General features: G+C 41.0%; 2 long non-coding RNA genes across 2 annotated transcripts; one reads left to right on the top strand and one right to left on the bottom strand.

The window, feature by feature from the left end:
* Positions 1-43,966: 43,966 nt before the first annotated feature.
* On the top strand, positions 43,967-61,807 carry LOC134293915 (uncharacterized). The gene is made up of 3 exons (XR_010000880.1): positions 43,967-44,095; positions 48,854-49,273; positions 56,880-61,807. It is a non-coding gene; the product is annotated as an uncharacterized LOC134293915 (long non-coding RNA).
* On the bottom strand, positions 44,112-62,336 carry LOC134293916 (uncharacterized). Its single transcript, XR_010000881.1, has 2 exons — positions 62,053-62,336; positions 44,112-46,079 (listed from the first exon to the last, which is right to left on the bottom strand). It is a non-coding gene; the product is annotated as an uncharacterized LOC134293916 (long non-coding RNA).
* Positions 62,337-72,089: the final 9,753 nt, after the last annotated feature.

Raw genomic sequence — 72,089 nt, 5'->3', positions numbered from 1 at the left:
ATTGGAGGAGGGCGAATGTGGTCCCTATCTTCAAGAAGGGAAAAAAGAACGACCCAAACAATTACCGTCCGGTCAGCCTCACATCAATACCAGGCAAGATTCTGGAAAAGATCATTAAGGAAGTGGTCTGCAAACACTTAGAAACAAATGCGGTCATTGCTAATAGTCAACACGGATTTACCAAAAACAAGTCATGCCAGACTAATCTGATCTCTTTTTTCGATAGAGTTACGAGTTGGGTCGATACAGGGAATGCCGTGGATGTAGCATATCTAGATTTCAGTAAGGCCTTCGACAAAGTCCCCCACGACCTTCTGGCAAACAAACTAGTAAAATGTGGGCTAGACAAAACTACGGTTAGGTGGATCTGTAATTGGCTAAGCGAACGAACCCAAAGGGTGCTCACCAATGCGTCGTCTTCATCATGGAAAGAAGTGACAAGTGGAGTGCCGCAGGGCTCCGTCCTGGGCCCGGTTCTGTTCAACATCTTTATTAACGACTTAGACGAAGGGTTAGAAGGCACGATCATCAAGTTTGCAGATGACACCAAACTCGGAGGGATAGCTAACACTCCAGAAGACAGGAGCAGAATTCAAAACGATCTTGACAGACTAGAGAGATGGGCCGAAACTAACAAAATGAAGTTCAACAGGGACAAATGCAAGATACTTCACTTCGGCAGAAAAAATGGAAATCAAAGATACAGAATGGGGGACGCCTGGCTTGACAGCAGTGTGTGCGAAAAAGATCTTGGAGTCCTCGTGGACAACAAGTTAAACATGAGCCTACAATGTGATGCGGCAGCTAAAAAAGCCAATGGGATTTTGGCCTGCATCAATAGGGGAATAACGTCTAGATCCAGGGAAGTCATGCTCCCCTCTATTCTGCCTTGGTCAGACCACACCTGGAATACTGTGTCCAGTTTTGGGCACCGCAGTTGAAGGGAGATGCTGACAAGCTGGAAAGCGTCCAGAGGAGGGCAACTAAAATGATTAAGGGTCTGGAGAACAAGCCCTATGAGGAGAGGCTTAAAGAGCTGGGCATGTTTAGCCTGCAGAAGAGAAGGCTGAGAGGAGACATGATAGCCATGTACAAATATGTGAGGGGAAGTCATAGGGAGGAGGGAGCAAGCTTATTTTCTGCTGCCCTGCAGACTAGGACACGGAACAATGGCTTCAAACTACAGGAAAGGAGATTCCACCTGAACATCAGGAAGAACTTCCTCACTGTGAGAAGGACTGTTCAGCAGTGGAACTCTCTGCCCCGGGCCGTGGTGGAGGCTCCTTCTTTGGAGGCTTTTAAGCAGAGGCTGGATGGCCATCTGTCGGGGGTGCTTTGAATGCGATTTCCTGCTTCTTAGCGGGGGGTTGGACTAGATGGCCCTTGAGGTCTCTTCCAACTCTACTATTCTATGATTCTATGATTCTATGATTCAAGAAGGGAAAAAAGAACGACCCAAACAATTACCGTCCGGTCGATACCAGGCAAGATTCTGGAAAAGATCATTAAGGAAGTGGTCTGCGAACACTTAGAAACAAATGCGGTCATTGCTAATAGTCAACACGGATTTACCAAAAACAAGTCATGCCAGACTAGTCTGATCTCTTTTTTCGATAGAGTTACGAGTTGGGTCGATACAGGGAATGCTGTGGATGTAGCCTACCTGGATTTCAGTAAGGCCTTCGACAAAGTCCCCCACGACCTTCTGGCAAACAAACTAGTAAAATGTGGGCTAGACAAAACTATGGTTAGGTGGATCTGTAAATGGCTAAGCGAACGAACCCAAAGGGTGCTCACCAATGCGTCGTCTTCATCTTGGAAAGAAGTCACGAGTGGAGTGCCACAAGCAAGGCTCCGTCCTGGACCCGGTTCTGTTCAACATCTTTATGAAAGACTTAGACGAAGGGTTAGAAGGCACGATCATCAAGTTTGCAGATGACACCAAACTGGGAGGGAGAGCCAACACTCCAGAAGACAGGAGCAGAATTCAAAACGATCTTGACAGACTAGAGAGATGGGCCGAAACTAACAAAATGAAGTTCAACAGGGACAAATGCAAGGTACTTCACTTCGGCAGAAAAAATGGAAATCAAAGATACAGAATGGGGGACGATGCCTGGCTTGACAGCAGTGTGTGCGAAAAAGACCTTGGAGTCCTCGTGGACAACAAGTTAAACATGAGCCAACAATGTGATGCGGCAGCTAAAAAAGCCAATGGGATTCTGGCCTGCATCAATAGGGGAATAGCGTCTAGATCCAGGGAAGTCCTGCTCCCCTCTATTCTGCCTTGGTCAGACTACACCTGGAATCACACTGGGTCCAATTCTGGGCACCACAGTTGAAGGGAGATGTTGACAAGCTGGAAAGCGTCCAGAGGAGGGCAACTAAAATGATCAAGGGTCTGGAGAACAAGCCCTATGAGGAGCGGCTTAAAGAGCTGGGCATGTTTAGCCTGCAGAAGAGAAGGCTGAGAGGAGACATGATAGCCATGTACAAATATGTGAGAGGAAGTCATAGGGAGGAGGGAGCAAGCTTGTTTTCTGCTGCCCTGCAGACTAGGACACGGAACAATGGCTTCAAACTACAGGAAAGGAGATTCCACCTGAACATCAGGAAGAACTTCCTCACTGTGAGAAGGACTGTTCAGCAGTGGAACTCTCTCCCTGGGGCCTGCTTGCCCCAGCAGTGGTGGAGGCTCCTTCTTTGGGGGCTTTTAAGCAGAGGCTGGATGGCCATCTGTCAGGGGTGCTTTGAATGCGATTTCCTGCTTCTTGGCAGGGGGTTGGACTGGATGGCCCATGAGGTCTCTTCCAACTCTACTATTCTATGATTCTATGATTCTATGGTTGGGAAGCACTAGTGTAGAGTCTACATGCCATACTGTCACGTTTCCCCTTCACCCCAAGAACACCTGCGAGGGTGAGGAAAGATACATTACGATCTGCTTTCATTGTGCTTCAGCGTTCAAAGCGGTGACATTTGATATTAACTTACCTCTTTGATTTACTCAAATATTTGTAACTCACCTTTCCGCATATTCATAAAGGGAGCTAACAAGTGAACAAGCACATATATTAAAGCAGAGGAAAAGCTAATAAGAAAAACAAGGTTAGACAAAATTAAAAAGAGCAGAAATTAAAGTAGAACCATGGCAACAATTTGGTCTACCAAAGGGATAAGAAAACCGAGTTCAGTTCATGTAAAATCTAGTATTTTGCAAGAATCTTGACAAGACATCCAAAATGGCATCCTAAGAGGCAAAACACCAGCGCTTGTTGGTTCTCACTGTTTCTGGGAAAATGGGAATGGCAATTTGTATTACAATATCATGATCATATATACATACAATATATTATATTATTAGCATAGCACAAATTTAACATTGTATATTACTACAGTAGAGTCTCACTTATCCAAGCTAAACGGGCCGGCAGAAGCTTGGATAAGCGAATATCTTGGATAATAAGGAGGGATTAAGGAAAAGCCTATTAAACATCAAATTAGGTTATGATTTTACAAATTAAGCACCAAAACATCATGTCATACAACAAATTTGACAGAAAAAGTAGTTCAATATGCAGTAATGCTATGTAGTAATTACTGTATTTACGAATTTAGTACCAAATTATCACGATGTATTGAAAACATTGACTACAAAAATGCATTGGATAATCCAGAATGTTGGAAAAGCGAGTGTTGGATAAGTGAGACTCTACTGTATGTGTATTATAATAATTGTATTATTATCATTATTATTATTATTATTATTATTATTATTATTATTATTATTATTATTATTATTACTATCATTGCTATTTTATTATGACACAGCAAACAAGATAGATATGCTGGATTTCGTTTCACAAAACCACAAGTCGAATACTTCCCAAGTGTCTAGGACTGTGTGATGTATTTTCGGATGATGCTGCAGATCCCAGTCGGGTGGCCTTTTGCAGTTGGCAGATAATGATTTTGTCAATGTCTATTGTTTCCAAATGCCAGCTGAGATCTTTTGGCATGGCACCCAGTGTGCCGATCACCACCGGGACCACCTGCACTGGTTTCTGCCAGAGTCTTTGAAGTTGTTATTATTATTATTATTATTATTATTATTATTATTATTATTATTATTATTTTGTATTACAATATCATGATCAATAGCATATATACATACAATATATTATATTATTAGCATAGCACAAATTTAACATTGTATATTACTATATTGTACTGGACCACTATACTGCAACGTTATTAGTAATATTACATGTAATATATAAAATATAAATATTAATTTTTCCAATAGGGCTACAGACCATATTTTTATTAACCAATTTTTTATTGATAGATTCTCTAGTCGTCGTCTCCTCCCCACATGAGTGATATAATGCTTTGATGTACCAAATCCTTATTCTTTCTTTAGTGGAGCTACCTTTATTTCCAAGTCACATATAGCGATGCCAGGTTAGTTAGTAGCATTTTCTGATCTTTTTTATTCAGAAAGAACGGCTAATATATCTCAGGGATGTTCTGGAGACAATTGAGGGGACTGTCCCCATACAAGTGATTTCCATTTTAAACAGAGGAGATGCCAACTATGTCAAGCAAATGCATATGTGGGTCTGTTTGTGTCTATATACACAGTCACACACATATGGCCGGAAGTAATGCACCAGCTGTTGCCAGCAAGAAATGTGCTGTCGCTAAAAATGCCTGGTGACTATGACTGCAAAGCCTTGGGGTTGAAATATTCATTCATCTCTCAGCTAGGCCTATCTCGCAGGCTTGTTGTAAGGGTAAAATACAGGGTGGCTAGATATCTATCTATATATATAAAAGAGTAATGGAATCCTGGCACCGAGCAAAACAACAAAACTAAAAAAAACCCAACCTCGAAATTTCACAACACAATCCATCATCCATGCCTCGAGGTTGAAACCACAAAATATCACGTCACGAACCTCTACAGGGCCTAAAAACCCCCAAAAACCGGAGCTATTCAGTGCAATTCCAATGGGCCACAGCAACGCGTGGCAGGGCACAGCTAGTGTAATAATAATTAATATAGTAAAATAATAAATGTAACAATACCATAATAACAGAGAAAAGTAATAAATATACCATATATACTTGAGTATAAGCTGACCTGAATATAAGTCCACCAGGGCCCTCACCCAAGTATAAGCCGAGGAGGGTTTTTTTTCAGTCCTAAAAAAGGCTGAAAAACTAGGCTTATACTCGAGTATATACAGTATATCTATCTATATATCAAAGGGTAATGAAATTTCGGCCTAGGACAAGACAACAAAACTACACATCCCAGAAACACTAAACTTGGCAGCACAACCCCTCATCCATGCCTCTACGTTCATACAACAAAAAGCTCCAGCTACTCCAGAAAATGGCCAGGCTTTGAGACTGCAAGGCTATTCACTGCTATTCCACCTGGCCAACAAAAGATTCCCATAAGCCACAGCAACACGTGGCCGGGCAAAGCTAGTGTGTTTATATAGGTTGTTGAAAGCTTTCATGGACAGAATCACAGCATTGTTGTGTGTTTTCCGGGCTGCATGGCCATGTTTCCAGAAGCATTCTCTCCTGACGTTTTGCCCACATCTATGGCAGATATACCTCACAACCTCTGTGGATGCCTGCCATAGATGTGGGCAAAATGTCAGGAGAGAATGCTTCTGGAGCATGGCCATACAGCCCGGAAAACACACAACAACCCTGTCTATATAGGCATTCGGGAAGTAAATATGTTCCTGGATATTTCTTCTTCAACAGAAAATTTGGGACCAGAGGCAGAAAGAGCATGTACAAAAAAGAGAAAGAGAGAAAATTAACAATATGAAACAAGCAGGTCAGGAAAGCCTTGCATTAGAACATTTTGGATCTTCCGTTCAAAGGCAGAGGCCTTTTCTGCACTGCCATATCATCCAGATTATCAAAGCAGAGAATCCACATTATTCGCTTTGAACTGGATTATATGAGTCTCCACAGCCATATAATCAAGTTCAAAGCAGATCATATGGATTTTATATGGCAGTGTCAAAGGGACTATAGACCTTGTTAGTCTGAGATATCAATATGCAAAGGTTTCTTAGAGCACCTTAGAGAGTAACAGAGGCTGGATCTGCACTGCCATTTAATGCAGTTTGGAACTGCATTATTTATTTATTTATTTATTACAATATTTATATCCCGCCCTTCTCACCCAACAGGGGACTCAGGGCGGCTTACAATAAAACACATATATAAAAATTATACAGTGCAATATAAATCAGTTAAAAAATTATTATTAACTTACATCAGTATTCATAAAACACATTATAAAATACAGGTAGGCGTGTACAGTTCAAAAAACTGGGTCTGTCGATTGAGTTCAGCATACATGATAATAATTAACGCTGCCAATTATTATTCAAAAGCCTGGCCCCATAACCAGTCAGTGAAGACCCATATAATGCAGTGAAACTGAACTGCATTGTATGGCAGCATAGATCAATTCTGAGAGATAGAAGCTGGTAGTATAAGCCATGGCCATTAAAGAGGGATCAAACTGCATTACTTTCACAGTGTGGATACACTCGGAGTCAGTACCGCACCTAATGTATTCCTCCTTTGTACCGTTATAAGAGCATGGCATTAACAAACACCCTTTTCCTGAGTTTGTGATATCAAGGGGAAAGGGTGAGTTTATGCTTTGCCCCCCACTGCCTTGCTTTGCAGGCAAAGCCAAGCCTCATTGCCCCAAGTTACTTTAAAAGGGAAGCTTTTAATGCAGGGGTCCCCAAACTAAGGCCCGGGGGCCGGATGCAGCCCTCCAAGGCCATTGACCTGGCCCCCGCTCCCAGTTTTAGACTTAGGCTCGCCCAAAGTCTGAAATGACTTGAAGGCACACAACAACAACAACAATCCGAATTAACTTGACTATCTCATTGGCCAGTAGCAGGCCCACACTTCCCACTGAAATCTTGATAAGTTTACAGTATATTGGTTAAAATTATTTTTATTTTCAAATATTGTATTGTTCTTTCATTTACCAATATTGTAAATGAAATATTGTAAATGAATGATATGGTAATATAATATATTATATTATATAATACGATCCCTGGGGAAGGCAATGGCAAACCACCCCAGTATTCTTGCCATGAAAACTACATGGATCAGTACAATATATTGTGTATACATATAATATTAATAATACTATATATATATAGCAGTATTTCTACCCCGTCCTTCTCACCCAATAGGAGACTCAGGGCGGCTAATAATAATAATACAATATAGTAATATTGTATAATATAATAATACTAGCTGTGCCTGGCCATGCGTTGCTGTGGCGAAGTATGGTGATATGGGAAATAAGAGTATGGGGAATTGGTGGTAGTTAAGGTAAAGGGTAAAGGTTTTACCTTACATTAAGTCCATTATAAATGGGTAACATAGCTGTGTGGAAGGGCCTTGAGTCTACACTGCCATATAATCCAGTTAAAATCTGATAATCTGTATTTTATAGGCAGTGTGGAAGAGGCCTAAGTGAGGCCTAACTCTGCCTGTCCCCTGGGCTGAGTGGGTTGCTAGGAGACCAAGTGGGTGGAGCTTAGCCTTCTAACTGGCAGCAATTGGATAAAAACAATTCTTCCTCTCCCTCTAATTAGGACTTTATTTTTGTTTTCTTTTTGTTGTATGAACGTAGAGGCATGGATGAGGGGTTGTGCTGCCAAGTTTACTGTTTCTGGGATGTGTAGTTTTGTTGTTTTGTCCTAGGCCGAAATTTCATTACCCTTTTATATATATATAGATTAATTATATATTATATATTAAATGTAATATTACTAATAATATTACGGTATAATGGTATAGTCCAATATAGTAAGATATAATGCTAATATTGTGCTATGCTAATAATATAATATATTGTATGTACATACAACTTGTAAGCACTTTGTGTCCCCTTCGGGGCGAGAGAGGGTGGGGTATAAATGTAGTAAATAAATACCGGTAAATAAGTAATTGTTGCTGGGTTGTTGTTGTTTTTTTGCACTACAAATAAGACGTGTGCAGTGAGCATAGGAATTTGTTCATTTTTTTTTTCAAATGATAATTTGGCCCCTCAACAATCTGAGGGACCATGAATCGGCCCTCCACTTAAAAAGTTTGAGGACCCCTGTTTTAATGCAATGCATTCCTCCCCTCCCCTCTATGACATTCCTTTTGGTTTCTCTCTTTCCTTCCTTTCTGAGCTATCCTTCAGCAGCACTCAATGTAGCAGATCAGTCCTGGCCCAGTTTCATTTCCCAGAAGGACCCTGGTTTATTTATTTTTCCTCATCAAAGCCGGGAAGCAGCTGCCCGGCTATCTGTCTGCATCCAAAACTTGGACTTCAATTCGGCAAAAGGTGGTCACACTCACAATATCAGGCTTGATCCTGCAGCTCAGTTCATATCAGGACTTCCATTTAAACTCCTGTTTCTCCAAAGACTTGACTGGTTGAGAGTGAGAGTCAAAGAATCATCATCATCATCATCATCATCATCATCATTATTATTATTATTATTATTATTATTATTATTATTATTATTTTTCGTGTCAGGAGCAACCAGAGTTGTTTCTGGAGTGAGAGAATTGGCCGTCTGCAAGGACGTTGCCCAGGGGACACCCAGATGTTTTTGATGTTTTTAACATCCTTGTGGGAGGCTTCTCTCATGTCCCCGCATGGAGCTGGAGCTGATAGAGGGAGCTCATCCGCACTCTCCCTGGCTGGGATTCGAACCTGGCAGCCTTCAGGTCAACAACCCAACCTTCAAGTCACGAGGCTTTTATCCCCTAGGCCATCGGAGGCTCCATATTATTATTATTATTATTATTATTATTATTATTATTATTATTATTATTGTAGATGTAATATGTTTATGTTCATCCAACATGTTAGGAGCCCCGGTGGCGAAGTGTGTTAAAGCACCGAGCTGCTGAACTTGCAGACCGAAAGGTCCCAGGTTCAAATCCCGGGAGTGGAGTGAGCGCCCGCTGTTAGCTCCAGCTTCTGTCAACCTAGCAGTTTGAAAACATGCCAATGTGAGTAGATCAATAGGTACCGCTCTGGCAGGAAGGTAACGGCGCTCCATGCAGTCATGCCAGTAGACACATGACCTTGGAGGTGTCTATGGACAACGCCGGCTCTTCGGCTTAGAAATGGAGATGAGAACCAACCTCCAGAGTCAGACATGACTGGACTTAACTTCAGGGGAAACCTTTACCTTTTACCCTTATCCAACATAAACGGGCCAGCAGAACGTTAGTAAAGGTAAAAATTTCCCCCGATGTTAAGCCCAGTCTTATTTGACTCTGGGGGTTGGTGCTCATCTCCATTTCTTTGAATGAGATTTTCTGCTCCTTAGCGGGGGGTTGGACTAGATGGCTCATGAGGTCTCTTCCAACTCTACTATTCTATGATTCTACGATTCTATGTTTTAGCCGTTTTGTAACCCGCCTCGAGCTGTGAGGTGGGCAGGTAAGAAATGGGGCTGGGCTGTGGCGCTGGGGCCGGGCTGTGGCGCAGGCTGGTGAGCAGCCAGCTGCAATAAATCACTCTGACCAAGAGGTCATGAGTTTGAGGCCAACTCGTGGCGGGATGAGCACCCAACAATTAAAAATAAAAAAATAGCCCCTGCTCGTTGCTGACCTAGCAACCCGAAAGATAGTTGCATCTATCAAGTAGGAAATTAAGGTACCACTTATAAAGTGGAGAGGGTAATTTAACTAATTTACAACTCCATAAAAAAGTAATCCAGCGACTGTTGGAATGAGGAAGTGCCGTCGCAGTGGATGATGAAGCAGCTGCTCCCCCTGTGGCCGGAATCGAACATCCCCTCAGGAGAAGGTTAAATTGCTTCTGCGTCTGTCTATGTCTCGGTTCTATGTGTATATGGGCATTGAATGTTTGCCTTATATGTATACAATGTGATCCGCTCTCCGGGGTGAGAAGGGCGGAATATAAATACTGTAAATGAATATATAAAATTCTTCTTCCTCCTCCTCCTCCTCCTCCTCCTCCTCCTCCTCCTCCATGCTATATACAACCGCCAACTGGGTTTGAGACTCATTTGCAACACAGAAGAAGAGGCGGCTGTCAGACCAAAGATGGTCTGCTGACTTAGGGAACGAACGCTGGACTATTATTTGTCATGGAGCCAGATCCCAGGGCTGAATTTCCAAGCCCTGAATCTGACTTCATAACATAAACAATTCTGCAAGCACCTGGCGGAAGAAGATAAAATGAGCCTGGGAACTCAGGGTTGAAAGTATAAACAATTATAATTGATGTAGTGTGTGGGAATGGTAGTAATGTGATCCAGGGGGTGGGATTTGATGATGATATTTGCGTGTGGTATTACGTTGCATCAGAAGTGATAAAATTAGATGTATGTAAACATTAGGTCATTCTCGACTTTTCCAAAGTCATGTATTCTTCAATAAAGATTGGATTTGAGAGCAGCTATCTTTGATCTGCGTTCAGACTGGTCCTTTGAAGTGAGCCTGACAATTATTTATTTATTTATTTACAGCATTTATATTCCGCCCTTCTTTCTCACCCCGAAAGGGACTCAGAGTGGATCACATTACACATATAGGCAAACATTCAATGCCTTTTAACATAGAATAAAGACAAGACAAACATAGGCTCCAAGCGGGCCTCGAACTCATGATCTCCTGGTCAGAGTGATTCATTGCAGCTGGTTGCAGCTGGCTTGCTCTCCAGCCTGCGCCACAGCCCGGACTATGTATGTATGTAGCATGGACTCTATGCTGGCTCCCTCTCTCTCCTTGCACTTTTTCCAAGACAGACACAAGTTGCCATAGCCACTATAAGCCACAGCCTTTATGGCTCAATTTGTCACATTTCTTCCTTTTCTTTCTTTTTTGTATCTGTTCCATTCTCCACTGGGGTTTTCCCTGATCTTCTCTTCTCGACTCTGGCAGATTTGAAATAAAGACATCTCATCATTCAGAACGAGGCAGGAGATGAATGTGGCGGAAGTCCCAGCCCCGGCCAACGTGGCACGTGGAAAGACAGAAAATGAGAACAGCTGCTCTGGCAGCCAATTAGTAGGATCATGTTTATGAATGCAGATCAGTAATTCCAGGTAAAGTCCCCAGGAGTCCTAATGTGGCATCACAATGCTGTCTCCTTGCCTGGGGAGCACTTGGCGAGCAGAGGGCTCCAGTGATGCCAGCACGTTCCTGATGTGACTCCAAAATCCTTCATTTCTCAGCCCCAGCCTGGACACATCTCATTTTGTCTCCTTGAGAAGTGATCGTGATGAAGGCAGAATGGTTAACAGAACCTGTGCATAGGAGCTCGTGAGATGCTTATCCCGCTGCCAGCTTTGGCATCTTTGTCAGTCGTAGTAGAATTTCTCCATAGCTTGATTTCAATGTGGAGAAATAGTTTGCATTCAGTTAACTCATCCGGGGTGGGTGTGGGTGGGATAGGACAGGAGGGGCGATGTTGGGACTCAGCCTTTGCCTTTGTGTGATTCTGATGAGGATTCTGGGATGCAAGTGCATAATGATGGGATTCAGATTCAGGATGAGTTTCAAGATGACTCTGATGGGAATTATGGGATTCAGGTGCAGAGTGTTCCTGCCAGGCCTGTAGCGAGGGGGTGGTTTTAGGGGTTCACCCCCCCCCCGAAATTTTTCAGGTTATAAAAAAAATCTGGTTTACTCATGAATTTTAACTGGTTAACCAAATCCCCATGCTAAGTCTATGAGATGCAAAACATTAAGAGTCCCTCCAGGCACTATCTCAAGCAGATATTGACAAGTTTGTAGCGGGGAGGGGTACGTGCTAGGGGTTCAACCCCCCCCCCCCCGAAATTTTCAAAACCCCTCCCGAAATTTTTTTCTGGCTACGGCCCTGGTTCCTGCTGTGGGAGATGAAGAGCAGGGAGTTTTTCCCATGGGAAGAAATGAGGTTGTTTCTGATGATGGTTTTCAGGTGCCAGGGGAGTGTAGCACTGATAACACTAACAAGCTCAGTGGCCTTGACGGCCTTGACAATGTTCTCCCTCTATTTGCCAGTTGTCAATTGTTCTGGTTGCCATGATCTTGGTTTTCTTGATGTTTAACTGCAGCCTGGCTTTTGCACTTTCTTCTTTCACCTTGGTGATAAGGCTCCTCAGCTCTTCCTCACTTTCAGCCATCAGAGTGGTATCATCTGTGTACCTAAGGTTGTTCATGTTTCTTCCAGAAATTTTAACTCTGGCCTTGGATTCCTCAAGCCCCGCATGTCGCATGATGTGTTCTGCATACAAGTTGAATAGGGAGGGCGATAGTATACAGCCCTGATGTCCGCACTCCTTTCCCAATCTTGAACCCGTCTGTTGTTCCGTGATCTGTTCTGACTGTGGCTACTTGGTCTTGATACAGATTTCTCAGGAGACAGACAAGGTGACTTGGTATCCCCATATCACCAAGCACATGCCATAGTTTATTATGATCCACACAGTCAAAGGCTTTAGAATAGTCAATAAAGCAGAAGCAGAAGTAGAACTCCCTGGCTTCCTCCATGATCCAGCGGATGTTGGCAATTTGGTCTCTGGTTCCTCTGCCTTTTCTGAACCCAGCTTGGACATCTGGCAGCTCTCGCTCCATGTATTGCTGGAGTCTACCTTGCAGGATCTTGAGCATTACTTTACTGACATGGGAAAGAAGGGCCACTGTACGAAAGTTTGAATATTCTTTAGCATTTCCCTTTTTTGGTATGGGGATGTAAATTGATGTTTTCCAATCTGATGGCCATTCTTGTGTTTTCCATATTTGCTGGTGTATGGCATGCATCACCTTGACAGCATCATCTTTCAAGATTTTAAGCAGTTCAGGTGGGATCCCATCATCTCCTGCTGCCTTGTTGTTAGCAGTGCTTCTTAAGGCCCATTCAATCTATATAGATAAATCTCATCAACCCAAAAATATGTACGCAATCCCTCAGTATTCTCAGAATCACTCATTCACCCCCTATTAACCCTCCCCGACTAACCTAAACCCTTCCCTCCCCCATACCTTCCCTTAGCAAATCTAGAAGATGTCAATCTTTTTTTAAAATATTCTTTAATAAAAATGATTTATATATTAAAAAAAAAAGGCCCATTCAACCTCACTCCTCAGGATGTCTGGTTCTAATTCACTCACCACACCGTCAAAGCTATGTTCTATATTTTTATCCCTCCTATACAGATCTTCTGTATATTCCCACCACCTTTTCTTGATTTCTTCAGCTTCTGTTAGGTCCTTGCCATCTTTGTTTTTGATCATGCCCATTTTTTGCCTGAAATTTGCCTCCGATGTTTCTGATTTTCTGGAAGAGGTCTCTTGTCCTTCCTATTCTATTGTCTTCTTCCACTTCCATGCATTGCTTGCTTAAAAATAGTTCCTTGTCTCTCCTGGCTAACATCTGGAATTGTGCATTTAGTTGGCCCGGGCTGTGGCGCAGGCAGGAGAGCAAGCCAACTGCAATTAACTGCAATGAATCACTCTGACCAGGAGGTCATGAGTTCGAGGTCCCTGGGAGCCTATGTTTGTTTGTCTTTGTTCTATGTTAAAAGGCATTGAATGTTTGCCTATATGTGTAATGTGATCTGCCCTGAGTCCCCTTCGGGGTGAGAAGGGCGGAATATAAATGCTGTAAATAAATAAATAAATAAATAAATAAATAAATAAATAAATAAATATCTCCCCCTCTCGCTGTTTCCTTTCACCTTCCTTCTTTCTTGGGCTACTTCCAGTGTCTCAACAGACAACCATCTTGCCTTCTTGGTTTTCTTTTTCTTTGGGACGTACTTTGTTGCTGCCTCCTGAACAATGTTGTGAACTTCTGTCCATAGTTCTTCTGGGACTCTATTTATCAAGTCTAGTCCCTGAAATCTATTCTTCACTTCCACTGCATATTCATTAGGAATATTGGTGAGATCAGATCTAATTGGTCTGTGTATTTTCCCCATTCTCTTTAGTCTGATCCATTGCACCCTGCTTGCCCTAGAAAACGGATCCCAGACACCCAGACCTCCGCTGTCTTTAAGCCATCATCCCGCCTTGGAGACGGGAAGGTCCGTGTGCGTCAAACAACCTCTTGAGAGTCTGCTTTTTGCAGGACTCTCCTCTCCTCACACCTTCAACTGGCATAACCTTGGAAGAATAAATTGCAATTACAGGCCTTTCAGGAGCTTCATTATCGCTCTGGCTTGGCCTCGTTTGACAAGACCCTTTTATTGCCAAAGTTATTATAAGGGAAACGTACAGTAATTTCCTGTCGGCAGTGATAAGCCAGGGTGCACCCGCTGTTCAATAAATAGTTATTTTTTAATGTATGTCTCTGCCTACAATGTGAAGAGGAAGAGAAGAAGGCCAACCTCCTGTTAATTGCATTGGTTAATGAGATTTATTCTGATATCCCTATATCAGAAAGGAAGGAGGTTACGCACCCACTGCCATGGCTGTGGCTTTTACAGGACATGAGGCCAAAGGGTGAGGTTTGAGCTCAGCAACCAAATCCAGCTCATGTTAAGGAAAACGGGCTTTCCCATTTTGGAGAAAGCACAGAACTTCAAACTACCGTATAGCCTCGAGCCTAATACACCATAGAATCTAATGCGCACCTCAATTTTCAAAACACTGAAACCAAAAAAAGGCATTTGCTGCTAAACGTAAAGCACAGCTGCAAAACGTGTGCTCTTTGTAATTTGGCCATCACAGTATTTATTTATTTATTTATTTACAGCATTTATATTCCGCCCTTCTTTCTCACCCCGAAGGGGACTCAGGGCGGATCACACTACACATTTAAGCAAACATTCAATGCCTTTTATCATAGAACAAAGACAAGACAAACATAGGCTCCGAGCGGGCCTCGAACTCATGACCTCCTGGTCAGAGTGATTCATTGCAGCTGGTTACAGCTGGCTTGCTCTCCAGCCTGCGCCACAGCCCGGAGCCCCTGCTTGGAATTCCTTCTTTAAAATTAAAAGTGTTAAGGCACCAAAGCTTCCAGTAATGGAAAGGAAAACCTTGGGGTGAATCTATGGTGTAGAACAATGATGGGCGAGCTTTTGCGCTTGGTGTGTCAAAATTCACCAAAAAACCTAGCATGACTTGGGTGGTGTGTCACTTTGAGAAAAAAAAAAACATAATTTCACTATATATAGTTTAAATAACAAAAAATATATAATTGTAATATATAACTGTATTTAATACAGTAGAGTCTCACTTATCCAACATAAACGGGCTGGCAGAACGTTGGATATGCGAATATGTTGGATAATAAGGAGAGATTAAGAAAAAGCCTATTAAACATTAAAATAGGTTATGATTTTACAAATTAAGCACCAAAACATCACGTTTTACAACAAATTTGACAGAAAAAGTAGTTCAATACGCAGTAAAGCTATGTAGTAATTACTGTATTTACGAATTTAGCACCAAAATATCACGATTTATTGAAAACATTGACTACAAAAAGGCGTTGGATAATCCAGAACGTTGGATAAGCGAGTGTTGGATAAGTGAGACTCTACTGTAAATCAAAAACTATTTACTACCATTATTTCCATGTACAACAATCTATGGTACCTCTTGCAGTTTCCACGCTATTGTAGTTTCAGTGTAGTCATGAATAATGAATAATATAATAATAATATAATAGTACAGTAGAGTCCCACTTATCCAACACTTGCTTATCCAACGTTCTGGATTATCCAACACATTTTTGTAGTCAATGTTTTCAATATATTGTGATATTTTGGTGCTAAATTCATAAATACAGTAATTACTACATATCATTACTGTGCTTTGAACTACTTTTTCTGCCAAATTTATTGTCTAACATGATGTTTTGGTCTTCATTTGTAAAATAACAACCTAATTTGATGTTTAATAGGCTTTTCCTTAATGCCTCCTTATTATCCAACATATTCGCTTATCCAACATTCTGCCGGCCCGTTTATGTTGGATAAGTGAGACTCTACTGTAATAATATAATAATATACTACAATAATAATAGAATAATAGAATGATATATGTGTGTGTGTGTGTGTGTGTGTGTAATGTGCATAATTCCCATGGAGTAAACAACAAAACCACTGGACCAAATCACACCAAATTTGGCCACAAAAGACATTAGTCGTCCAATCAATCTGCATGCGGCAGCCTGTCAGCAAAAATGGCTAGGCGTGTCAGTGCTGACACGCGTGTCATAGGTTAGCCATCACTGGTGTAGAATGAATTCACTTTAGCCACCCTGTCTCAGTGCTATGGAGTCATGGAGGCTGTAGTTTGACAAGGACCCGAGTCTTCTCTGCAAAAAATGCTGACTACAAATCCCAGGATGGCATGCATTGAGCTGTGGCAGTTAAATTTGAGGCGATGCCCCTCAAATAAGAGCTCCAGATATTCCTGAAGAAGAACATCTTTTGCTTTGGCTCAGCACTTAGATTACCGTATTATTCCCTAATTTTGGCAAGGTGATTTAGCCCAAAAAGGGCTAAATTCTATTTGAGTAAATAGGATATGTATATGTGTGAGTTACTTGCACATCTAGAATAGTATAGGAATTCAAGTGCAGTACCCATCCTGTGAATCCTAAGGTGAGTCTACAGGGTGGTAAATCTAGGACCAGTCCAGAGCAGAAGTGGTGTCCATACACACCCTGTCAAAGCCACTATGGCACAGGGTTAGCATCCGCATGGTCCATGTCAGCTTCCCTTCCATGTCTGCATTACTGCTTCCAGTTAGCTGCAGAGCTCTGCGCTAATACAGGTGACTGAGTTCCCATTTTATCTGTGGACATTAGACATGTCCAAAAAATCGTTTTGAATCATATATCGGAATTATTTCAGATTGTTCTTGCTTTTTGATACGCATTCCGAGACATTGTCTCACAGCGCAACCAGCAATGTAATTCGAACCATTCTTGGCCCATTCTCTAATTGTCTCTTAATGTTTCGTTAATTTCCCCCCCGAATTTTAAAAAAAATATAGAGAGAGGCTGAAGGGGCCTGGTCTGGCTGTTCCCACAGAGGGGTTTGGAGAAAGGGTTAGGGTTTTGTTGCTGGTTCTTTCTCTTAGCAAGGGAATTTCTAGTTTTCAAAGTATCTTTGCACTCCTTGCCAGGGCATTGCTTGGCGTGGTGGTCACTGGTCCATTTCTAATTGAAGGCATTGAGTTGAGGCTTGTGGGATCACATAGCCAGAGACACCATTGATTTCCAGTGTCCTTCTTATAGCAAGGGAATTTCTAGTTTTCAAAGTATCTTTGCACAACTTGCAAAGGCATTGCAAATTTGATAAGGATAGCTCAAGAAATGAGGGCGGGAGAGCCCTGTAAAAGTCCCCCCCCCCCCGTTCCTTTTTTTTTTTTTTGCGATTGCGCATGCGCGTCCGCCATTTTAGAAACATTTATAATCATTACGAATTTTCGGAAATATCCGAAATTTTTGGGTGAAAAAATCGGAAATACTTTCTATATCGAAGTGCCAGTGCCCCCTACTTTAGAAACGAGAATTGAAACATTTTTTTCATCGATCGGACATGCCTAGTGGACACACATAAGAAATCATACTAGGCTAAATGTCTTCATGAAGATGAACATAGGCACATCTGCCGTCATTTTAAATAGGTGGATTTTGAGAAAGCCTGAAAGGCATTCTGAAAAGAATAAATGCTCGAGGGTGAATAGGAGAGACAGGTTCATTCAGAGGCAAATGAAAGCCACATCCAACAGGAGAAAATGTGGATGGTTGGTTGTGAGAGGCTTGTTCTCTCAAGAGCAATTGAGACTAATGTGTAATGAGAGGAACACCCGAGTACCCAAAGAGGCAGGCGCTCTTGTCTAGTGCGATGTAAGCAAGCTCTCCAACATTACAAAGGTAGGACACACGTTGCCATGTAACATCACAACGTGGCAAGATGACAAAAGGCATTAATAAGGAAGAACACACCGGTTAGAACAGGGGTCCCCAAACTAAGGCCTGGGGGCCAGATGCGGCCCTCCAAGGTCATTTACCTGGCCCCCGCCCTCAGTTTTATAATATAATATTTTTGTATTAGTTTTAATAATATAATATATTGTATATACATATAATATTGATAATAATATTATGTTATACAATATAATACTAATAATATTAATTATATGTTATATATTACATAACATATAATAGTATAGTGGTATAGTTCAATATAGAATTATATAATGCTAATATTGTGCTATGCTAATAATATAATATCTTTTATGTACATATAGCTGCTCTGTGTCCCCTTCGGGGTGAGAAAGGTGAGATATACCCTGTTTCCCCGAAAATAAGACAGTGTCTTATATTAATTTTTGCTCCCAAAGATGTGCTAGGTCTTATTTTCAGGGGATGTCTTATTTTTCCACAAAGAAGAATTCACATTTATGGTTGAATTTTTTTTTAAAAAAAAATGAAAACTTATTATCTACTGTACAGTAGTTGTCATCACAAACCAGCATAACCTTTCAAGAATTTCTATATTATATTTTATTGCTATACTGTTTTTAAATTGCTGTTTTAAATTCCTGTTCGTATGTACATTTATGTTGTTGTTGTTTGGCTTGTCCCTGTGTAAGCTGCCCTGAGTCCCTTCTGGGAAATGGAGGTGGGATACAAGAATAAAGTTATTATAATATTATTATTATTTCTTGTTACTACCTTTATTTCCATGTACAACAATCTATGGCATGTACATTTACCGATCCTGCATGCTTCCAAACAAAAACTTTGCTAGGTCTTACTTTCGGGGGAGGCCTTATATTTAGCAATTCAGCAAAACCTCTACTAGGTCTTATTTTCTGGGGATGTCTTATTTTCAGGGAAACAGGGTAAATGTAGTAAATAAATGCAGTAAATAATTCATTTTAGACTTAGACTCGGCCAAAGTCTGAAATGACTTGAAGTCACACAACAACAACAATCCTAATTAACTTGACTGTCTCATTGGCCAGAAGCAGGCCCACACTTTCCATTGAAATCCTGATAGGTTTATGTTGATTAAAATTGTTTTCATTTCAAAATATTGTATTGTTCTTTCGTTGTTGTTGTTGTTTCACTACAAATAAGACATGTGCAGTATGCATAGGAATTTGTATTTTTTTTGAAATGATAATTCGGCCCCACAACAGTCTGAAGGATTGTGGGCCCTCTGCTTCAAAAGTTTGAGGACCCTTGGGTTAGAAGATGCTGTTGCAGTTTGCTTGCCCCTGAATCTACTGGGAAAAGCAAGATCCCATTCCTTCTCCTTGTTGCGTGAATTGACTTTTATACTTTGAATCCATAAAAAGTAAGCTAAGAACAAAATATAAAGTGGGAAAAGGAGAGAGAAACTGGGGCTGGGTCTACACTGTCATATAACACAGTTTCAGACTGCAGCGTAGACTCATAAAATCCACTACAATGCAGCTAATCTATCTTCTGAAACGGCATTAAATGGCTGTGTAGAAAGCAGCTGAAAAAGTAGGTGGACAGAGGACCAATTGGGACTGATCCTGCTACATTGGGACAGTTGGAGGTGTAGAAAAGCGTATCATGGGATAGTCCCAGAGATGGAAATGTTTTAAAATTAAAATGTTTTTGGGATCCCTTAAACAGCACTACAAGCCTACGATTCCAGATTGGTTGGCAAGCCAAACAGGAGAACACTCTTGTTGATGTTGGGTGTCATCCTGGACTCCACAAGTCTCCAGTCCCCAGTGAGTAGCTAAACTAAGAAAACAGGCTTAGAATGAGGGATTCCTTTCTCTATTCCTATGCATGCCGGGGGCTGGGCTGTGGCGCAGGCTGGTGAGCAGCCTGCTGCAATAAATCACTCTGACCATGAGGTCATGAGTTCGAGGCCAGCCTGTGGCAGGGTGAGCACCCGTCAATTAAAAAATAAAAAATGGCCCCTGCTCGTTGCTGACCTAGCAACCCGAAAAATAGTTGCATCTATCAAGTAGGAAATAAGGTACCACTTATAAAGTGGGGAGGCAAATTTAACTAATTTACAGCGTCGGAATGAGGAAGTGCCGTCACAGTGGATGATGAAGCAGCTGCTCCCCCCTGTGGCCAGAATCGAACATCCCCTCAGGAGAAGGTTAAATTGCCTCTGCGTCTGTCTCTGTCTCGGTTCTATGCGTATATGGGCATTGAATGTTTGCCCTATATGTATGTATATAATGTGATCCGCCCTGAGTCTCCTTCGGGGTGAGAAGGGCGGAATATAAATACCATAAATAAATAAATAAATAAATCATGGGATAGTCCCAGAGATGGGAATTTTTTAAAATGAAAATGTTTTTGGGATCCCTCAAACAGCACTACAAGCCTACGATTCCAGATTGGTTGGCAAGCCAAACAGGAGAACACTCTTGTTGATGTTGGCTGTCACCCTGGACTCCACAAGTCCCCAGTCCCCAGTGAGTAGCTAGACTAGGAAAACAGGCTTAGAATGAGGGATTCCTTTCTCTATTCCTAGAAGAAGCTTTCTGTCTTTACTCCTCTCTTCCTGTTTGCTACTATCTCCTCCCGCATTTGATTGATCTATCAATGTGAAAGCTTTGAGGTATGAGGCAACTTCCTCCCTATTGCCATCTTGTTTTGGGCCTAGGCTTTGACCACACGGTTGGCCTCCATTTACTTTCTCTTCTGCCTTTTGTCTCCTCCTGTGAGGATGCATCTTGCCATTCTCCAAGCAAGATGTAGCTGCTTACATATATTCTTTGATAGTTTACCATTTGCCTTCTTATTTCTTTATTTATTTCTTTATTTATTTATTTACAGTATTTATATTCCGCCCTTCTTTCTCACCCCGAAGGGGACTCAGGGCGGATTACAATGAACACATATATGGCAAACATTCAATGCCAACAGACAAACAACATATATAGACAGACACAGAGGCATTTAACATTTTTATTTTCCAGCTTCACGATTCCGGCCACAGGGGGAGCCGTTGCTTCGCCGTCCACTAGTGGCTATACTTCCTCATTCCTTTCCTTGTGTTTTGCTGGCAGTTTTATGATGTTGTAAATTAGTTAAATTAGCCTCCCCGCATAAAGCGTACCTAAATTTCCCTAATTGACAGATGCAACTGTCTTTCGGGGCTGCATAGGTCAACAGCAATCCTGGCTATTTAATGGTCGGGGGCTTAACCCGACCCGAGCTTTGAACTCATGACCTCTCGGTCAGTAGTGATTTATTGCAGCTGGTTACTAGCCAGCTGCACCACAGCCCGGCCCGGCTGTTTTGAATATGAGATTTAGAAAGGTAGTTAGCTCCAAGAACTTTCCTATCCAGAATGTATTTCTTTTACTTCAATAAATACTTTTGAACTTATATTTATTTATTTATTTATTTGCGACATTTATATACCGCCCTTCTCACCCCGAAGGGGACTCAGGGCGGTTTACAAGGATATATACATACAATATATTATATTATACAACTATATCGCAATATTATTAGTAACATTGCATGTCATATAAATATAAAATTATAATAGTCAATTATAATAATTATTACATTGTATTACATCATAATATTATTATTAATATTACATGTATATACAATGTATTATAATATTAGTATAGTATAATATTATTATATATCATTATATCATTAAATTGATACAGGAGACATGGTGGAAAGATGTCTTCCCGGCCCCGCCTTCTTCATTCTGCTCCAGATATATATTATATTTTTGGCTCTGCAATCCTGTGCCATCCTAAGCAACAGAGGTTTATCCCTTGCTAACCACACGTACGTTTCTGCTGGTTGTGAAGTGTGCGATATTTTTGGTGGAATCACCCCAATAGAAAGTGTTATTTTTTGGGTCTAACCGCTCATAGATTCCCAACAGTTGGAGATTGCAATACAGTTGTTGCAGGTCCTGCTTGTCATGTCAATATCTTTTTTCCATGACTGTATCTAACTATTTTTAGACTCATTTAAGATGACAGCCATCACCCATTTGTTGTGTCAGTGAGACACCGCTGTGGTCCATTTCACTCCTCTGAGGCACAGTCACCTTGCATGATTTACCCTGTCGGATCAGATGATCTGTTTACAGGTACAGGTCTGCTGCCAGTTGCACGCACACCTATACACTGTTGAATACATGTTGAATGTCATCAAGGATGTAGACTAAGGCCCGGGGGCCAGATGCGGCCCTCCGAGATCATTTACCTGCCCCCCGCCCTCAGTTTTATAATATAATATATTGTATGTACATATACTATTGATAATAATATTATAATGTAATACAATATAACACTAATAATAATACCATATAATAATATTAATTATGTATTCTATATTACATATAATATTACTAATAATATTACAGTACAGTGGTATAGTTCAATATAGTAATATATAATGCTAATATTGTGCTATGCTAATAATATAATATATTGTATGTACATATAATTTGTAAGCCACTCTGAGTCCCCTTTGGGGTGAGAAGGGTGTGATACAAATGTAGTAAATAAATGCAGTAAATAAATAAATAATAAATAAATACATTTTAGACTTAGGCTCGCCCAAAGTCTGAAATGACTTGAAGGCACACAACAACAACAACAACAATCCTAATTAACTTGACTATCTCATTGGCCAGAAGCAGGAGCACACTTCCCATTGAAATCCTGATAAATGTATGTTGGGTTTAAATTGTTTTTATTTTTAAATATTGTATTGTTCTTTCATTGTTCTTGTTTTTGCACTACAAATAAGACATGTGCAGTGTGCATCGGAATTTGTTTGTATTTTTTTTTCAAATGATAATCCGGCCCCTCAACAGTCTGAAGGATTAAAAAGTTTGAGGACCCCTGATGTAGATGATACTGTGAATAACAATAAAAAATACAGCACTGATCACACAGACTGGTGTTGCCAATTTTAATGGAGGGACAAACTGGCATCCTATTTGCCACATCTGTCGATAGCATGGCCTTAAAACATGGTTATTTCGATGTGCATTCGAATAAATAGTTCCAGTTAGTTATTAGTTGCCACAACTACTGCACTTTATCACACTCCACTCTTATTGATTGAACTCTGTAATGAGATCTTTAATTCCCTCTTGCAGAATCTGCTGGATTTTATCTTACAGTTTGTATATTATGTTCAGACTCTAATGTTCTAATGTTTTGATGTTGATGTTTTATGCTGGTTTGTATGTTTATACTATTTTACCTGTTTTACATTGGTTTAATTATGTTGTATTTTATTGTATGTTGAAACTGGGCTTGCCCCCATGTGAGCCACTAATAGTGAGTCCAAATTTAAACGTCCAAGTAAGTGAATCCTTTTATGAAATCCAATGTTTTAAACAAGTCCAAGGTTAGTCACCATCCACGACCGGTTTCGACTGTGTAGTCTTCCTCAGGTGAGGTGGATGGTGACTAACCTTGGACTTGTTTAAAACTTTGGATTTCATAAAAGGATTCACTTACTTGGACGTTTAAATTTGGACTCACAATTAGTGACTTATACAGTCCTCCATGTGGGACATGAACTGGTGGGCATTTGACTCATAAACTCTGAAAATAGAGTTTTACTTTCTATGAATGTATGTGTGTTGGTAACACATGGATTATATTTTGGTTTAATTACTGTTTTATAGTTTATATTATTGGATTACATTTCTAGTTATAGTGGCCTCTTGCCTGTGAGTTTTCCTGAGAAGCCAGATTAGGTTTGAGATCGGAGGGAGTGAAAAACAGACTAATTAGATGTTCTGAGAGAATCTATGAGAAGACCGTGAGGCCCAGGTGCATTAAGCATGATTTCATGGCTACTTGGTTGGGCTTAAATTAAGTGGTGTTGGCTTGACTATTCTCAGTGGAGACAATGTTACCAAAGGATGGCTCTCCTGTCTGTCTCTGCTCTCAAATTCATGTTTCAAGTATCTTCAGGTTTCCTTTGTTTCCTTGAAGGATTTACCTTGGAAAAGTTACTGTTGTCATGTTTATGGGTTTATGTTTGCAGTGACTCTGTGGGTTTTGGCACTCTTGACTTTATGTTCTTTGGCCTTTTTAGATTATCGCTATTTTGTATTGCTATTCTTCTGACCCTTTGGGAATTGTCTTTTTCCCTTTTTATCTGCTTTCTTCAATAAACATTCTTAGCAGTATTGGACTGGTGTGTGATGCTGGGTGAAAAGGTGCTTCTGTGCTAAAGTACAGTAGAGTCTCACTTATCCAACACTCTCTTATCCAACGTTCTGGATTATCCAATGCATTTTTGTAGTCAGTGTTTTCAATACATCGTGATATTTTGGTGCTAAATTCGTAAATACAGTAATTACTACATAGCATTACTGCATATTGAACTACTTTTTCTGTCAAATTTGTTGTATAACATGATGTTTTGGTGCTTAATTTGTGAAATCATAACGTAATTTGATGTTTAATAGGCTTTTCCTTAATGCCTCCTTATTATCCAAAATATTCGCTTATCCAACATTCTGCCGGCACGTTTGTGTTGGATAAATGAGACTCTACTGTACAACACAGCTGTTTGCTTGACTAGCAGTGGCTATTGGGGGGTGAATTTGCTTTGAGTGTTAAATGAACTGTCCAAGGTGCTGAAACTATTTCAGCATTTTGGAGAGCTTCTTTATAAAGAGCCTATTATAATCCAGAGCAGACTCAGTTTGGGAAGACACCAGTGGGTCATTCCTCTTGGTTAACTGCATATTTATTTTCTATTGCCCGAAAGGAAGAAATGCCTCACTAAAAATTCTCCAGAGAGGATAATATAAATTTTTTGAATTGTGCCACTTTCCTATAGTCTAAATCAGGGGTCCCCAAACTAAGGCCCGGGGGCCGGATGCGGCCCATCGAAGCCATTTATCCGGCCCCCATGGCACAAGGGCAGAAGGGGGTTAGACTAAATGACCCAAGGGGTCTCTTCTTCTCTTACAACCATTATTATTATTATTATTATTATTATTATTATTATTATTATTATTATTATTATTATATTTTATGACACAGCAAACAAGATAGATATGCTGGATTTCGTATCACAAAATCATATTATTATTATTATTATTATTATTATTATTATTATTATTATTATTAACATTGAGGCTGGGTAGCCATCTGTCGGGTGCTTTGCTAGTGCTTTTGATGCACACAGGCAGAAGGGGATTGGACTCAATGGCCCCAACGGTCCGAAGGATCGTGAACCGGCCCCTTGTTTAAAAAGTTTGGGGACCCTTGGTCTAAATCTCCCACCCTTCAATATCCACTCCAGTATATAGTAGTGTTGAGGTGAGTCAACTCATCAACAGTGCATCTAATTAACCTGCGGCGTAATCTCTAATTGGTATACAGTTGCTGTGCTTCTTCAGCTATAGCTAGTCTATCCACAACTCTTAATTGCGAGCAAATGGCATGAGCATGACAACTATGAGTGTTCTGCCCATGCTTAAGCACACATTGCTTGCCCTTAAGTGCTCCCAATTTTGAATAGCCTGTTCCAGTGGTTGCCTCCATCTGGCACCTTTTGTGGGAGATGTGAGCATCAAGCATCAACCTTTGGCATGTGGCAGTCCTTCCAGGTGGCATGGCTGATTGGGCATTGCAGCTCATTCCCATGTCCTCCTCTTCCTCCCACTATTGTTATTATACTTTATTTATATACCGCCCTATCTCCCCAAGGGACTCAGAGCAGTTTCCAACATATCAGAAAACATACAGTTAAAAATACAGCAATTAAAACATTAGACACATAAACAGATGTGCATAAACAGATAATAAAATGAAAACACATAACCCACCATTTAAAACCATTTGATGCCACTTTAACTGCTGGGGCTCAATGCTATGCAATCCTGGGAGTGCTTCAAAAGGTCTTCAGCCTTTTCTGCCAAAAAGTGCTGGTACCTCACCAAACTACAAATCCTAGGATTCTGTAACAGTTAAAAGTGGTGTCAAACCACATTAATTTTACATTGTAGACGTACCTTAAAATGGTCCTAATCCGATGTAAAAACAGGCAAAAATGATGGCAGCTAAATGGCAAGGTTTATAAACAGTTCTGTGCATTGTTTCCATCAGCATTTTATTCCTATATGAGACTATATGCATCTAATCCCACCATTGGGCACCATTACCCTTATATAACCGTTGTCAGCTTTACATCTGAAGTCAAGTATCGCAATATATCCCTTATAAGGCACTAGCTGTGCCCGGCCACGCGTTGCTGTGGCAAAGTGGTGGTGGTATTGGTTTAAAATTGTTGTGTAATTTTTATTTGACGTTATATTTTTTATTAATTTTATTGTAAGTTATCTTTTTATTATATTTTATTATTTTCTTGTATTATTTTTAGTTATTTTCTGTTATTATAGTATTTTATTAATTTTTTAGTGTTTTTAATTACACTAAAAGACCAAGTTGGAGGAGTTTAGCCTTCTAACTGGCAGCAACTGGATAAAAGCAATTATTCCTCTCTCTCTAATTAGGACTTTATTTTTCTTTTCTTTTTGTTGTATCAACCTAGAGGTGTGGATGATGGGTTGTGTTGTCAAATTTCATGGTTGGGGGACCTGTAGTTTTGTTGTTTTGTGGGTCGCCATGATGCCATCACTCTTTTATACATATAGATTCTCAGAGGCACAGCTGTGTAGTTCTAAAATAATTTGTCAAATAAACATTCAACGTAGTTAAAAATTGCAGATTTATGAGCCACCTTGGGTCTTGATTAAGAAAGAAAAGGGGGTTATCTATAAATAAATAAAATAACAAATTACTATTATTTTTCCTAGTAAACACAATGCCCAGAATTCACCATCAGCCACGTGGCTATGGTAATTGCCATTGCTACCTTTCTATACAGCATCTTTTGGCCCACCTGATTTTTCAATCCCCATTGATGGAGCAGCAGCTGCTGTGAGCAACAGGGATCTTCTCTAAGGCCCCTTCCACACAGCTTTATAAAATCCACATTGAACTGGATAATATGATAGTGTGGACTCAGATAACCCAGCTCAAAGCAGATATTGTGGGTTATTTGCCTTGATATTCTGGGTTATATGGCTGTGTGGAAGGGCCCACACACTTATGAGAATTCAATGTTCCCTCCTCTTCCACATTCTTATCTAAGGTTACAGAGTGTAGGAAAGAATGCTGTATTGCCCATTTTGGTTGCCACCTGTTTGGCCTGTGCACACGTGTGCATGTGCAAAAGAGTTCTTGTTCTGCTCCGCTTGAGCATTGCCTCCTTGGTTCTTATCTGGCAGCCCCGCTCTGCTTGCTAAATAAACTCACTCCAAGGCCAGCCGGGGCCCCTTGCTAATTTGTATTGTTGCGCATGTCATTGACTGATGTGTAATTAGAACTCCTGAAGCCTGTCTCGTGCGCTAATTGGCCTGACAGGGGCCACAGCATATCCGCTTGTTAATTAGTAAACCACAATCTCCCAGGGGCTCATTGAGAGCCGCCTTAATTGTATTTCTGCTGCAACTGAGGGATAATTACCCTTCAGTACTTTGGCTGCTTTTTAATCTTCACACCGAGCGGGAGGGGAGGGGAACTTGTTGGATGTACCGTATATACAGTAGAGCAGGGGTCCCCAAACTAAGGCCCGGGAGCCGGATGCGGCCCTCCTAGGTCATTTACCTGGCCGCCGCCCTCAGTTTTATAATATAATATATTGTATATACATATAATATTGATAATAATATTATAATGCAATACAATATAACACTAATAATAATACCATATAATAATATTAATTATATATTCTATATTACATATAATATTATAATAATATTACAGTATAGTGGTATAGTTCAATATCTATATATATAAAAGAGTGATGGCATCAGGGCAGCGGACAAAACAACAAAACTACAGGCCCCCCAACCTCGAAATTTGACAACACAACCCATCATTCACGGCTCTAGGTTGATACAACAAAAAGAAAAGAAAAATAAAGTCCTAATTACAGGGAGAGGAATAATAGTTTTTATCCAATTGCTGCCAGTTTGAGGGCTAAGCTCCGCCCACTTGGTCTCCTAGCAAACTCAGTCCAGGGGACAGGCACAGTTAGGCCTCACTTAGGCCTCTTCCTCAGATTATCAGATTTGAACTGGATTATATGGCAGTGTAGACTCAAGGCCCTTCCACACAGCTATATAACCCATTTATTATCTACTTTGAACTGGATTATCTTGACTCCACACTGCCATATAATCCACTTCAGTGTGCATACTAAACATAAAGACAACCATACAACAGACATTCAATACCACCACTACCTCAACAATTTCTCACCAACACCACCAGACAACGCCACAGCAACGCGTGGCCGGGCACAGCTAGTAGTAATATATAATGCTAATATTGTGCTATGCTAATAATATAATATATTCTATGTACATATAATTTGTAAGCCACTCTGAGTCCCCTTTGGGGTGAGAAGGGTGTGATACAAATGTAGTAAATAAATGCAGTAAATAAATAAATAATAAATAAATACATTTTAGACTTAGGCTCGCCCAAAGTCTGAAATGACTTGAAGGCACACAACAACAACAACAACAACAGCCTTAATAAACGTGACTATCTCATTGGCCAGAAGCAGGACCACACTTCCCATTGAAATCCTGATAAATGTATGTTGGTTAAAATTGTTTTTATTTTTAAATATTGTATTGTTCTTTCATTGTTCTTGTTGTTGTTGTTGTTTTTGCACTACAAATCATCATCATCATCATCATTAAATTACTTTTTTTTCCATAGCTGTATGTTTAATATACAGTAGAGTCTCACTTATCCAACATAAACGGGCTGGCAGAATGTTGGATAAGCGAATATGTTGGATAATAAGGAGGCATTAAGGAAAAGCCTATTGAACATCAAATTAGGTTATTATTTTACAAATGAAGCACCAAAACATCATGTTAGACAACAAATTTGGCAGAAAAAGTAGTTCAATACGCAGTAATGCTATGTAGTAATTACTGTATTTATGAATTTAGCACCAAAATATCACGATATATTGAAAACATTGACTGCAAAAATGCGTTGGATAATCCAGAACGTTGAATAAGCGAGTGTTGGATAAGTGAGACTCTACTGTACTTCATTTTTGGCATGTCATGCTCCTTTTTGCCTCAAGTTGGCTGTGCACGCTTTATGAAAACGCTGGTTTAATTAAGTTTAATTACTTATTAATCGCCCTCCATCCAAGATGCTCTAGGCGATTTACAAGATAAAATTGTAAAGGATAAAAATACATACATACAAATATTGATAAAATTAACTTAAATTAAATTAAGATTAAAAGCTCTAGTAAAGAGCCAGGTCTTAAGTGCTAGGATAAAAGGCCCTAATTCATGCATAATAAGACATATAGAGTGTGCATCGGAATTTGTTTGTATTTTTTTTCAGGGTTGTTGTATGTCTTTCAGGCTGTGTGGCCATGTTCCAGAAGCATTCTCTCCTGACGTTTCGCCCACATCTATGGCAGGCATCTTCAGAAGTTGTGAACCTCTGAAGATGCCTGCCATAGATGTGGGCGAAACGTCAGGAGAGAATGCTTCTGGAACATGGCCACACAGCCCAAAAGACATACAACAACCCTGTGATCCCGGCCATGAAAGCCTTCGACAACATATTTTTTTTTCAAATGATAATCCGACCCCTCAACAGTCTGAAGGATTTTGGACCGGCCCTCGGCTTAAAAAGTTTGAGGACCCCTGGTTTAAGCAAAATATAGACTGGTGGGCTCAGTTACTAGCGGGCCTATTCAATCATATAAATAAGGCATGTTCTGTTCCATCAGGCTGGAAACTAAGCATTATAGTGCCAATCTTCAAGAAAGGAGACAAAGCCGACCCTAAGAATTATCGCCCAATCAGCCTGATTGACATAAGTCAACAGGCAACTTGAAGGCACTTACACACATATAGTCTCCCTGCACTCGCCTGTGCTGGCAACATACTCCAAATTTGGGGGCTCGTACTTAATAATGTTCATCACAGACAGACTTTTCCCTCTCTAATGCTGCAACCGAAGGCTGTTTTCCAGACATTGGAGAAGACTCAGGCATGAAAGCACCAGAAATCAAGCTCATGATATCACCTCCCTGCTGTCTCTCCATCTCCCATCAGCTCTCAAGCCAGCTGTTTCTGCAGGCATGGGCTCTGAATCAGGCAGCCGAGCAAAACCATGTTCGCTCTCTCTGCGGGCATCAGATGTCATGTTCAGTGAATTCTTGCAGGCATTTGAGAGAATCCCTCTGGAGCGACGATCTTCTCAAATTGAAAACATAACCCGCTTGAGAGAAAGTCAATTTTGGGGGGACGGGGTGGTGAATCATTCCAGATTAGACCCCAAGTCACCCCTTTAAGGCTGGATCTACATTGCCAAATAATGCAGTGCCTTCCACGCTGCAGATCCCGACCAAGCCTCCACCAAACACCTGTCAAAAGGTGGGAGCAAAGGAAAATACAGTAGAGTCTCACTTATCCAACACTCGCTTATCCAACGTTCTGGATTATCCAACGCATTTTTGTAATCAATGTTTTCAATATATCATGATATTTTGGTGCGAAATTCGTAAATACAGTAATTACTACGTAGCATTACTGCGTATTGAACTACTTTTTCTTCCAGATTTGTTGTATAACATGATGTTTTGGCGCTTAATTTGTAAGCCTATTAAAAATCAGATTAGGTTATGATTTTACAAATGAAGCGCCAAAACATCATGTTATACAACAAATTTGACAGAAAAGGTAGTTCAATACGCAGTAATGCTATGTAGTAATTACTGTATTTACGAATTTAGCACCAAAATATCACGATATATTGAAAACATTGACTACAAAAATGCATTGGATAATCCAGAACGTTGGATAAGCAAGTGTTGGATAAGTGAGACTCTACTGTATGTAGCAACCATAGGAGGAAGGAGAAGGACCTAACTTTTCCTTTGCAATGACCTTTTCCCACCATGAGCTCAAATATACAGTAGAGTCTCACTTATCCAACACTCACTTATCCAAGGTTCTCGATGCATACCCGGGAGACCAGTCGTTGCTATTGACATGGAACTTTGATTTACTTTGTTGCTATTGACATGGAACTTTGATTTACTTTGAATGAGTTACTATTGACATGGAACTTTGATTTACTTTGAATGATCGATTTTGAAGAAGAGTATTACAAACCTTGAGAACATTATCGAGATTATATTTGTTAAAATTGGACATTGAAATATGTACTTATCTGTACAGTTGGAATATATAAACTGATATTACAATCATAATATATGTGATTATATCACTTGAGGAAATACAGAACTATAGCTTACTTTAAAGTATATTATATACCATACTTTTTTCCTTTTTGCTATATATAATAGACATCTGTGCATATACCTGATTGATTCATGTCTGGAATTCTTCTGTTTTCAGAGTGTTGCTCCTTATTTACTGTTCTGATTTTGGAGTTTTTTAATAGTGGTTGCCAGATTTTGTTCATTTTTATGGTTTTTTCCTTTCTGTTGAAATTGTCCACATGCTTGTGGATTTCAACAACAACAACAACAAAGTGTCACATTACAGCTAGAATGCAATGATGGATAATTTCACTCCTTTTGCACTATAACATTTACCTCTTTCAATGTTCCTTTTTTTTTTTTTGCATATTTGAAAGTTACAGAATAGTGGTGGGAGACTATCCTAATATGTAAATGTTGTCCTGTGTGTTAAGGTAACAATGTGGTTCACAAAAGAAAAATGCGTTTTGTAGCAAGGCCAACGACATGTAGCATTTGGAAGCTACAAGTAACTTGTTTATTTGCTTTTGAAAAACAAGGAAATTGCATTTTCCAAGAATGGCAACTATGACGGTAACAATTGGCGAGACAGAGAAGTTGACTTGTAACAATTAAAAGTAACTTCCAAGCGCTAGCAAGGGAGGAATCAGCCACCCACCTGCACCCATTGCTTCGCAGTGTAAAATTGGCCTCTTGTTTGCACCGCTTTTCAAGGGCTGTTCAGCCACAGCATTTGCCAGACAATTACCTGTTCTGCAATTACCCTCCAACAAACATAAACTATCTTCCAACCTGTAAAACTTTTTTAAAAAATGGAAAGTGAGTTGTAAATTACTAAAGTGAGCAACTCTCTGCCTCCTGCTGTGCCTGACATCACTTGTAACCTAGGCTATAATTTGCAAGTGCAAAAGTGGTGCCATTTCTCTAAGGCATTGCCTCTTGCACTTTGCTTTCTTGAGTTCCAGAAGCCATTTCTGCAGGGATGGCTCCCTTGTATGGAAGGCCAGCTGAGAATGATGTAAAAATGTTTATTAATACATTAAAATATTTCATATTGCCTATGTGAGTTGTATATTCTATTAAAGCTCAATGTTTTGTATAATATATTAAACTAGCTGTGTCTGGCCACGTGTTGCTCTGGCGTTGTCTGGTGGTGTTGGTGAGAACTTGTTGAGGTAGTGGTGGTATTGAATGTCTGTTGTATGGTTGTCTTTATGTTTAGCATGTATTGGGTTGTTTGTGTACTGTGTAAGTGGTGAGGGTAGAGGGGGTCTATGTCCCTGTGTAGTATTGTATAGTATTTATATGTTGTCCATCTGTTGTGAATGCTTGGATTGTGTCCTGCTGCATAGCAGAAAGGGTTGGGCTGGATGGCCCTTAGGGGTCTCTCCAAACTCTTGGATTCTATGCTTCTATTATTATTATCATCATCATCTTCATCATCATTATTATGTAGAGGCTGGATGGCCATCTGTCAGGAGTGCTTGGATTGTGTCCTCCTGCATGGTAGAAGGAAGTTAATCTGGATGATCCTTAGGGGTCACTCCAAACCTTAGGATTGTATGATGATATTATTATTAGTATTAGTATTGAGAGGCTGGGTGGCCATCTGTTGGGAGTGCTTGGATTGTGTCCTGCATGGCAGAATTGGGTTGGGCTGGATGGCCTTTAGGGGTGTCTCCTAACTGTCTGATGCTATGATTCGATGTGTATTATTATTGTGCAGATATTGGATGGCCATCTGTCAGGAGTGATTGGATTGTGTCCTCCTGCATGATATAAGGAAGTTGAACTGGATGATCCTTAGGGGTATCTGCTAACCTTAGGGCAGAACTTAGCCTTGTAACTGGCAGCAATTGGATAAAAACAATTATTCCTCTCTCTCTAATTAGGACTTTATTTTTCTTTTCTTTTTGTTGTATCAACCTAGAGCCATGAATGATGGGTTGTGTTGTCAAATTTCGAGGTTGGGGGGCCTGTAGTTTTGTTGTTTTGTCCGCTGCCCTGATGCCATCACTCTTTTATATATATAGATATAGTAATATGTACGTATTACTATGTTTAACTGGCATTGCCTGGTGGTCATTGGAACCACTGCCTACCTACAGTACGTTCTAGGCATGTGCGATCCATGAAAAAAATAGTTCAATATTCACTTCAAAAGTACGTGGTGCTGGTGCTTCATTTCTAAAGTCATTTCCGAATTTTGAAGCAAAAAATTCAAAACTTTTCCAAACTTCCGAATCTTTGGATGTAACTTGTTAATGGCGGAAGCACATGCGCATGAAGGAAAACATTATTTTCCTTCAGGGCCGGGTTGTGGCGCAGCTGGCTAGTAACCAGCTGCAATAAATCACTACTGACCGAGAGGTCATGAGTTCGAAGCCCGGGTCGGGTTAAGCCCCTGACCATTACACAGCCCGACTTGCTGTTGACCTATGCAGCCCCGAAAGGCAGTTGCATCTGTCAAGTAGGGAAATTTAGGTACGCTTTATGCGGGAGGCTAATTTAACTAATTTACAACATCATAAAAACTGCCAGCAAAACACGAGGAAAGGAATGAGGAAGTACAGCCACTAGTGGATGGCAAAGCAACAGCTCCCCGTGGCCAGAATCGTGAAGCTGGAAAAAAATGTTAAATGCCTCTGTGTCTGTCTTTATTGTATGCTGTTTGTCTGTTGGCATTGAATGTTTGCCATATATGTGTTCATTGTAATCCGCCCTGAGTCCCCTTTGGGGTGAGAAGGGCAGAATATAAATACTGTAAATATAAATAAATAAATCATCAATAGGGAAAATTGAGGGCCCTCTCCCTCCCTCATTTTTTTAGGTATCCTAATGAAATTTACTACAGTGATAGAACACAAAAACCACTGTTAGCTCACCAAATCTAAAAACGTTTGACGTATCCTCAGATTTTTGGCATATTTTCAAAGTTTTTATAAAAAAAATTTAATAATAACAAAAATCTGTTATTTGTTTGGAAGTGTTATTTCCTGTTTCATTGGGTTTTCTAGGGCTGAGAGTGTGTGACCTGCCCAAGATCACCCAGTGGGTTTCCATGGCTGAGTGGGAATCAAGCCACAATCGTAGTCCAACTCTCAAACCAGTACACCAGTGGGCCGTTTTGAGACACCATGCTGACTCAAAATGGCCTGCTGTTTCTTCCTATGTGGCTTAGCCCTGTTTTAACTACCCAGGAGGGAAAACACACACCTTTCCCTCCAAGAAGCAGCCCTCCTCGCTGGGGAGAGTTTTTCTCTCCTTCTCCTCCCCTTCCCCGGCCCACCAGAAGTGCCCTCCCCACCGAGGAAGGGAAAGAGAAAAGCACTTGATTTTCCCTCCGTTTCCTTCCCCGGGAGTGCTTTTCTCTCCTTCCCCTCCCTTCCCTGGCAGAAGCGCCCTCGCCAGTATATCCGAAGGTTTTCCAAGGCCATTAAATAAATGGGCTCCAACGCTTCAAATTAGAAGGTTAATTCGGAAGGGTCAAACCACCTCGGAACCCCATTCGGAACCCAAAAAGATATGAATTTTTTTAGCATTAACGACGATTCCGACTTTTTTGCTCAACCCTAGTACGTTCTCCATTCTCCAGCTCTGCTTCGTAATGTCTCCATGGCAACACTGTGGAAATGGTTCCCTTCATATATCTGCCACCCTTTGTTTCCAGTGACATCAGAGGGCCACTTCATCTAGCAACAGCTAATATATTACCTAAAGGTAAAGGTTTTCCCCTGATGTTAAGTCCAGTCATGTCTGACTCTGGGGGTTGGTGCTCATCTCCATTTCTAAGCCAAAGAGCCGGCGTTGTCCGTAGACACCTCCAAGGTCATGTGGCTGGCATGACTGCATGGAGCGCCGTTACCTTCCCGCCGGAGCGGGACCTATTGATCTACTCACATGGGCATGTTTTCGAACTGCTAGGTTGGCAGGAGCTGGGGCTAAGAGCGGGTGCTCATTCCGCTCCCAGGATTTGAACCTGGCACCTTTCGGTCCGCAAGTTCAGCAGCTCAGCGCTTTAACGCACCTCGCCACCGGGGCTCCCTAATATATTACCTAGCAACAGCCAATCCAGTGGCATCACAGAGGGCCACTTCATCTAGTAACAGCCTTTGTGACCCAAACAGACAAACTAACCAACATATAAATACTTTGTCTTTTATATGTACGGATGCTATATTATTTGCATGTTCCATATGTTATAATATTTTGTTTCTGTCAATGAGAAATTTGAGTGTGTCTATAATAAAGCAAAAATCCAAGCTCTGTCTGACTGGATAAATCTTGTAAGTGCTGTCTTTACCCCATCCCAATAAGCTCATGCTGAAAAACTATTATTTATTTATTTATTTACAGCATTTATATTCCGCCCTTCTTTCTCACCCCGAAGGGGACTCAGGGCGGATCACATTACACATATAGGCAAAACATTCAATGCCTTTTTAACATAGAACAAAGACAAAACAAACATAGGCTCCGAGCAGGCCTCGAACTCATGACCTCCTGGTCAGAGTGATTCATTGCAGCTGGTTACAGCTGGCTTGCTCTCCAGCCTGCACCACAGCCTGAGCTTATACTCGAGCACATACAGTATTCACATATCCACAGTTTCACTTACACCCTTTTCTTGGTACCTCCGTCATTAGTCCCATTGGAAATAAAAGGGTTTGCTAGTATCCATGGTTTCACATATCCACGCAAAGTCTGGGAATGCATTCCCTTTGGATATGGGGGTCGTACTGCAGTCTAGCCCACTGCTTCTTAAACTGTGGGTCTCCAAATGCTCAGTGTTGGGAGTTACCCTGGACCGTGCTCTGACTTATGAGAACACTGCTTGACTATCAAGCAAAACGTGGCTGCTAAGAATAACATCGTACGAAAGCTGACTGGCACAACCTGTTGATCACAACCAGACACAGTGAAGACATCTGCCCTTGTGCTTTGCTACTCTGCTGCTGAATACTCATGCCCAGTGTGGAATACATCTCACCACGTTGAAACTGTTAATGTGGGATTTGTGTATTGGTAGTGTTTAAATGAAATTTGTGTCTGGCATGTATTGCATACAGGTTGCATCATCCAGAGTATGTTATAGTCTGTAAAGAGTTAATGACTGAGAAGCTGTGTTGACCTTGATGTGTGGCTGGAACCTGGGGAGTATCCAGACTCAAGTGTTACTGATTGTGTCAGTTGAGATCTTGCTCTGTTCTGAGTTTGTGTCTGCCTAGAGTGAAAGCCAAGCCTGTGTTCGTCTGCAATTCTGTTTTGTCTTATATAGTAAAACTTTGTATATACTTTTTAACATCGTTTCTGACGTCTCTTCGTTCAGCGCTCCATTGACAACATACAACTGCTGCTACGCTGCAAATTACTCTGACAGAAACAGTGGATGTGGCTCTTAATGAGACATGCCACATTATCACAGGATGTCTATGCCCCACACCACTGGAGAAATTATACTGTTTAGCCAGAATTGCACCACTTGACATCCGCTGGGAAATAGCAGCCAGGAATGAAAGGACCGAGGCAGTGACATCTCTGGTCCATACCCTTGTTCTGATATCAGCCAGCATGCCAATGCCTTAAATCAACAAATAGTTTTCTAAGACCTACAGAGATAGTTGCAGGAACACCTCAGCAAGCAAGAGTCCAAAAGTGGCAGGCTAAAACCCAGAACCTTAATCAGTGGCTGATGCTGGATGAGAGACTTCCTTCTGGGCAGACAGAAGACTGGGTGACTTGGAAGGTGCTGAACAGACTGCGCCCTGGCACCACGAGATGCAGAGCCTGCCTTAAGAAATGGGCCACAAAGTGGAGTCCACAACATGCGAGTGTGGAGGAGAGCAAAACACAGACCACTGACTACAATGCAGCCCAAGATCTTCTTACACAACACCAGAGGCACTCTAAGTGGCCAGATTCTGATCAAAAGACATTTGGTATAATGCCAAGTTGTAGTTGTTGTTGTTTTTTTTTAACTTTGTGTTTTCAAATACATTACAACTTCTACCCTCAGTTTGCTTCTGACACGATAAATAAATAAGTGTTGGGGTCCTGAAAAATTTGGCAACAGTAAATGTTTTATGAATCTCATCTAGTGGCTGTTTTATGACATTTAGAAGCATCTGTTTTGCAGTGTTTACAGTGGACTCTGAAGGAGATGCTTCAGCTGTACTTCACTAAAAGAAAAATCAGCCTGTTTCGCAAGCCTTGCAAATACGGATTTATTATCAGTACATGTTTGGTTTTTTAATACCTATTTTATTATATACTAGCTGTGCCCGGCCACGCGCTGCTGTGGTGTTGTCTGGTGGTGTTGGTGAGAAATTGTTGAGGTAGTGGTGGTATTAAATATCTGTTGTATGGTTGTCTTTATGTTTAGTATGCACACTGAAGTGGATTATATGGCAGTGTGGAGTCAAGATAATCCAGTTCAAAGCAGATAATATAGGATTCTAAATGGGTTATATAGATGTGGAAGGGCCTTGAGTCTACACTGCCATATAATTCAGTTAAAATCTGATAATCTGTGGAAGAGGCCTATGTGAGGCCTAACTCTGCCTGTCCCCTGGGCTGAGTAGGTTGTTAGGAGACCAAGTGGGCGGAGCTTAGCCTTCAAACTGGCAGCAATTGGATAAAAACTATTATCCCTCTCCCTGTAATTAGGACTTTTATCTTTCTTTTCTTTTTGCTGTATCAACCTAGAGCCGTGAATGATGGGTTGTGTTGTCAAATTTCGAGGTTGGGGGGCCTTTAGTTTTGTTGTTTTGTCCGCTGCCTTGATGCCATCACTCTTTTATATATATAGATCTATATACAATGGGTCGCGGAAAAAAAATCTTGGGCAGAAAGAGATCTCGAGTAAAAAGAGTTTAAGAAACTCTAATTTACCCCGCGATCTTATTTCGGTACAAATCCTATTTCTCATTCAGTGCAGCTCTTAGTTCTCTATAGTGGGGGACTTGAGAAAATCGAGATGAAGTTGTTGGCTTTGCTGAGAGCGTTGTCAATGACACCGAAGAGCCCGAACCTGTTCTCCCCATAGCCTTGACACTCACAGAAATATATGTTGCCATGGTTTCTCCAAAGGACAACACTTTTCTTGCCTTACCCCCCCCCCCTTCGCTCCCCCCACCCAAGTTGGCTTAACCTTGTGATGAAACTCCTTCCCTTTGGAAAGGCCACTTCTCGTAGCTATGGAAACAATTAGATGGTGCATTATTTCCCGTGGGGGAAAATGAAATATGACAGGGCAAGATCTGTCCTCTTAGGGGTTGGGTTCCCTCTGGGTCTCCTGTCTCCTGTCCAAAACTGTTTCTGTCTCAAGGGACAGATAAAGAGGTTGCCCTGCTGTCTTTGGGAAGGGCTGAAATGGACGGGAAAAGAAAACCACTTGGCTAGTTTGCACTAAATTGTAAATATGTATTTGGTGTGTTGTCGAAGGCTTTCATGGCCAGAATCACTGGGTTGCTGTGTGTTTTCCGGTGTGTATTTATTTATTTATTTATTTATTTACAGCATTTATATTCCGCCCTTCTTTCTCACCCCGAAGGGGACTCAGGGCGGATCACATTACACATATAGGCAAACATTCAATGCTTTTTAACATAGAACAAAGACAAACAAGCATAGGCTCCGAGCGGGCCTCGAACTCATGACCTCCTGGTCAGAGTGATTAATTGCAGTTAATTGCAGCTGGCTTGCTCTCCTGCCTGCGCCACAGCCCGGGCCATGTATGGCCATGCTCCAGAAGCATTCTCTCCTGACATTTCACCTACTTCTATGGCAGGCATCCTCAGAGGTTGTGAAATCTGTTGGAAACTAGGCAGGTGGGGCTGATATACAAGACATTTGAGAGCCATATATGAGAGCCATGCGTGAGTTAGGGCCTTTTACCCTAGCACTCCAGACCTGGCTCTTCACTAGAGCTTTTAATCTATGTTAATTTTATCAATATTTGTACCCTGTTTCCCTGAAAATAAGACATCCCCAGAAAATAAGACCTAGTAGAGGTTTTGCTGAATTGCTAAATAGAAGTCCTCCCCTGAAAGTAAGACCTAGCAAAGTTTTTGTTTGGTAGCATGCAGGATCGGTAAATGTACATACCATAGATTGTTGTACATGGAAATAAAGGTAGTAACAAGAAATAATAATAATATGATAATAACTTTATTCTTGTATTCCATCTCCCAGAAGGGACTCAGGGCAGCTTACACAGGAACAATCCCAATAACAACATAAATTTACATACAAACAGAAATTTAAAACAGTAATTTAAAAACAATATAGCAATAAAATATAATATAGATATTCTTGAAAGGATTCACAGTTTGGTTACACTGGTTTGTGATGACAACTACTGTACAGTAGATAATACATTTTCATTTTAAAAAAATTCAACCATAAATGTGAATTCTTCTTTGTGGAAAAATAAGACACCCCCTGAAAATAACACCTAGCGCATCTTTGGGAGCAAAAATTAGACACTGTCTTATTCTCGGGGAAACAGGGTAGGCAGGGATATACAAGACATTTGAGAGCCATATATGAGAGCCATGCGTGAGTTAGGGCCTTTTACCTTAGCACTCCAGACCTGGCTCTTCACTAGAGCTTTTAATCTATGTTAATTTTATCAATATTTGTATGTATGTATTTTTATCCTTTACAATTTTATCTTGTAAATCGCCTAGAGCAGGGGTCCCCAAACTAAGGCCCGGGGGCCGGATGCGGCCCTCCAAGTTCATTTCCCTGGCCCCTGTCCTAAACTGTAGACTTAAGGTTGACCTGTCTACCTGGTCTTTGGAGGTCTCTTTGCTCACCTATGGTCTTATGAAATCATCTAGATGGTCTTTGAAGGTCTCTTTGCTTAGCTACAGCCTTATGAGGCCACCTAGATGGCTTTTGAAGGTCATTTTCCTTACCTATGGTCCTATGAGATTGTCTAGATGGCCTTTGGAGGTCTCTTTGCTTACCTATGGTCTTATGAGATCGTTTAGATCAGGGGTCCCCAAACTAAGGCTCCCCAAGTTCAATGACCTGGCCCCTGTCCTAAACTGTAGACTTAGGGTTGACCTAAGTCTACCTGGTCTTTGGAGGTCTCTTTGCTTACCTATGGTCTTATGAAATCATCTAGATGGTCTTTGAAGGTCTCTTTGCTTAGCTACAGCCTTATGAGACCATCTAGATGGCTTTTGAAGGTCATTTTCCTTTGCTATGGTCCTATGAGATTGTCTAGATGGCCTTTGGGAGCCCCTTTCCTTACCTATGGTCTTATGAGACCATCTAGATGGTCTTTGGAGGTCTCTTTGCTTACCTATGGTCATATGAGACCATCTAGATCAGGGGTCCCCAAACTAAGGCCCCCCAAGTTCAATGACCTGGCCTCTGTCCTAAACTTTAGACTTAGGGTTGACCTAAGTCTGAAACGACTTGAAGGCACACAACAACAACAATCCTAATTTTGGACTATTTCATCCTAGTCCAGCCCCCCAACAGTCTGAGGGACTGTCAATTGGCCCTCCACTTAAAAAAGTTGAGGACCCCTGGCCTAGAGCATCTTGGATGGAGGGCGATTAATAAGTAATTAAATAATGATGATGATGATGATGATGATGATGATAATTAAGGCACTGAAGGAAAATGGTATTAAAAGGATTGGGGACCTTATGGACCCCAATGGAGAAATATTAAAGTGGGATAAAATAAAAGATAAATGTGGCCAAGGGAACTGGATAGCATGGTTAGGTCTGTCCAGTAAAGCCCAGGCCATGAAAAGAAGAGAAGCCGGTGAAACCCCCCTGGATAGAATAATTAGAAGGAAATTAGAAAAAGATAAAGGAATGACTGGGCTATGGTATGATGAACTAATTACCTTAACTTATTTATTTATTTATTTATTTATTTACAGCATTTATATTCCGCCCTTCTTTCTCACCCCGAAGGGGACTCAGGGCGGATCACATTACACATATAGGCAAACATTCAATGCCTTTTAACATAGAACAAAGACAGACAAACATAGGCTCCGAGCGGGCCTCGAACTCATGACCTCCTGGTCAGAGTGATTCATTGCAGCTGGTTGCAGCTGGCTTGCTCTCCAGCCTGCACCACAGCCCGGGCCTATTTATTTTATTTTATTTTATTTATTTCTCACATTTTTATTTAATTATTTATTTATTTATTTATTTTAATTACAGCATTTATATTCTGCCCTTCTTTCTCACCCTGAAGGGGACTCAGGGTGGATCACATTACACATATAGGCAAACATTCAATGCCTTTTAACATAGAACAAAGACAAACAAACATAGGCTCCGAGCGGGGCTCGAACTCATGACCTCCTGGTCAGAGTGATTCATTGCAGTTAATTGTAATCGGCTTGCTCTCCCGCCTGCGCCACAGCCCGGGCTTCACCCGAAGGCACTCAGGGCGGCTTACAACAGTGGCAACAATTAGATGCCCATACAAACCAATATAAAACAGCACATAAAAGAGTTAAAACTATTAAAATACATTATGAATTAAAAACTTATACTACAAAAGCAAAGGTTATAGAAAACTGGAAACAGGGAAAAAAAATTACTGAGAAACTGATCGGGTCCTGGATTGATAATATTCATAAAATTAATCATATAAGGATCAAAGAAACACAAAGGAAAATAATCTCAAAATGGTATAGAACCCCCCTACAATTAGCTCATATAACGGGAAGTACAGTAGAGTCTCACTTATCCAACACTCGCTTATCCAACGTTCTGAATTATCCAACACATTTTTGTAGTCAATGTTTTCAATACATCGTGATATTATGGTACTAAATTCGTAAATAGAGTAATTACTACGTAGCATTACTGCGTATTGAACTACTTTTTCTGTCAAATTTGTTGTCTAACATGATGTTTTGGTGCTTAATTTGGAAGATCATGACCTAATTTGATGTTTAATAGGCTTTTCCTTAATGCCTCATTATCCAACATATTCGCTTATCCAATGTTCTGCTGGCCCATTTATGTTGGATAAGTGAGACTCTACTGTAGTTTAAACTAGTCAATCCTCTGTAGATCCACTATTAAGGTGCTTTTTGAAAGCTTGACTTCTCTCTCCTTCTCCACTTTGTCCTCAGCACAGCTCCATTCCTGCCAACTGAGTTCAAAGTCCAATATTACACTTAAGTGGCTCTCTTTTGGTGCTTTTCATGTTCTCTTTCACAGTAACCATTGATTTTAGATGGATTTGTTTTTAACTCCTGTATTTCAACCGTCACCCGGCATTAACCGGGAGAATCAAGAAGTGACGTTCCTTCCCATGCCCTGAGTTTACCATGTTTCCCCGAAAATAAGGCAGTGTCTTATATTAATTTTTGCTTCCAAAGATGCTCTAGGTCTTATTTTCAGGGGATGTCGTATTTTTCCATGAAGAAGAATTCATATTCATTGTTGAACAAAAAAAATGAACATTGATTCTATACTGTACAGTAGTTGTCATCACAAACCAACATAACTAAACCAGACAAACGGTAACAAATTTCTTGTTACTACCATTATTTCCATATACAACTGGTATGTAAGCTGCCCCGATTCCCTTTGGGGAGATGGAGGCGGGGTATAAAATAAAATAATAATAATAATAATAATAATAATAATAATAATAATAATAATAATAAAGAAAATCGCACAGACAGACTACAAACAGAGGCACAACTATGTGGCCCAAATTATTCATTGGAACTTATGCCTCAAGTACCACCTCCCTGCAGCAAAGAACTGGTGGGATCACAAACCTGCAAAAGTATTGGAAAATGAGCACGCAAAGATACTGTGGGACTTCCGAATCCAGACTGACAAAGTTCTGGAACATAACACACCAGACATCACAGTTGTGGAAAAGAAAAAGGTTTGGATCATTGATGTCGCCATCCCAGGTGACAGTCGCATTGACGAAAAACAACAGGAAAAACTCAGCCGCTATCAGGACCTCAAGATTGAACTTCAAAGACTCTGGCAGAAACCAGTGCAGGTGGTCCCGGTGGTGATGGGCACATTGGGTGCTGTGCCAAAAGATCTCAGCTGGCATTTGGAAACAATAGACATTGACAAAATTACGATCTGCCAACTGCAAAAGGCCACCCGACTGGGATCTGCGCGCATCATCTGAAAATACATCACACAGTCCTAGACACTTGGGAAGTCTTCGACTTGTGATTTTGTGATATGAAATCCAGCATATCTATCTTGTTTGCTGTGTAATAATAATAATAATAATAATAATAATAATAATAATAATAATAATAATAATAATGTACATTTACCAATCCTGCATGCTATGGTGTTTTGTTTGGCGGGCGCCGGGAATGCTTCCAAACAAAAACTTACTAGGTCTTACTTTCGGGGGAGGCCTTATATTTAGCAATTCAGCAAAACTTCTACTAGGTCTTATTTTTTGGGGATGTCTTATTTTCAGGGAAACAGGGTATGCCTTTAAGGACCACTGCCTGCATTTGCTTTTTTCCCATCCCGATTCTGTTTTTGAAACGTAATCCTGCAGGCAGGGCCTGTTGCTGCTGATCTCTTAGATACCAGCCACTTTGGGAGTCTTTCTGGATAGAATGCCTTTTTCAATCCACCCCATTAAATAACATGATTCTTGCTGAAAACTGCCTTGGGGCCGCCTTCTAGCTCGGAAGATGGGACATCAGCGACTTGAAGCAATCAGTCAATCGAGATTGCAGTTGAAATGGTATGTTCTCATTACTCAGACAGACTGCTCCTTAGCTTTTTACTAAAAAATGTATTATCCACTCAGCTGAACTGCCAGAGATCCCTTTTCCTTCTTCTCTGCCAGCTGTATTTGGTGACTTAATATGCTTTCAGGTGGAGTCCAAATGGTACCATTATGGCCCAAGAGAGTTTTAGATTTTGGAGCTTATTGGGAAGGGCGCTTTTTGTTTTGTCGAAGGCTTTCATGGCCGGGATCACAGGGTTGTTGTATGTCTTTTGGGCTGTGTGGACATGTTCCAGGAGTATTCTCTCCTGATGTTTCACCCACGTCTATGGCAGGCATCCTCAGAGGTTGTGAGGTATGGAGAAACTAAGTAAGGAAAGGAAAGAATATATATATCTGTGGAGAGTCCAGGGTGTGGCAAGAGTCCTTTGTCACTGGGAAGCCAGCATTAATGTTTCAGTTAATCACCCTAATTAGCATTGGAAAGGTTTTGTCTCTTGCCTGGGGGCGTCCTTTGTTCAGTCATTAGCTGTCCTCTGCCCTCAGAGTGTTGGTTCCCATCTACTGTTTTGATTTTAGAGCCAGATTTTGTTTATTTTCATGGTTTCCTCCTTTCTGTTGAAGTTGTCCACATGCTTGTGGATTTCAATGGCTTCTCTGTGTAGTCTGACATGATAGTTGTTGGAGTGGTTGAGCATTTCTCTGTTCTCAAATAATATACAGTAGGGTCTCACTTATCCAAGCTAAACGGGCTGGCAGAAGCTTGGATAAGCGAATATCTTGTTGTGGGGAGTTTAGTTGAGTTGTTTTGTCCGGTGCCGTGATTCCATTACCCTTTTATATATATAGATAAAACACTTACACAACCTGATCCTATGTTTTTGTAATAGAACCAATCAGGAAACGACATTTATAACCCAAGAATAAAAATCTTGTTACATAGCGTAATACTGTATATACTGTATATACTCGAGTATAAGCCAACCCGAATATAAGCCGAGGCAACTAATTTTACCACAAAAAACCTGGGAAAACATTGACTCCAGTATAAGCCGAGAGTGGTAAATTTCAGAAATAAAAACAGATACCAATAAAATCACATTAATTGAGGCATCAGTAGGTTAAATGTTTTTGAATACAGTATTTACATAAAGCTCAAATTTAAGATAAGACTGTCCAACTCTGATCCAATCATTATTCTCATTTTCTTCAATGTAAATGTGCTTATGTATCCTTTTAATAATAATAGAGTAAAATGGTACATGTAATAATAATAATAATAATAATAATAATAATAATAATAATAATAATAATAATAAAAAATACAGGGAAATAATACATGTAATAATAATAATAAATAATATAGGAAAATAATACATGTAGTAATAAATAGAGTAACATAATAAATATAATACAGTAGTGTCTCACTTATCCAAGCTAAACGGGATGGCAGTACCTTGGATAAGCGAATATCTTGGATAATAAGGAGGGATTAAGGAAAAGCCTATTAAACATCAAATTAGGTTATGATTTTACAAATTAAGCACCAAAACATCATGCTATACAACACATTTGACAGAAAAAGTAGTTCAATATGCAGTAATGTTATGTTGTAATTACTGTATTTATGAATTTAGCACCAAAATATCACGATATATTGAAAAAATTGACTACAAAAAAGGCTTGGATAATCCAGAAGCTTGGATAAGCGAGGCTTGGATAAGTGAGGCTCTACTGTACTGTGTCCAGGCCGGTTCCTCAAGTGCTCTGCTATGGCTGATTTCTCTGGTTGAATTAGTCTGCAGTGCCTTTCATGTTCTTTGACTCTTGTTTGGGCAATGCTGCGTTTGGTGGTCCCTCTGTAGACTTGTCCACAGCTGCATGGGATCCGGTGGAATTTCAAGCATAATCGGCATTTCACAAGAATGCATGGGTCACATTATTGCTTTGCTTGGCTATTGGAAGATCAGTGCACGATGGGCACCCAGGATGTTGACGCCTAAAATGAAAGCGCACAGACTTGAAATTTGCCAGGAACTCCTCTCACGTTATGAGAATGAAGGTGACGCTTTTCTCTTTTGGGGTGACACCTTCTGCTGTCAAGAATTCAATGACTGCACGTTGCTTAATTCGCATTGAGCGACCGTCTGTGCAGGGTTCCATACTTCACACTTTAACAACACAACCGTTCAATGCTAAGGCTTCCCGCCAAATGGAACTGCAGAGGAGAGTCTACTGAACAAGCCAGGACCTGCCGCAGACCAGGACTGCCATCTGTTGAGGAGTTACGAAGGTGGAGGCATTACTTTTCATTCAATCTTCGTATTTGAGATGTAACCAGAATGTGGACCACTGTGGTCAAGTCTAACTTCCCAAGGTACGGGTGCAGCTGGAGCACAAGTTTGAATTGTGCAAATGCTCCCCTGGCCACCGCAAAAACCTGGGGTTTTTATTTTTATAAATAATTTATTTATTTACAGTATTTATATTCCGCCCTTCTTTCTCACCCCGAAGGGGACTCAGGGCAGACCACATTTTATACATATAGAGCAAACATTCAATGCCCATATACACATAGAACCGAGACAGAGACAGACACAGAGGCAATTTAACCTTCTCCTGAGGGGATGTTCAATTCCGGCCACAGGGGGGAGCAGTTGCTTCATCATCCACTGTGATGTCATTTCCTCACTTCCTCATTCCAACGTCATAAATTAGTTAAATTTGCCTCCCCACTTTATAAGTGGTACCTTATTTCCTACTTGATAGATGCAACTATCTTTCGGGTTGCTAGGTCAACAACGAGCAGGGGCTATTTTTTTTTTTTTTAATTGACAGGTGCTCACCCCGCCATGGGCTGGCCTCGAACTCATGACCTCATGGTCAGAGTGATTTATTGCAGCAGGCTGATCACCAGCCTGCGCCACAGCCCGGCCCCAGATAACTATCCCAGAAACTGCATAGACAAAGTTTCAAAATGATGTATGTTGCACTTTGAAACATCTTTTAAAAACCTGTAATTTGCTCTAGGTTCTACCCATTACCTTTACTGTGACTGCAAAATCTGATAATCCATTTTTTTTTCATCCAACAAATATATGGATAACTCCAGCAAGGGAAAAAATTCTCATCTCCGAGTGACAACAGAAATAATATATTCTGCATAAAGAGAGCCATTTTTATGTTTTCTGTGCTAAACAACCGCATGTAATCTTTGTGCAGAATGAGCCCTGAATTGCAAATAGGCTTCCAAAGCATTGTGGCTTTTGAAGATTTTCTTGCAGTGGGTTTGAAAATTGCTTAAATAACTTGTTGCTTTTTTTGAGAAGCAATTTACAAAGAATCCCATCTCTTGTGACATTGGACCTTCTTAGCACGGCATGTCATCCCGTTTAATTGTAAAAGATCTCTCAGAGATCCCATCAGACTCAGCATTTGTTGCAGCCTTTCTTCCATTTTGTCTCATGTTCTAAACCGTGACATGAACGAGTGCAGTCCCCACACACTCCGCATTCTTTCTTTTTCTTTTTAACTCAGTGGAAACTTTGAAATTGCTGAGGTCCAAATCATTGCGTTACTTGAGAGGTGGGATTTCAAAACTCTGTAGGCACACGGCACCCAAATCCCACAGTGTGTACTATATATACTCGAGTATAAGCCTAGTTTTTCAGCCCTTCAATGTGAAAGTCAATGTTTTCCCAGTTTTTTTTTTGTGGTAAAATTAGGTGCCTCGGATTATATTCGGGTCGGCTTATACTCAAGTATATAAGGTACATTTTTCCCTTGTGTAGTTCTTTCTTTAATTTCCAATTATGGAACCTTTATTACAACATCTTTATTAATGACTTAGACGAATGGTTAGAAGGCACGATCATCAAGTTTGCAGACGACACCAAACTGGGAGGGATAGCCAACACTCCAGAAGACAGGAGCAGAATTCAAAACGATCTTGACAGACTAGAGAGATGGGCCGAAACTAACAAAATGAAGTTCAACAGGGACAAATGCAAGATACTTCACTTCGGCAGAAAAAATGGAAATCAAAGATACAGAATGGGGGACAATGCCTGGCTTGACAGCAGTACATGTGAAAAAGATCTCAGAGTCCTCGTGGACAACAAGTTAAACATGAGCCAACAATGTGATGCGGCTGCTAAAAAAGCCAATGGGATTCTGTCCTGCATCAAGAGGGGAATAGCGTCTAGATCCAGGGAAGTCCTGCTCCCCTCTATTCTGCCTTGGTCAGACCACACCTGGAATCACACTGTGTCCAGTTTTGGGCACCGCAGTTGAAGGGAGATGTTGACAAGCTGGAAAGCGTCCAGAGGAGGGCGACTAAAATGATTAAGGGTCTGGAGAACAAGCCCTATGAGGAGCGGCTTAAAGAACTACGCATGTTTAGCCTGCAGAAGAGAAGGCTGAGAGGAGACATGAGAGCCATGTACAAATACATGAAGGGGAGTCATAGGGAGGAGGGAGCAAGCTTGTTTTTTGCTGCCCTGCAGACTAGGACACAAGGGAACAATGGCTTCAAACTACAGGAAAGGAGATTCCACCTGAACATCAGGAAGAACTTCCTCACTGTGAGAGCTGTGGAACTCTCTGCCCCAGAGTGTGGTAGAGGCTCCTTCTTTGGTGGCTTTGAAGCAGAGGCTGGATGGCCATCTGTCGGGAGTGCTTTGAATGCGATTTCCTGCTTCTTAGCGGGGGGTTGGACTGGATGACCCATGAGGTCTCTTCCAACTCTACTATTCTATGATTCTATTTTTCTAGGATGCAAGCAGGATGGCAAAGAAACAAACCACAGAGAAGAGTGAACACCTCATGCTTCCAACAGCAATTCAGAAAGTCAAGCTGGTGTGAAGATGTAATTGTGCCTGGAGCTGAGAGAGAAGGAGAACGAACTGCGGAAAGAGAGAGACAGAGAGAGGAGAGAACAGTGCCATAGCAACAGGTGCTTCTCACGTAATGGAGTCCCTTCTCATTCGGGCTTTTTGGCAATGGCTGTCCTTGTTTACGCAATCATAAATAATCCATTTTTTTTCATTTACACACATGAATGCGACAGGCCTGGCCTCCCAGCTTCAGGCTCCATCTGTCTGGAGCAAAGGGAGGTTGCGGAGGAAGAGGAAGGTGAAAAAGCCTGGGCGCAGAGTGATAACGGAGTCAAATATTTGCTAAACCGTTCTGAAGGTAAGGCCAGATGGTCAGGTTGTTTAAGGAGGGCAGGGAAATGGAAGCAAGGAAGCCTGCGGGGTGGAGGAAAGGTGCTAGTCCACACTCGCTTTTCTCAAACAAAGGCATAAGCGTGTGTCCAGATGGTAAAAGTGATTATAGGGAGGAAGAACATACAAACTTGGTGTGACTGCAGCAGCCTGCTTTTGCCTGTGCTTGCTGGGAAAGGCAACATTATCCCGTCTCTTGCATTTTCTCCCTCCTGAGTCAACTGAGCGCAAACTACCAATTGTACTCTGAATTCAATTCACAGCAATGGAAGTAAACTTGGGAAGAAGGAGGGAAGTGGGAGAGAAAAAAGAAACAGATATTTTGAAAGCAGCTGGACAACTGGAAAGACGTGGTGAACAAAGATTGTCCCTGCCAACTGCTATGGTAGCATCCTGCCAAAACCCGAGGCTTGGTGAGATGCTAGAGCTAACTGATGGTACATTCTAAGTATCCCTACCTAAATGGCAAATCCCAGTTATTATTATTTTATTGTATGACACAGCAAACAAGATAGATATGCTGGATTTCGTTTCACAAAATCACAAGTCGAACACTTCCCAAGTGTCTAGGACTGTGTGATGTATTTTCGGATGATACGCGCAGATCCCAGTAAGGTGGCCTTTTGCAGTTGGCAGATTGTAATTTTGTCAATGTCTATTGTTTCCAAATGCCGGCTGAGATCTTTTGGCACGGCACCCAGTGTGCCCATCACCACCGGGACCACCTGCACTGGTTTCTGCCAGAGTCTTTGAAGTTCAAGCTTGAGGTCCTGATAGCGGCTGAGTTTTTCCTGTTGTTTTTCGTCAATGCGACTGTCACCTGGGATGACGACATCAATGATCCAAACCTTTTTCTTTTCCACAACCGTAATGTCTGGTGTGTTGTGTTCCAGAACTTTGTCAGTCTGGATTCGGAAGTCCCACAGTATCTTTGCGTGCTCATTTTCCAATACTTTTGCAGGTTTGTGATCCCACCAGTTCTTTTCTGCTGGGAGGTGGTACTTGAGGCATAAGTGCCAATGAATCATTTGGGCCACATAGTTGTGCCTCTGTTTGTAGTCTGTCTACAAAAATGCGTTGGATAATCCAGAATGTTGGATAAGTGAGACTCTACTGTAATAATAAATAGAGCAAAATAATAAATGCAATAATAATAATAATAATAATAATAATAAGATCAGAGTGAAATAATACATGTATTAATAATAATAGTAATAAAAATAGAGTAACATAAATGTAATAGTAGCAACAATAATAGAGAAAAATAATAAATGTACCACATATAATCAAATATAAGCTGACCCAAATATAAGCCAACCAGGACCCTCACCCGAGTATAAGCTGAAGGGGGATTTTTCAGTCTTAAAAAAAGGGCTGAAAAACTAGGCTTATACTTGAGTATATACAGTATATAGGAGGAGCCTCGGTGGCAAAGTGCGTTAAAGCACTGAGCTGCAGATCAAAAGGTCCCAGGTTCAAGCCCCGGGAGTGGTGTGAGCGCCCGCTGTTAGCTTCAGCTCCTGCCAACCCAGCAGTTCGAAAACATGGAAATGTGAGTAGATCAATAGGTACTGCTCCGGTGGGAAGGTAACGGCGCTCCATGTAGTCATGCCGGCCACATGACCTTGGAGGTGTCTACGGACAATGCTGGCTCTTCGGCTTAGAAATGGAGATGAGCACCAACCCCCAGAGTCAGACATGACTGGACTTACTGTCAGGGGAAACCTTTACCTTTTATACAGTATATATATCAAATTGTGAAGTTTTGTTTCCAAAAGCCAGCAAATTCCCTCCTCCCCCCTCAAATTGAAAAATGAGTTATAGGTGCCAGCACCTTGTTGGCTAAGAGTAGAATACTATGTACAGAACAAAGCTATCAAAATCTTTCCACCCACTTCAGTGCAGGGGTTGGAAAATTACATTTTATGGCAAAATATTGCATATCCTCAGTGCATTTGATTTTCATTCCTGTACATTTTGTTCAAATGGATTCGGTGCCTTTTGGAAACAAGCTCCCAGCCAAATAAGAATACATCTCAGTGAGTTTTGTGGGCATGCAATAGCGCAATTATTATTTTTAAGGTATGGATCTGTATTTTTTTAATATATATATAATGTTTATTTATTTCCATTCATTCAAATATATATACACTAGCTGTGCCCGGCCACTTTTTAGTGTTTTTTATTATTTTTATTGGGTTGCTAGGAGACCAAGTTGGAGGAGCTTAGCCTTCTAACTGGCAGCAATCGGATAAAAGCAATTATTCCTCTCTCTCTAATTAGGACTCTATTTTTCTTTTCTTTTTGTTGTATCAACCTAGAGGCGTGGATGATGGGTTGTGTTGTCAAATTTCGAGGTTGGGGGGGCCTGTAGTTTTGTTGTTTTGTGGGTCGCCATGATGCCATCACTCTTTTATATATATAGATTGCAGGTGTTTGTTGCATACAGTGCCATACTTTCATCTATTATTTTTTCATAATCATTTCTCAGACAATATATTTTCAATAAGGGGTCACAGGCTTCTATTTGTATAGTACATATAAAAATATTATACGTTCCAAATTTATATCCGTTTCCTCCTTGCCTTCAGTCTATTAGCTTCCTCTATGTACATTTTTAGATTAATTTTACATTGAAATATTGGATCATTGGTTGCCATTCATTAACAAAGTGGATGATTGCTAATTGGGATTAACAAAGTTTTCTAAAGGTTCTCCTCTTAAGTGCATCGTTATTTTGTCCATCATCAGCAACTCTATAATATACTAGCTGTGCCCAGCCACGCGTTGCTGTGGCAAAGTGGTGGTGGTATTGGTTGAAAATTGTTGTGTAAATTTTATTTGATGTTATTTGCAATTTTTTATTAATTTTATTGTAAGTTATATTTTTATTTATTATATTTTTTATTTTCTTGTATGATTTTTAGTTATTTTCTGTTATTATAGTATTTTATTGTATTAATTTTAGTGTTTTTTATTATTTTTTATTGGGTTGCTAGGAGACCAAGTTGGAGGAGCTTAGCCTTTTAACTGGCAGCAATTGGATAAAAGCAATTATTCCTCTCTCTCTAATTAGGACTTTATTTTTCTTTTCTTTTTGTTGTATCAACCTAGAGGCATGGATGATGGGTTGTGTTGTCAAATTTCGAGGTTGGGGGGCCTGTCGTTTTGTTGTTTTGTGGGTCGCCGTGATGCCATCACTCTTTTATATATATATAGATTGTTCCAGTTCTGCTAAGGGAGGGACCTCTGAGGTTTGATCTGGATTTTTTTAAATATGTACAGAGCTGGGATGGGTGGGATTTGGATAAGAGAACCAGAGAGATTGCAAAGACAGAGAGAACTACAAAGACTTCCTTCCAAGCAGTTTGGGTCTGTCATTGTGAGAGGAGCTGTCCAAGACTCTGGTGCTGAAAGTTATCTGTGGAAAGAAATCTCAAGTTGCGGGGAACTGTCCACAATTTCAGTGCTAGCTGCACCCTTCCTGCACACATCTCTGGCCCTGGGTGGCTACCTTTCCAACAATCTTGACTCAGGCCTCTTCTACGCTGCCATATAATCCCAATTAGCAATCATCCACATTTTCTGCTTTGAACTGGATTATATGAGTCTGTACTATCATATAATCCAGTTCAAAGCAGATAATCTGGATTTTATATAAGCAGTGTAGAAGGGGTCTCAATTAGACATATTCAGCATTTGCCTCCAAATACAGTAGAGTCTCACTTATAATAATAATAATAATAATAATAATAATAATAATAATATAATTTAATAATAATAATAATAAAATACATCACACAGTCCTAGACACTTGGGAAGTGTTCGATTTGTGATTTTGTGATATGAAATCCAGCATATCTATCTTGCTTGCTGTGTCATCTATATATATAAATGAGTGATGGCATCACGGCGACCCACAAAACAACAAAACTACAGGCCCCCCAACCTCGAAATTTGACAACACAACCCATCATCCATGCCTCTAGGTTGATACAACAAAAAGAAAAGAAAAATAAAGTCCTACTTAGAGGGAGAGCAATAATTGTTTTTATCCAATTGCTGCCACTTAGAAGGCTAAGCTCCGCCCACTTGGTCTCCTAGCAACCCACTCAGCCCAGTGTTAATAAAAGAATAAAAATAAAATAAATACAAATAATACAATAAAAATAATTAAAAACACTAAAAAAATTAATACAATAAAATACTATAACAAAATAACTAAAAATAATACAACAAAATAATAAAATATAATAAATAAAAAAGATAAGTTACAATAAAATTAATTTAAAAAATACAAATAATGTCAAATAAAAATTCCACAACAACTTTTAACCAATACCACCGCCACTTTGCCACAGCAACGCGTGGCTGGGCACAGCTAGTAATAAAATAATAATAATACTTTATTTTTGTACCCCGCCACCATCTCCCCAGAGGGACTCGGGGCGGCTTACAGATATAAAACCAGCATACAGTATACAGCATACAGTAATAACAAATACAAAAACACACAAATAAATTTAAAAGGCATTTTAAAAAATCACAATCATTATAAAACACATAAAAAACACAGCAATAAAAACATAAAATGAGCTGGGCAAAGTGCACTGAGTGGAACTTGTGGAACATAACTTTTGGAACAACACTGAGTGGAACATAAACGGGCCGGCAGACAGTTGGATAAGTGAAAATGTTGGATAATAAGCAGGGATTAAGGAAAAGCCTATTAAACATCAAATTCTGATTAAACATCAATTATGATTTTACAAATTAAGCACCAAACCATCATGTTTTACAACAAATTGACAGAAAAAGCAGTTCACTACACAGTAACGTTATGTAGTACATTAGAGTCTCATTTATCCAATGTTCTGGATTATCCAACACATTTTTTTAGTCAATGATTTCAAACCATCGTGATATTTTGGTGCTAAATTCATAAATACAGTAATTACTACATAGCATTACTGCATATGCAGTGTAGGCTCATACCCTGTTTCCCCGAAAATAAGACAGTGTCTTATATTAATTTTTGCTCCCAAAGAAGTGCTAGGTCTTATTTTCAGGGGATGTCTTATTTTTTCATGAAGAAGAATTCACATTTATTGTTGAACAAAAAAAATGAACATTACAAGCTAACATAACCAGACAAACTGTGAAACCTATCAAGAATTTCTTGTTACTGCCACTATTCCATATACAACAATCTATGGTACATGGAGGGCCACAGGAAACAGCTTGTGGGGTTTGCAGATTGCCCATCTCACACATACACTTAGCATTCAGGTGGATGGTCAGAGCACTCTTTTAAGGTCAATGGAAAGTGGGTTTTGCACTACAAGTCCCATCAGGCCTTTGCTATGGAATGGTGGGCGTTGCAGGCCAGCAATGTCTACAGCAGAATGCATGCAAAGAATGGCTTCCTCTGGATCAAGATGAGCCACATATGGAGTAAATGCTTTGGAGGCGTCATGGCTTAGGAAGAAAGAAAAAGCATTCACTCCATATGTGGCTCATTTTGACCCAGAGGAAGCCATTCTTTGCATTCATTCTGCTGTAGACATTGCTGGCCTGCAACTCCCACCATTCCATAGCTAAGGCCTGATGGGACCTGTAGTGCAAAACCCACTTCCAAAAAGTAGAAATAATAATAATAGACCTTTCTTGAAAAATGTACCTGGTTCTCAAACACTATCTGGCACACATCCAGTGAGGAAGGAGGCAGGAAAGGCAGCCACGTGGAAGGTGAGGAGGTGGGAAAATGAGAAGGCAGGAAGAGTGCATGCCTGGCGAAAGGGAAAGAGAAAGGCAGGAGAAAAGGATCTCATGCACACAGCTTAAGGAGAAGCTGCTTCTCTCGCTTTTTCCTTCCCTCTCTTGAGCGAGTGCCGGCCAAAGAGGGAAGCAAGGGAAGGGAGAGGGGAAAGCATGAGCGACGCTTTCACACAGCACCAGCCGAGGAAGGAGAAAGGAGCCCCGGCGGCAGCGGCAGCGGCTCCCTGCTAGGTCTTATTTTCGGGGGAGGTCTTATATTTGGCAATTCCCCCAAACCTGTACTAGGTCTTATTTTATGGGGATGTCTTATTTTCGGGGAAACACGGTATAATCCATAATAATAATAATGCACTATTATAATTGTATATTTATATTACATGCAATATTACTAATAATATTGCAATGTAGTCGTAAAGTACAATATAATAATATATAATGTTTATATAGTGCGTATAATATCCTATACTAATACAGTAGAGTCTCACTTATCCAACGTTCTGGATTATCCAATGCATTTTTGTAGTCAATGTTTTCAATATATCATGATATTTTGGTGCTAAATTCGTAAATACAGTAATTACTACATAGCATTACTGCATATTGAACTACTTTTTCTGTCAAATCTGTTGTATAACATGATGTTTTGGTGCTTAATTTGTAAAATTATAACTTAATTTGATGTTTAATAGGCTTTTCCTTAATCCCTCCTTATTATCCAACATATTCACTTATCCAACATTCTGCCGACCCATTTATGTTGGATAAGTGAGACTCTAATGTAATTACTGTATTTATGAATTTAGCATCAAAACATTGCAATGTATTGACAACATTGACTATCCAGAAGCTTGGATAAGCGAGGCTTGGATAAGTGAGACACTTATGTACTAATGCAGAATAATAATAATAATAATAATAATAATAATAATAATAATAATAATAATAATCTTATGCCTCAAGTACCACCTCCCAGCAGAAAAGAACTGGTGGGATCACAAACCTGCAAAAGTATTGGAAAAAGAGCACGCAAAGATACTGTGGGACTTCCGAATCCAGACTGACAAAGTTCTGGAACACAACACACCAGACATCACAGTTGTAGAAAAGAACAAGGTTTGGATCATTGATGTTGCCATCCCAGGTGACAGTCACATTGACGAAAAACAACAGGAAAAACTCAGCCGCTATCAGGACCTCAAGATTGAACTTCAAAGACTCTGGCAGAAACTAGTGCAGGTGGTCCCGGTGGTGATGGGCACACTGGGTGCCGTGCCAAAAGATCTCAGCCGGCATTTGGAAACAATAGACATTGACAAAATCACGATCTGCCAACTGCAAAAGGCCACCCTACTGGGATCTGCGCGCATCATCCGAAAATACATCACACAGTCCTAGACACTTGGGAAGTGTTCGACTTGTGATTTTGTGATATGAAATCCAGCATATCTATCTTGTTTGCTGTGTCATAATAAAATCATAATCATAATCATAATCATCATCATCATCATCATCATCATCATCATCATCACACAGTCCTAGACACTTGGGAAGTGTTCGACTTGTGATTTTGTGATATGATATCCAGCATATCTATCTTGTTTGCTGTGTCATACAATAATAATAATAATAATAATAATAATAATAATAATAATAATAATAATAATAAACATCACACAGTCCTAGGCACTTGGGAAGTGTTCCACTTGTGATTTTGTGATATGAAATCCAGCATATCTATCTTGTTTGCTGTGTCATAATAAAATAATAATAATAATAACTTATAACTTGAATTCTAGTCCAGGAAAACTCCATTAGCCACTGCAAAGCAAACTCCTCTCCACCTGAGCCAGAAAACACATAGGAACAGAAGACAAAAATACGAAGGATCAGCTTTCCAACTTTCTCCAGCATTCAAACCTTCCTTGGAGACATCTGCTCATCTGTTTGGGTGTGCTACACTGACAGAGGAAATCATCCCCAAGGCTTTGTTCCTTATTCTAAAACTTGCCACCTTTCAAAAGGGTCTAGGGCCCTGTGGTTTGTGAGCACGAACAGGAGTCTGTGTTCCATGAGCAATAGCCGGTTTCAGTGTGATCAGAGGGAAACGGCGCGTCTCTCTGGTTGTCATTAGGGAAAGAAAAGATTGCCGTGTTGGCTCTAATTTCTATGTAATGCCGAAATCAAAAGCTTGGGCTGGAATCCTCGTCTGCAGCAAACCATTTAACAAACAGCAATCAGGTAATTGGGGATGACAGTGACATCCAATGAAGCTCCTTTGTTCACTCCCAGGGCGCGATTGTTCTCCAATTCAATTTGCACTACAGAGAATTCAAAAGAAACCATTTCTCTCCCCTTATGAAGAGAGGAGAGAAAGCCCCAAGGAAAGGGGGAAATGGAGGGAGGGAGAGCCTCAAATATTAGATTAAAGCCCAATAACACAATCAAGAGCTAGCCGAATCCTATTATTAGCATTCAACAGGTTCTACCAAAGGGCAACTGGTCCCTTTTTTGCAAAGAGAGATGGAGAGGAGATCTCCATTAACAGCTTGAAGCCCAGGAGAGGAGAGAAGGAAATGTAATGCACGGAGAAAGGGAGGAAGAAATAACAAAAAATAAAGGGTTGAAAGGAGGAAGACATCCAACAGCAAGCGGGAGATAAAAGCCACTTTGGCTAGGCTACCATTAATACCACGGGCAGTGTATTCTGCACACAAAGTCAAAGTAGCTGCAACAGGTGGTGGGAAATCTGGATGAATCCTTGGAAGAGAAGAGCAGCAGATACGGAGAAGAGAGGAAGGAAATCAGGGCGGAATATCAAACAAGGGACCAAGCTGCCTCTGAGGACTCGGTTATTGTTATTTCTACCTTGATTCACATCTTGCTGGGAAGTGAGGGCAGCTAACAATCCCACACTTTAGTACAAGTTTTAAAAGAGCGATACAAAAGTTTAAAAAACAACCAAATAGTACAGTGTGGTAAAAACAGATTAAAAAGGTAAATGTTTTCCCCTGACGTTTAGTCCAGTCGTGATCCACTCCGGGGTTTGGTGCTCATCTCCATTTCTAAGCCGAAGAGCCGGCGTTGTCTGTAGACACCCCCAAGGTCATGTGGCTGGCATGACTGCATGGAGCGCCGTTACCTTTCCGCCAGAGCAGTACCTATTCATCTACTCTCATTTGCATGTTTTTGAACTGGGGCTAACAGTGGGGGCTCTCTCCGCTCCCTCAATTCACACCTGCGACCTTTTAGTAATGATAGTAATAATAATGACTTTGGTAATACACACTGCTTCACTTCCTTCTCAGTGTGGAAGAGGCCTAAGTGAGGCCTAACTCTGCCTGTCCCCTGGGCTGAGTGGGTTGCTAGGAGACCATTCTAGCTCATTCCGCTCCCGGGATTTGAACCTGGGACCTTTTGGTCCGCAAGTTCAGCAGCTCAGTGCTTTAACACACTGTGCCACCAGGGGATTAAACAGATTAAAATATAATAAATACACTTAAGACTCACTTTCATGGTCAGGCAGGGGAAGAAACCAATAATAATAATAATAATAATAATAATAATAATAATAATAATAATAATAATAATACATCACACAGTCCTAGACACTTGGGAAGTGTTCGACTTGTGATTTTGTGATATGAAATCCAGCATATCTATCTTGTTTGCTGTGTCATAATAAAATAATAATAATAATAATAACAACTTTATTTTTATACCCCACCCCATCTCCCCGGAGGGACTCGGAGCAGCTTACATGGGGCCATGCCCGACACAACAATACAATAAGACAATAAAACAAATTTTGCATCAATAAAACATCAACATCAATAAAACAGTCACATGCATTTCTCTTCAGTTAAGTTAGGCGCTTGATTTTAGAGCTGAAGAGTGAGGATGGCAAGGAGGCTTTTCCATCCGAGTGGGCTTCACCAAGAGAGATGTAAGAAATATGTTGTCGAAGGCTTTCATGGCCGGAATCACTGGGTTGCTGTGAGTTTTCCGGGCTATCCGGCCATGTTCCAGAAGCATTCTCTCCTGACGTTTTGCCCATATCTATGGCAGGCATCCTCGGAGGTTGTGAGGTCTTTTGGATACTAGAAAAGTTGGGTTGGTTTATGTATCTGTGGAATGATGTCCGGAATGGGAGAAAGAACTCTTTTCTGTTGGAGGCAGGTGTGAATGTTGCAATTGACCGCCTTAATTAGCACTGAATATATATAAATAAACCCCACTTGACTCATTTCCAACAGTTCACAACCTCTGAGGATGCCATAGGTGCAGGCGAAACGTCAGGAGAGAATGCTTCTGGAACACAGCCGTACAGCCTGGAAAACTCACAGCACCCTGATGTAATAAATTTTTACAATGGCAAGAAGAGCCACTTCAGATTATTACAATTGTTGTTGCTGTTATTATTATTATTAATGTATTTCTATCTCGCCTTTCTCCCCATCGGGATTCACGGTGGGTCCACCTGGTCTGGCATCCTGTTGCCAAGCGAAGAAGACAGTCGGGCATTTCTATGGGCCTTTCAACAAAGAGAGCACCGAGGGAGGCTCCTGGCACTGAATCAAATCCCACATTATCTGCTTTGAAGTGGAATATATGGCAGTGTGGACTCAGACAACCCAGTTCAAAGCAGATCTTGTGGGATTTCCTGCCTTGAGATTCTGGGTTATATGGCAATGTGGAAAGGCAGGGTTGCGGATGGAGAATAAATAGGAAACCATTCAGAAATGGGACAGAAGGGTCTCTCGCAATAATATTTGCACCTCACTGGACACGACAGGTTTTGGTTTTAAGCTGCCAAGATGCAAGGCAGCCTTGTGCCTTCCAGAGGCGCTGGGCTACAATGAACCCCATCGTCCCCAACTTGTTGATATTTTATACTGGCTTTTTACTGGTTATATTTTGCAAGCTCTGTTTTATACTCCATGCATCCTGCTTTTAACTGTGAAATTTAACAGTGTTTCTATAGATGCTTGAAGTGCATTAAAGCGCTGAGCTGCAGACCGAAAGGTCCCAGGTTCAAATCCCGGGAGCGGAGTGAGCGCCCGCTGTTAGCTCCAGCTTCTGCGAACCTAGCAGTTCGAAAACATGCCAATGTGAGTAGATTCCAGCGGGAAGGTAACGGCGCTCCATGTAGTCATGCCAGTGGCCACATGACTTTGGAGGTGTCTACGGACAACACCGGCTCTTCGGCTTAGAAATGGAGATGAGCACCAACCCCCAGAGTCGGACACGACTGGACTTAATGTCAGGGGAAACCTTTACTTTTACCTATAGATGCTTGGTTGATATGGTTACTTATGTTTTTCAAATGACTGATCTTATATCAGTGATGGCCAACTTAAGACACGCGTGTCAGCACTGACACGCCTAGCCATTTTTGCTGACACGCTGCTGCCTGCAGATTGATTGGACGACTATGTCTTTTGTGGCCAAATTTGGTGTGATTTGGTCCAGTGGTTTTGTTGTTATTCCATGGGAATTATGCACATTATATATATATATATATATATATATATATATATATATATATATATAATATTCATTCTATTATTATTCTCTTATTATGGTAGTATATTATCATATTATTACCATTATATTATTATTATATTATTCATTATTCATGACTACATTGAAACTAGAATAGAGAGAAATCAGCATGGAAACTGCAAGAGGTACATTGATTGTTGTACATTGAAATAATGGTCGTAAATAGTTTTTGATTTATTAAATACAGTTATATATTACAATTATACATTTTTGTTATTTAAACTATACATATTGCGAAATTATGGTGTTTTTTTTTCCTCAAAGTGACACACCACCCAAGTCATGCTAGGTTTTTTGGTGAATTTTGACACACCAAGCGCAAAAGCTTGCCCATCATTGCCTTATATAGAGTAGAGTCTCACCTATCCAACACTCACTTATCCAACGTTCTGGATTATCCAACACATTTTTGTAGTCAATGTTTTCAATACATTGTGATATTTTGGTGCTAAATTCGTAAATACAGTAATTACTACATAGCATTACTGCATATTGAACTACTTTTTCTGTCAAATTGGTTGCATAACATAATGTTTTGGTGCTTAATTTGTAAAATCATAACCTAATTTGATGTTTAATAGGCTTTTCCTTAATCCCTCCTTATTATCCAAGATATTCGCTTATCCAACATTCTGCCAGCCCGTTTATGTTGGATAAGTGAGACTCTACTGTATCTCTTGCAGTTTCCATGCTGATTTCTCTCTATTCTAGTTTCTAATATAGTAATAATCTAAAAATATACTACAATAATAATAGAATAATAATAGAATGATATATATGTGTGTGTGTGTGTATGTTGGATAAGTGAGACTCTACTGTATTACAATTATACATTTTTGTTATTTAAACTATACATATTGCGAAATTATGGTTTTGTTTTTTTCTCAAAGTGACACACCACCCAAGTCATGCTAGGTTTTTTGGTGAATTTTGACACACTGAATGCAAAAGGTTGCCCATCATTGTCTTATATATTGGCATTTTACCGGTAATTGTGCAGTTTTCGGCACATGTTGCACTTGTGCTGCTGCAGCTCACAATGTATGTTTTGCATGCTCTGTTTTATCCCGCTTGCATCCTACTTTTAACAATGTTTGTTTGATGTGGTTTCTGTACATGCATATGACCATTGGTGAGAGCATTAATAAATTGATTGATTGATGGTGTTGGATTATATGTGGGCTGAAGGGGAGAGAGGAAGCCTGGGGATGATGGGCAGTATGAATGAAAATGAAACAAAACAAAACAAGATCATCAAGTAATAGTCGCACCCCCGCCTGCTGACCATCCGCCCGGTTTCAACCAACCCAAAGCCCCCAGGAAGTTTTTCCTTCTCAGCAACCGGAGACAAGTCTGAAGAGAAAGAGAACGAGAAAAGGGAGGGAGAAAGGGAAGGAAAGGTCTTACCTGGAGCATCTCCTGCTCTGGATGAAGAAAGGCGCCTCTGGCATCCCAGCTCCACGCGTGTTACAAACCGCGGAGCGTGTGAATCGGGCTGCTTTTAAGGGCTGGAAGGGATGCAGATCAAGGGGATGCAGATCTGCCTCCTCTCTCCCAGAGAAAGAAAGAAAGAGCAGAAGAGGAGAGAGAAAGAGAGAAAGAAAGAAAGACAGAGAGACAATAGCCGGGTCTGCTGCTCCAAGCCGGCGCCTGTCTCTTTAAAGCCTCGCTCAGCCCACCGGTGCCCCCCCCCTCCCCTTCACCACCGTGGACATCCATGACGTCACCTTCAAGGAGGGGGGAAGCCCCGCCCACCCTGCGCCTCGCCATGGTAACCAGCTGGCCAATGCCCTCCAAGAGCTGCCCCCCCCCCCCACTGCTCCCACCCGCCTTTTAACGTTGGTCTTGCAGAGGCCCCTTCTACACTGACATATAATCCAGATTATCAAAGCAAATCATCCTCGTTATCTCCTTTGAACTGGATGATACAGTGCCATCCAATCCAGTTCAAAGCAGATAATCTGGATTTTACATGGCAGTGTGGGAGTCCCGGTGGCGAAGTGTGTTAAAGCGCAGAGCTGCTGAACTTATTATTATTACAGTAGAGTCTCACTTATCCAACATAAACGGGCCGGCAGAATGTTGGATAAGCGAATATGTTGGATAACAAGGAGACATTAAGGAGAAGCCTATTAAACATCAAATGAGGTTATGATTTTACAAATTAAGCACCAAAAACATCATGTTAGACAACAAATTTGACAGAAAAAGTAGTTCAATATGCAGTATTGCTACATAGTAATTACTGTATTTACGAATTTAGCACCAAAATATCATGATGTATTGCAAACATTGACTACAAAAATGCGTTGGATAATCCAGAACATTGGATAAGTGAATGTTGGATAAGTGAGACTATACTGTATTTATTTATTTGCAGTATTTATATTCCGCCCTTCTCGCCCCGAAGGGCGGATCACATTACACATATAAGGCAAACATTCAATGCCTTGACATAGAACAGAGACAGAGACAAACGCAGGCTCCAAGCTGGCCTCGAACTCATGACTCTTGGTCAGAGTGATTTATTGCAGCTGGCTGCTCACCAGCCTGCGCCACAGCCAGGGCCTAACTTGTGGACCAAAAGGTCCCAGGTTCAAATCCCGAGAGCGGAATGAGCGCCTGCTGTTAGCCCCAGCTCTTGCCAACCTAGCAGTTCGAAAACATGCAAATGTGAGTAGATCAATAGGTACCGCTCCGGCAGGAAGGAAACGGCGCTCCATGCAGTTATGTCAGTCACATGACCTTGGAGGTGTCTACGGGCAACGCCGGCTCTTCGGCTTAGAAATGGAGATGAGCACCAACCCCCAGAGTCAGACATGACTGGACTTAACGTCAGGGGAAATATTTACCTTTACCTATATGGCAGTGTAGTAGTAAAAGGGAAAAGTTTCCCCTGACGTTAAGTCCAGTCATGTCTGACTCTGGGGGGTTGGTGCTCATCTCCATTTCTAAGCGGAAAAGTCAACGTTGTCCATAGTCACCTCCAAGGTCATGTGGCCACTGCATGACTGCATGGAGCGCCGTTACCTTCCCGCCAGAGCAGTACCTATTGATCTACTCACATTGACATGTTTTCGAACTGCTAGGTTGGCAGAAGCTGGAGCTAACAGCGGCCGCTCACGCCGCTCCCGGGGTTTGAACCTGGGACCTTTTGGTCTGCAGCTCAGTGCTTTAACACACTTCGCAACCGGGGCTAGTAGTAGTAGTAATAATGCAGTAGAGTCTCACTTATCCAAGGTTCTGGATTATCCAATGCATTTTTGTAGTCAATGTTTTCAATATATCATGATATTTTGGTGCTAAATTCATAAATACAGTAATTACAAATTGCTGTCAAATTTGTTGTATAACATGATGCTTTGGTGCTTCATTTGTAAAATCATAACCTAATTTGATGTTTAATAGGCTTTCCCTTAATCCAGTGGTTCCCAAACTTATTTGACCTGCCGCCTCCTTTCCAGAAAAAATATGACTCAGTACCCCCTGGAAAAGAAGGCGTGGCTTAGAGGGGTGGGCGTGGCTCCTGCTCAAGAGGGCGGGACTGAGCCTCTCCCCTAGTCCAAGATTCAGGGCTGGGAGGGGAGGTGGGCGGGGCCACAAATGGGCAGCCAGGACTGGGGTGGGCGGAGTTACGAGCTCTGAGGCAGGGCTGAGCTTCTATCCCTGTCCTGCGGCGCCTGCCAGGATACAGGGGGCGGGGCTAGAGGAGGGGGCGGGGCCTCTTCCCAAGTGCCTGATGGAGCTGAACCTCTATACCCCGCCCCCGTGTTCAAACAAGCGCCTCAGGGGAGGTAAACAGAGGCTCAGCCCTGTCTCGCGCTTGTTGGAAGAGGCCCCGCCCCCTCCCCAACCCCGCCCTTTAGTCCTAAAAGGCCTCTCAGGAGAGATATAGAGGCTCAGCCCTGTCTTGGGCTCTTGGAAATAGGCCCCGCCCCCTTCCCTAACCCCGCCCTCTGTATCCCAACAAGCGCCTCAGGAGAGGTATAGAGCAGGGGTCCCCAAACTAAGGCCCGGGGGCTGGATGCGGCCCATCAAAGCCATTTATCCGGCCCCCAAGGCACAAGGGCTGAAGGGGGTTGGGCTAAATGACCCAAGGGGTCTCTTCTTCTCTTACAACCCTTATTATTATTATTATTATTATTATTATTATTATTATTATTATTATTAACATTAAGGCTGTGTGGCCATCTGTCAGGGGTGCTTTGCTTGAGCTTTTGGTGCACAAAGACAGAAGGGGATTGGACTCAATGGCCCAAAGGGTCTCTTCCAACCCTCTTTATTATTATTATTATTATTATTATTATTATTATTATTATTAACATTAAGGCTGGGTGGGTATCTGTCAGGGGTGTTTTGCTTGTGTTTTCGGTGCACAAAGGTAGAAGGGGATTGGACTCAATGGCCCAAAGGGTCTCTTCCAACCCTCTTTTTTTTATTATTATTATTATTATTATTATTATTAACATTAAGGCTGTGTGGCCATCTGTCAGGGGTGCTTTGCTTGAGCTTTTGGTGCACAAAGGCAGAAGGGGATTGGACTCAATGGCCCAAAGGGTCTCTTCCAACCCTCTTTATTATTATTATTATTATTATTATTATTATTATTATTATTATTATTATTATTATTAACATTAAGGCTGGGTGGGTATCTGTCAGGGGTGCTTTGCTTGTGTTTTCGGTGCACAAAGGCAGAAGGGGATTGGACTCAATGGCCCAAAGGGTCTCTTCCAACCCTCTTTTTTATTATTATTGCTGTTATTATTATTATTATTAATAATAATAATAATAATAATAATAATAATAATAATTGCTCGGTGGCCAACTATATTCCGGCCCTCTAACGGTCTGAAGGATCGTGAACTGGCCCCCTGTTTAAAAAGTTTGGGGACCCCTGGTATAGAGGCTCAGCCCTGTCTTGGGCTCTTGGGAAGAAGCCACGCCCCTCCACTAGCCCCGCCCCATGTCCTAATAGGTGCCATCACCGCCCCCCTGGATTGCTGCAGCGCCCACCAGGGGGCAGTAGTGCCCACTTTGGGAATCACTGCCTTAATCCCTCCTTATTAACCAAGATATTCGCTTATCCAAGGTTCTTCCGGCCCGTTTAGCTTGGATAAGTGAGACTCTACTGTAATGATAATAATAATGACTTTATTCTTTTATCCTGCCACCATCTCCCCGAAGGCACTCAGGGCGGCTTCCACAAGGCACAAGGTGCCTAAAAAGCAGAGCACGAAATAAGACACAATATGAAATGCAATTGAATAAAGCATATATGCATGTAAACAACAACATAAAACTCAGAAGAAAACAGTGCTCATCCGTCAAGGCTATTTTCTCACTGTTATTCCTTTGAAAGGCAGAATTTTACATATTTAGCATTATTAATTATTACATCATATAATGGAATAAGCCTTGCAGGCCACCTAGTTCTATTTCCTATTCAAAACAGGACATCAACATCCAGAAAAAGGGAATCCTCCAGCAGATAGCTATTTAGCTTTATGAAGTCCATCACCAAGCAAGCATTCATCTTCCTTTTCTGTGTTTGGCTCCATCATGAAAACTGCTTTTGCCATCAATAAATTCCTCTGAATCTTCAAATTGAATATACTCTCCTATGTATTTAAATATATATGTTATATTTTTCTATGTGGCACTGCTTTGGGTATTTGAAAAGTGTGCACAGTCTCTCTCTCTGTCTCTCTCTGACTCTCTCTCTGCGTGCATCTATGCTGCAGAATTAATGCATGGCTCTGTGCTATAGAATCATGAAAGCTGTAGTTTGGCAAAGTACCAGCCCTATTTGTCAGAGAAGGCTAAAGACTTCGTAAAATTACAGCACCTATGATTCTATAGCACTGAGCGCCTTCTACACTGCCATGTAAAATCCAGATTATCTGCTTTGAACTGGATTTTATGGCAGTATAGACAGACTCATATAATCCAGTTCAAAGCATGTGGATGAGCTGCTTTGATAACGGATATTGCCTCTTATATGGCAATATACGAGGGTTGAATGAAAAGTAATGCCTCCACCTTCGTTACTTGGGTTTGGATGGGAATATTTTAATGAATCCATTATAATAAATCCATTATAATAAATCAGGGTGTTAGGATTTGGAGCAGCTGCTCCTGGAAATGCAATTTACAAGCCGAGCTGCCTTCTGAGAATTTGATCCATCGGCAGCCTCGGTTTTTTGGCAACGCAAATACCACTTTCCCCAAAAGAAGCGATTCCGACACTTTAACAATATTTGCATGAGGGTTGAATGAAAAGTAATGCCTCCACCTTCGTTACATGGGTTTGGATGGGAATATTTTAATAAATCAAACGCAATAATAATCCTTAGAATGTGCTCTTTAACTACCACTAATTACTTTCCCACATAATCACCAGATAATTGAATACATTTCTGCCAATGATGAACAAGTTTTCTGAAGCCGTCACGGAAGAAGTCAACACTCTGTACCCATCGTGCACAGATCTTCCAATAGCCAAGCAATAATGTGACCCACACTTTCTTGTGAAATGCCGATGATGCTTGAAATTTCTCTGAGGGATATGACGATCATCCTGAATCAATTTGTCAACCTTTTGCTTGTGAAACTCGGTGGTTGCTGTTACAGGACATCCAACCCTTTGTTTGTCACTCAAGTCAGATGTTCCCACCTTAATATCTTTAAACTTACTCGCCCAACGACGCACAGGACTCACATCAACACAATCACCACAAACAGCTTGCATTCCCTAATGAATCTCCTTTGGGGTGACACCTTCTGCTGTCAAGAATTCAATGACTGCACTTTGCTTAAGTCGCATTGACTGACCGTCTGCGCAGGGTTCCATACTTCGCACTTTAACAACACAACCGTTCAATGCTAAGGTTTCCCCGTCTGCGTAGGGTTCCATACTTCGCACTTTAACAACACAACCGTTCAATGCTAAGGCTTCCCCGTCTGCGCAGGGTTCCATACTTCGTACTTTAACAACACAACAGTTCAATGCTAAGGTTTCCCCGTCTGCGCAGGGTTCCATACTTCTCACTTTAACAACACAACCGTTCAATGCTAAGGCTTCCCCGTCTGCGCAGGGTTCCATACTTCGCACTTTAACAACACAACCGTTCAATGCTAAGGCTTCCCTGTCTGCGCAGGGTTCCATACTTTGCACTTTAACAACACAACCGTTCAATGCTGAGGCTTCCCCATCTGCGCAGGGTTCCATACTTCGTACTTTAACAACACAACCATTCAATGCTAAGGCTTCCCGCCAAATGGAACTATAGAGGAGAATCTACTGAACAAGCCAGGACCTGCCGCAGACCAGGACTGCCATCTGTTGAGGAGTTATGAAGGTGGAGGCATTACTTTTCATTCAACCCTCGTAAATAAATAAACAAGGGCCCTTCCACACAGCTATATAACCCAGAATATCAAGGCAGAATAACCCAGAACTGGGCTATCTGAGTCCACACTGCCATATATCCCAGTTCAAATGTGGGATCTTATTCAGCTGTGTGCCCCAGGATGCAGTCAAATCCTGAGATGATAAAATGGTAATATTGTTGTTCTCTGCAGCCGAGGGCTGTTTTGTTCCAAATGTCCCCTTGATATAAAATACTTCCTGCAGATAAAAATGAGAACAGAAGCAGGAGTCTATTCTACGCGGTGCTCGTTGTATTCTTGCAGGTGTGATTTTTTAAAAAAATATTTAGGAACATTACAAGTATGATTCTTCTCTCCAAAAGCCTACAGAGTGGTGGGTCAAAAATTCAGTTGTGAAATACACATGACAAATAAAGCATCGTTGCACTATGAATGGAATTAAAAATAATTTTAATGCATTTCTGTTAAGAAGTAAGGAAAATAATACAGCACATTATTAAAAGTCTTTTCCTGCAAAAAGGAAGAGTCAATTTCCTTCCTTGACATCATGAACATCACTGCACGTGAAAAATGTGAATTGAGTCCAGGTTTTACAGATTGCTGTTCTTCATGCCGTCTCATGCACAGTTAGGCATGCGTCAAATCCCATGCGATGTTAAGTGCCGTTCACACCAGCACAGAATGGTAGCCAATGAAATTAATGGTTTGGCTTTGGAGATTGTTACATGACTCAATGGCTAATCCATAGGCCTTGGAAGAAGCAATGCACAAGAACCAGAACAAATGTGGAGAAGGCCACTATCTGGTCCTATTAGCTGTTCTAAACTAGAGATTCTGCCAGACTGTTTGGTTAGACCTTACTGTCCACCTTTTGCTTGCTCTCAGCATCTACCCTTTCAGGCAACAAGCCAGCTGTTGATGACAAATGATCATTTTCCCTGTTGAAACATCTCCCATTTTACAATCTCCAAGCGCTTGACAAACAGTAATTAAGTCTCTGTGTAGCCAGAGTCGTACAGTAAATACTGTTCTTTCTCTTTCTCTCCTCCTGTTTGTGAGCAGCAGGAGAAATGGCTGCATTTCAGAAACCATGTATTTTCTTATCCTAAAGCAGCCTCAATGACATTTTTTTTTGCCATGTAGGACAGTGATTTCCAAACTGCTGGAAATTATGCAAATTAAACTACCGGTATGTAACAAAATTTGGAAAACACCCTGTTCCTGATTTGAAAGTGTTATTTCCTATTTAATTGTTCCGTATTTACTATGAACATAGTTTTTCTACTCCAGAAACTTCATTTTATGTGGCTGCCCCAAACTAGGTGGAATTGGTTGAGACTGGATGAAAGATTCATTGAAAAACTATAGCAAAATGGGCAGTCGGGTGTCCCTTCTGCAAAAACAAAGTTTTGGAAGTTGAATAAACTTTGTCCATGTATAATGATAGAAGTGATTAGGGAATGACATTTATAACACAAATCCTGTTGCTACGCTATTATTTATTAACTTTATTGTTATCCTACCTTCCTTTTACTTGGGCCTTGATTTCTCTTGGGAGGGAGTTTTTTAATGTGTTTCTTTATTTCTTCTTGGATATTTGTTTTTATAAGCTATTGTTCTACACACACACACACACACACACACATTGTTTTGTACTGTCTTTTATATAATGTTGTGAGCCGCTTTGGATCCTGTTTATGGAGAAAAGAGGGATATAAATAAAAATTTATTACTATTGACACAAAGACAGAGCGTCCCTAATTGGCTCTGGCACGAAAATGTCAACAGGGGACATCTGGAATGGAACAGAATCTTGCTGAGATGGGAAAAAGCCCAAATCCTCTTCAGTTTGATCTATGATGGCTGCGGGGTCATGGGCCAAAGGTCCCTGAGACATCACACCCTGCTTGTTGCTGACCTAGCAACCCGAAATATAGTTGCATCTATCCAGTAGGAAATAAGGTACCACTTATAAAAGTGGGGAGGCAAGTTTAACTAATTTACAATGTTGAAATGAGGAAGTGAGGAAGTGCCATCAGAGTGGATGATGAAGCAGCCAGAATCGAACATCCCCTCAGGAGAAGGTTAAATTGCCTCTGCGTCTGTCTGTCTGTTGTCTCTGTCTCTGTCCGATGTGTTTATGGGCATTGAATGTCTGCCCTATATGTACATAATGTGATCCGCCCTGAGTCCCCTTCGGGGTGAGAAGAGCGGAATATAAATACTGTAAATACTGTAAATACGGTCTCCTTCCCTTCACCACATTCCATCATCACATCTCTTGTTTCATACACCCTGCTGCATGCGCTGCTCACTCTCCTTTCCTCCTACTCTCCTTGTGGCCTTCCAACTGCCTCCTCTTTTGCTTCTTGCCACCCTTTGCGTTGCTCACTTCCCTCTTACTCCCAGAAGGATTGCTCATTGTTCTGGGAAATGAGTAGGAAAACATATCTGCCCTTTTTAAGGTAAGACTGAAGTTTGCATTCAACTATAATCTAGAAAAAGAAACCACTAAAATTATTCCAGCATTTACGATGAGCTTGGCACATTCAGAAACAGTGAGAAGATTGTGTTGTCGAAGGCTTTCATGGCTGGAATCACAGGGTTGTTGTGTGTTTTTCGGGCTGTCTGGCCATGTTGCAGAAGTATGCTCTCCTGACGTTTCGCCCACATCTATGGCAGGCATCCTCAGAGGTTGTGAGGTACATGAAAGGCGCTGTAGACTAACTCAACTCAGCCATAGCAAGGCACTTGATGAACCAACCTGGACACAGCAGATTATTTGAGAACACAGAAATGCTTGACCACTCCAACAACTATCATGTCAGATGACACAGAGAAGCCACTGAAATCCACAAGAAGCATGTGGACAATCTCATCAGAAAGGAGGAAACCATGAAAATGCATAAAAGCTGGCTCCCAGTGTTTAAAAAACTCCAAAATTAGAACAGTAAATAAGGAACAACACCCTGAAAATAAGGAGCCCCGGTGGCGAAGTGCGTTAAAGCACTGAGCTGGAGACTGAAAGGTCTCAGGTTCAAATCCCGGGAGCGGCATGAGTGCCCGCTGTTAGCTCCAGCTCCTGCCAACCTAGCAGTTCGAAAACATGCCAATGTGAGTAGATCAATAGGTACCGCTCCGGCGGGAAGGTAACGGCGCTCCATGCAGTCATGCCAATGGCCACATGACCTTGGAGGTGTCTACGGACAATGCCGGCTCTTCGGCTTAGAAATTGAAATGAGCACCAACCCCCAGAGTCAGGCGTGACTGGACTTAACATCAGGGGAAAACCTTTACCTTTACTTTACCCTGAAAATAGAGGAATTCCAGACATGAATCAATCAGGGCCAGCTAACACCTCTGAACAAAGGATTCCCCCAGGCAGGAAGCAGCCAGGACATGAAGCTGGCAAGTCTGTTAATGCTAATCAAGGTGATTAATTACAACATTCACACTGGCCTTCAACAGACAAAGAGTTCTTTCTCCCACCCAGGAACTTCCACAGATATATATACCTTCCTTGCTTAGTTTTTCCAATATACCTCACAGCCTCTGGGGATGTGGGCGAAACGTCAGGAGAGAATACTTCTGGAACATGGCCATACAGCCCGGAAAACACACAACACCCCAGGATCCAAAGATATCACTCACAGGGATCTGGGGAATGCATTTGTGGCTCACTGATTAAAATATTGCCTGTGAGAGCTTTCTAGGACCATCTTGAGGAAGGCTAAATATATAGATTAGTCTCTAAAAATATCAAAATAAAATGCTATTTTTTTTTAAAAAAAAAAGTGGATACAGAAATTCTGCTGGGTTCTGGAATCATTATCATGACCAGCAGCAGAAGCAACAGCTACAACCACAACCTAATCTGAGCTTCTCGCCATGCCCGCTCCCTCAAGAAACATACAGCAGAAACTTACTATGGACCTAGGAATCACAATCATAACCGACATGTTTGGTTGTTTGTTGTTCATGTGATTTCTTTCTGGAGTATAAGCATTCTGTCCCTTTGCGTGAGACCTCATATGCACTTCTGTAGTTCGCGGAGA

This window comes from Anolis carolinensis, unplaced genomic scaffold, assembly GCF_035594765.1.
Source record: "Anolis carolinensis isolate JA03-04 unplaced genomic scaffold, rAnoCar3.1.pri scaffold_11, whole genome shotgun sequence".
Classification (NCBI taxonomy): domain Eukaryota; kingdom Metazoa; phylum Chordata; class Lepidosauria; order Squamata; family Dactyloidae; genus Anolis; species Anolis carolinensis.
This window is presented reverse-complemented; position numbering and strand designations above follow the sequence as displayed.